Here is a 72,089-nt window from a genome sequence, read left to right on the forward strand (position 1 = left end):
GGCATTCTGGGATCGAGCCCCACATCGGGCTCCTCTGCTATGAGTCTGCTTCTTCCTCTCCCACTCCCCCTACTTGTGTTCCCTCTCTCGCTGGCTGTCTCTCTCTCTGTCAAATAAATAAATAAAATCTTTAAAAAAAAAAAAAAGAACACCTATTAACCAGTACATCTCCTTGGAAATATTTCTCTGGTACATAATATTTCTCTTGTTCATATGTCAATAGAATTTTGTAGGAACCCTTTGATGGTAGGGCCATGTTTGTTAAAGAAGACTGTGAAGGACACTTGAATCCTTGCAAGTATGAAGACACTTTATAGCAGAGTAAAACATAATGCATATAAAGTGAGACAAAAATAAAAAAATCTCACTATGAAACTATTTAAATAGACACACAGGAAATATAGATTTGAATATTTCATTATGACGACAAATGCCATATTTGTATCAGAGAAACGATCTTACTAATTCTGCGTTATAAACAGTTTCAAATTGATTTCATAGAGAATAATTTAATTGCAAAAGAAAGTTAATCTAGATGTCTGCCAACAAACTTTCCTGACATCTCTGAGAGTTGGGGAACACCCTTATTTTGATTGTTTTGTAGAGAAAAGAAATCGTGAATTAATTTCAATCAGAGAAGTGACAGTGGGGGGTAGGGAGAGAAGCTAATCATAAATTTGAATATTATCACACTCAATCACTGCTAAAGAGAATTCATAAATATAAGATTGTCCACTGATCAGTGGATGTTAGGTCATGGGACATGGGAGTGTTTTGACCTGACCTCCAACAAGCAGATAGATTAATGATGCTTCACTGACAAATAGGTTGGCAAATATTGCTGTGGTTGGAAGCAAAGTTCCACCTGGTAAACACGCTATGCCAGGTTAACTGGGTAAATGCCTCTGTGGTCACAAGGATTACGGTGTTTCCCTGTGAAAATGATTAGGCAGAATATACTGTGTATTATTAGTGAGACAGTCTAGTATCAAAGCAGACCTCCAATATGAGTACAGCTGTCACAGGTGGAGATGTCTTACTAGATGCCATTGTTGACACAATACCACACTGCAGCTAAATAGTAAGTATTCTGATTAGGCAGATTGATTCCCATTCCTTCCCATTCATTTTCAAGATTGTTTTATAAATTCTAGGGTCTTTGAAATATTTTCAAAGAACTGAAGATCTTCTGTGATAAGATGGCCTCTCTGGATATTTTACAGCCACAAGTATTGTTTTGGGGATGTTGGCTTGAGTGTGGATAAGCCAAGATAGGTGTACAGATCACAAAACATTTGTGGTCAATGTTACTTGTTATGGTCTCTAAGATTCTGATTTGGTCTCAGAATCAAACCTGTCCATGGGTGTACTGGACCACATAATTTGGAAACTGATTGGGATAGCTAACGTGGAACGTGGAAGTTCAGTTCTGCAAACTTAAAGGTGCTTTTTCCTTTTCAGAGAGTATCTTAAAAAAGATTTCTCTAATTTAGAATATGAAACTTAATTAAAACACATCCCAAGAATTTTTACTGTTTCTGGTGTGTCTTGAGACTTTCTCTTTTGGTACTATAGTCAACTATGAGAGTGACTGGTCACATCACTCAACGAACTCTTCTCATGGAAAGTAAACAGCCCTCTAATACGTTCTTGGTATTAAAGAAAAGTTATAGGTGCACCCTTTAGATGATACCTGCTCGCTGTGTTGACACATGGGTCCTGGAGCCCAGAGAAATCAGGAAGGACCTATTTGGGAGATGTACCAGCTAGAAGTGGCAGCACCTGTCATAGTGACCTTTAGAACTCTCCTGTAGCCTGTCTCTGTGTGGATCAAACTCAACCCTCCCCAAAGCCAGTCTTTGGCCTTCTCACATCTGCTGTCTTTAACATATGGAATGCCCTACACCTCTCCTGATTGCCACCGCTCCATCAAAGCCCAGCTCACCTTTCCCTCTATAATCAGTCCTATCAAAGCTCTGGACTTTTCCCTCTGAATTCTGGAGTCAGCTTTATTCTCTTCTGTCTTTCATTGAAGTAATTTGTATTCATGTCTCACACCATTCCCCTCCTCAACAAATGTATTGTTCTTGAGTCCCTTTCTTATGTATTATCTTTCTTCCAGCTAACAGTGTGACAAGTGTTCAAGGACAAATCTATGCACTGTTGCTTTTCTGTAATTTCTTCAATGATTCCTTGTCTATTTCCCATTGAAAGTTCAATTTACAATTTGAACGTGAGGATGACGCTTGCCTGGGAGTGCTCCTCCAGCTTTCATGTGACTAGACTGTCAGCAACATTTTACTTTGCCCTGTTATTCTACCCTCGTAGACTCTTTCACTTTTGAGGTTGCATCTTATGATCTCTAAGTTCAAGTTGCTAATGCTGAAATGAGCCACCTAGGCATTAGAACCATTACTGAAGCCCAGTCTGCTAAACTCATAGGATTGTGCCTGCCAGGCTGAGAGAGGTTAATTGGGTCAGCCCCAGAGGACAAACCTCTGATCGTTTACCAATACACCATTGCTAAACCTAGGTGCTTACCAGTCCAGATGTGATAGAGACAGTCATGGTTTGCCCAAGTTTCTCCTTTCATGCTCAAAATTGTCCCACTTTGAATAACTAATTGTATGGTCACCCTACCTAACTTTAGGGCAGTGTGGAAAGGCCATCCACAAGAGCATTTCAATGCCAGTCAAGCCTGAAGTGTATGGTGTGGCCTGGCAGGGCTTTGGTTCTGCTGTCTGCCGTGGCTAATGACATAGCCTTCTGCTCAGGCTACAGTGGCTCTTCAGGGACTAAAGTAAAGAACCTCTCATTCACAAGCCAGTCCAAGGTTCAGCCAAGCATGTTTCAGCCAAGAATGTCTGGATTTGATAGTGACAGATCCTTCTTACTGAACACACTACTTTTCTCCAGGGGTTTATCCTGATTCGTTTTCAGGGCTTCCAGTCGTGGGTAAACTGAAAGCCCAAGATGTTTAATTGGATTTCCATTCTCATGCACTTTATAACATCAACTTTAGGGAAAAAACCTTCATGTGTTGAAGGAAAAAATGTAGTAACTGTTCACCTGAATGTGGTCCTTTTAGAGGGAGAAGTTCAACTTTAACAGTACCCAAAATATAACACCCATTTCAGGGAATGTGAACTGATAAAAATGTAGTATTTTTTTTCCTCTTTCAAGGTAATGACTAAGTCATAGTCTGAACATTTGTAAATGACATCTTTCAGGCTGACTCAGTTACATTTTATTATCTAGAAGACTTTTTTTTTATTTTGAAGTGAACATTTCTGACCTTGATGTGTTCCCTTTTATAGATAAAAATACTTGAATCTCTTTAAAGGTATAACCTTAAAACCTAAAACCAATGTTTTCTGAAGCTTTCTGGTTGTTTTTAAAGAACTATATTTAATTGGGCTTATTTTTCTCAACATGTATTAGTAATCTTGTTTTCCTGAATCTTTTCATGGATCTGATGATTTTCCACAATTTCTATTTTTAAATTTTGAATTTATTTTCACAATTTATTATTATTATTAAAAATACCAACTTTCATATATTGTTATAGGTAAGTGCTAAGCAGTCGGTTAGCAAGGTCTTGATGAAGTAGATTCAAGTATCTAGATTTTACAGATAAGGAAAGTGAGATACCAAATAACCTCTCACATTTGCACCACTACTAAAGGATAGAGCCCAGGTTTAAATTGAGGGCAATTTGGAAATAAAATCCATGCATATATCCACCAGCATATTGATGATTTTCCTGGTTTACAAAGGAAAAGCATTATCTTTAATTTTTACAAAGTGTTGTCCATGTCAATGGGAAATTGTCTGTGTCCGTTGAGTTAAACATGTAATGTAAGGGCAACAATTTGATTCTAAACCTTACCTTTCTCTTTTTACAATTCTCTCTCAAATGTCATTCAGGGATCCTCCACCAAGACACGGAGTCCCTTAAATACTGAGTTATGTGTATCAGATAAGGACTTTATTATATTTTTGTCTGTCCCTGCCCGACCCAGCCCAGCATGTACCTGCTGGATAGCCCAGCATGATGCTCCATACCAGATGGTGAATGAGACAAGAACTCAGCTTGCATCAGCCCCACCCCATGGACCAGTCAGTGGATTGAACATTAGACACTCTTTTAATAACTACATGAGGGTCTCCCCATTTAAAATAAAGTCAGATTGACCAGAGGCAAAGAAGGACTCGTGGGCCAGTCCATCATGCCTCCATGCTTTCCTATCTGTCTCCATGATTAGACTCTGAATTTAAGATATTTTTCTTGTCTCTGACTTCCTGCATTCTTTGGGTGTTGTTGCCAGTTCTCTCTTTGTCAGGAATCTTCATCACAAATAAATAATGTTGGTTCTTGGTGAAAAGTGTTCTTAGACAACATAGTCACTAATAGATTGAGTTTAAATATGTAAGTGGAAGGAAGATGCCTTGCCCAATTTTGAGCTGCATATAATTTTTAACTTAGTTTATCCCTTGCCAAAATAGCATTTCCATTGTATTTTTTGATTACTAACTTTGCATTGCTTGTGATGGAGACAAAGACTGCAGTATAAATCTAAACTGGATGACATGCTCAACAAAATATCCCGGGACTTGGCACATGTGATCATATGATGGCCAAGTTCTGTGTCTAGTCAACCCATGACATGGGCTTTAGTTTTGTCCCCACCTTTATATGCCCCAACTTGCAATACAAAATGGGCTCCATATTTCTCTGGCTTATTAGAATGACTTTTTTATGGGTAGGAGGAATCTCCCATATAACCTCCAGATTAAAAGATATAACTACCCTCACCCCCTTAGGAGGTTCTTACTTGCCCTCCACTCCCAATCAGAGAGCATGATCCTCCAGAAATAATTGCCTGCTGTACCTGTGCACATCCTTCTTTTACTTTTCTTTATGACATGACCGTACAGAATCACTTGGACAGTCATAGAAAGGAAACCGAGAGTCAAACCTGGAGAGGACATATTCAAGTGTAAGTGGTAGCATGTATATATAAAAGCAAAGTTTGGGCATTAGCCCTGGTGTTGCCTACTATCTGTGTGTTCTTAGGTAAGAAACTTCACTCTATGAGACCCATGACATGTAGAACTGGCACCCTGAGAACAGCTACTCAGGGTATTGCGACAGAGCAATGCAGATGAATCTGAAGCATGTAACAGTGTGTGACCCATTGTCGAGTTACTACTGGTCTGTCATCTTGTGTCTGTTACTTGGGCATTCATGTGTATCCGAAAACCAAAGATATTTTGTGACTCATTTGGTAGAAATCTTGATATAGACATATATGAAGCTATTGATAATCTTTATCACTCTTCACATGAATAGACATACGTTACTCTGCAAAACTGTTAATATGCCTGATTCTGGTTTGTTACTTGAAGTACCTGAGAAACTAATGTCACATACAGTATTTATACCATGAGATGTCTCTAAAACCTATGAGCCCCCAAATTCTGAAACAGCTTTGGGTTTTGATAAGGAATGTTGACTGGTATTAGCTCTCTACATAATTCTTATGAGCGAGGGGCAGGAGAGTACTGAAAAAAAAATGAAGTCAAGGGCTAGTTTGAGAGAGGCAATTATGAGAAATAGATCAAGAATGAAGAAGAGAAGCCTTCTGAATGTTCAGAACTTGCTTTAATACACCCTTTGCTGCACAGTTGTCTGAGTTTTGGAATGGCTTGAAAGCATGCGGGAAGGGAGCTCTTGACATGTGTGCTTGTGATCTCAGGCATTGCTTAAATACAACTGACGGAGATGTGAAGTCACTTGAATTTCATCTTTTGAAAGTGGTTGAATCTGATTTTTACATTGAACTAGGTCTAGTTAATGGTGAAATTCTACGACAAATGTCTAAAGTTAAGCTACACAATGTCTTTACATTATTTGTTGTCTCTTCTGAATCAAAGTAAATCACCTCTTCTGAATATTAATAATTTTGTATTGGTGTTGTTTTCTTTATTCTAGACCTCTGGAGGTTTCTATGTCTGTGTATCTGTCCTGAAAGTATTACTAAGGAGAATTACTCTAGATACTTTTTGCAATCCCAGCAATTGCATCTTTCATTTAACTTCTGGAAAGTTAAAGGAAAAATGAGACGCCAAACAGATTCATGTAAATATTTGTAATTTGATATGGTGATGATTCACCGAGGACACTGGAAGAGAGATCTGGTTTATACTGTGCTGCTAGCCTAGGGACTAGCCATTTAGGAGGCTAGGAATGAACTCTCCACCACCATTCTTCCAGGAGTTCTTGGAGAACTTGCTTCTCGAACTCGTCTCCTGGGGACTAAGCTGAGCTACGTATTGCTCTCTGAAATGCTCAAAAGACAATGAAAAATTGAAAATAATTATACAAATATGAAAGAGCCAGCTGACAGAAGTGTAGAACTGAAGGACTGGGGGGTGGATATAAGGGCCTCAGGCATTTGATGGTTAATAAGTGACATCTGCATATGGACTAGATCTTTTCCAGGACCACAGGATGTTTTATTCTCCTTGGATACACCCTCCAGAATGCTTATTTCCCATCTTTTTGAACTCCATCAACAGCAGGGAGCTTACCAACTCATAGGCAACTGTTCCAAATTGAAACAGTTCTGGCAACTGAACAGTCTTTCTCTATATAAAGATAGAATAAACATCCCTGTACATTTCAGGATTTTATCTTAGTTTTGTTGTTTGAGGGGATGCATGAGGCCTGGTTGATATTGTGATTTTCTGTGACGTTTCCTTCCTCAGACAGGCTGTGTCCTGTAGTTTTTAAGAATGGTGGCACCAACCGGGTATAAACTGCCTCTACCACTTCCCGCCATTACCACCTTCAGCAACCCACTTAAGTACTCTCAGCCTGAACAATAAGATGCTAATCTTATGGAACCATGTGAATATTAAATGAAATAATGCACACAAAGTGTATCAAGTACATAATGTAGATAAAGTACCTGGAGCATAGTAATCAATATCTGAGAGCCCTTCATATTGCAATCACATAATCACACTATCCCCTTTCTTCCCAGAAGTCTCTTCGGCAATGCGATAAATCCTCTTACGATGGTAAGAAACGCTGCTTCTCTTCAACATTTTTCTCATCCCACCCCTGCAGGGAGACTTCTTGTATGGAGTTAGGCTCCTAGAATACAGTTGCTGGCTGATAATTCCCTGGGCCCAGTTAGAAGGCTAGAAAGCAGCCGAAGCAGTTACAGACAAAGGCCAAGTAAGCATATTTCAAGAACTTGTGGCATACAGAGCAAGACCTGTATTTTTTTTATTTCACATACAAGGAAAATAACAGAGTTTGATTTCCTTAGCTACAAGAAATCTCGACCTGTGGAAGAGCATATTAACTGTCTGTAGATTGTTTAACAATGGGAACTTGAGAGAGTCTGAAAACAAAACCAAACTAAGATCTTCAAGGTAATAGCCTGCAGGAATTTGTGATAGTGTTTAGGGCAGGCTGCTTAAAGTTCGTGATCACTGGAGGGGAACATCAACTGTGTACGGAATTTCACAATGGGTAGATTGCCATCACCGCGACGGAAAGTTGTTTTATGTCATTTGTTACTCTTGAAGGATTTCCAGGACAGAATGTCCAAGGTCCCTGGCCAAATAGCAGAAAGAAACCAAATTTAGTAAACCAATGTCACTAAAAATTGGTACCAATTGTATGTGCCACTGGTCCAGTAATCATCAGTTTACAAAAATACATCACTGGTTAGGATCTAATTTCCTCTATTTGCCTCTAATTCATGTTCATAGCCATGGCTGTGAGATGGGATGATGCGGGGGTGGGGAGGAAGAAAAGTCATGTGAGTGTGATTGAAGACCCGAATCTTCACAGGCACATTCCCCTTTAGTGAATTTCATTGGTGAAGACTTTTTACCCCTAACTTAAATTTCACTTTTATTCACTAATTACATTCTTTGTGATAATCTTGCAAAATATTTTATTCCCATTTTAAAGATGAGAAAATTGAGTTCGTTCAGAGGGCTTTGGTAATTTGTTAAAAGGAGAAATTGGCTAGGATAGACCTGGACTTCAAATCTCAGTGCTCTCTTATTGCTGAGCCTTAAAGTCTGGTTCCTCTTTCATTATTATATATTTCCACTTATGTTATATCGGTAGATTGTGTTGCACATTGTGAATATTATTAATAGATATATTTATAGAGTGCTCCTGGACTTTACAGAGACTATCACTGCCTCTTAATTCATACTGCTTCCTCTCTCTCTCTCTCTTTTTTTTTTTTTTTTTTTGGTTTGGTTTAGGGATGAAATAACAGAGGCACATTTTAGATACTCAATCTTACGTCCAGGTATTGTATAACACAAGACTCTGGCTGGCCTTTACCCATAGCTCCTAGGAGGGATACACTAAACCCTTGGAATTTCTTGTGTGAAAGGAGTGTCTTTGTTCTTCATGTTGGGCCCCTCAGACCACATCTGAATTTATGCTAAGGAGATGATCCAGGATGGAGCCTGGTTGTGCCAGAAAGTCCAAGTGATTAGAGGTTTGGAGCTTTGAGCCACTTGGTGTCAACTAAACCTCCAGGGAGGGGAGAGGGCTGGGGACTGAGTTCAAGCTCATGGCCAGTGCTTCAATCAATGGTACCCACATGAATGCACGCTCCCCTTCCAAACAAACAAACAAACAAACAAACAAACCCACCAAATAACTAGGCTTGGGTGAGATTCCTGGTTGGTAATATTACTTCAACGTGCTGGGCAGGTGACATGACTCCACAGTGAGTAGACACAGAATCTTTCCATTTGGGACCTTCTCAGACCTTGCCCTTTGCATCTCTTCTTTTGGCTGGTCCTCATTTGTATCCTTTTTTGGTGTAGTCAAGGTGTGATTATAGATATAGTTGACCCTTGAACAACATGTGTTCGAACCGTGTGGGTCCACTTATACAAAGATTTTTTGGAAAAATATACATGACAGTACTGTAAATGTATTTTCTCTTCCTTAAATTTTCTTTTCTTTAGCTTACTGTATTGTAAGAATAAAGTATCTAGTGCATATAACATGCAAACCATGGTTGACCGACTGCTTAGGTTATTGGTAAGGCTTCCAGTCATCGGTAGGTTATTAGTAGTTAAGTTTTGGGGGAGTCAAAAGTTTAAAGTGTATTTTGTACTGTGTGAGGAGTCAGTGCCCCTAATGCCCACACTGTCCAGAGGTCAACTGTAGAGCATGTTGTGAGTCCCATGAGTCATTCTAGCAAATCAGTAAACCAGAGGATGTAATGGGAACCCCCAAATTTGTAGCTGGTTGGTAAGAAGTGTAAGTAGTCTGCGAACCCCCAAGATTGTGTGTTGTGTCTGAAATGAGGGCAGTCTTGTGGAGGACTGCATTTTTAATTTGTGAAGTTTGGTTGAGCCCTGAGCAGTTAGTGTCAGATTTGCATTGCATATGGGTATCATTTTCCCCTTTCCTTGTTTCTTTTCATTGAATTCTGGTTGACATACCATGTTACATTAGATTCAGGTGTGCAATACAGTGATTCAACAATACTGTATACATCGTACTCTGCTCACCTAGATAAGTGGAGTTACCATTTGTCACCATACAGCATTATTACAGTATTATTGACTATACATGGCTTTTTTCATTTTGAACATGATGCTATAATGGTTTTTAGAAGCCTCAGGATTCAGACACACCCAGTGAATAGAAAAACTATAGCAAAAGCAAGATGTGGCAGCCAGTATGGCACTCAGCTCAAAATCACTGAATACCTTCCCTGGGTTGTAACAGCTGCAGCTCATTTGACAGAAAGAGAAGAAAGAAACAATGAATTCCTTACACAATGGGTTAGCTAACTCGGAAACTATCAGTAAAAGCTGCTTTTCCTTTAGAACAAGAATGTGATGTGGCTTGAGTTATGATCTAGATTTTGTAGGGGAAAAAATAACCAAAAAAGGAAGACTTGAAGACCTCAACTTCATGAGGAAGTATCAGGTCCTTGATTATGCTTAACTGTTTTCTGTAGGTACCTAACGGTGGTAGGTATAAAAATTCCATCCCGTAAAACTTCTATATATTTCAGAGGGTTTTTAGATACCGCCATGAAAAACATTTCTCCTTGTCATTTTTGTTTGTCTCATTTTTTAAAAATAATATTGTTTTCCAAAAAAATTTCTAAGACTTGTCATGAATTTAATACCTCTATGATTGAAATTTGTGGAGAGAGGACAATATACAAGGAAAAGTTATTCTTTGATATTAGGGACAGTACATGGTACAATATGATACTGATGATTGATAGAGACTACATTACACTGGTAATTAAGATCAATCAACATTTCTTTCTTTACTAGGTCATTTTGTTGCCAGTTGTCTACCCATGTGGAGGCAGCATACCCAATAGAACAAGCATTCACACTGGCATTTCCTGAAGAAGGATGAGAGACATATGGTGCAGAGTCATCCCAGCTACCAGAACCGGAAGCAGAGATACTCCAACTACCTGCAAATGAACAGTGAGAAGCAAAGCTGTCCACCAATCTCAGCCTAGATCAGCTAATTCCTAGATGAACTGCAGATGCTTGAGATGATTGCTCTGGGTCACTATTTTGGGGAAGTTTATTACACAGCAATTGCTGATTGAAATGTATCCTAAACACTTGAAACAGGTTGTTTATTTCACTGAAATTCCAATTTGCAGTAGCTTAGAATTTTACATTGGGTTCACTTACTATTTCTAAAATTTAAAATTATATGTCACCATTAATGATTTATTTATTCTCAATTACTGAAGACATGTTATGGGTCAAAGAGATAATAAAAAAATCAATTATATACTATTTAGAAAATGAAAAAATGTAACTCTGTATCTTACGAAAAGCAGCTAATGATATACAGAAAAAATGCAGTTGTAAATGCTCTTAATATTAACCAAGAAAGAGAAAGTGTTCATATACACTTACATGTATAAAAGTGAATAAAAATACGACAGAAAAAGTTCATATCAAACTTTACTAGGACTTACTGCTACGGAGGCAGAGTAGTTGCATATGGGGTTGGTAGAAATAGGGAAGAAGATCTAATTTGGTAATATTTGAATTGTTCTCAAACATAGTATTTTATTTATCATATAGTTTCAAAAAGAAGCCAAAGGGTGCCTTGGTGACTCAGTCAGACAGCCGACTCTTGATTTCAGCTCAGGTCATGATCTTGGTGTTGTGAGATCAAGCCCCATGATGGGCTCTGTGTTAAGTGTGGAGTCTGCTTTGGATTCTCTCTCTCCCTTTCCCTCTGTCCCTCCCCCTGCTCTCTTTCTCTCTCTCTCTCATTCTCAAAAAAAAAAAAAGAAGCCAAAATGTTAGAGTTTGTTATCTTTAGGTATTTTAACCATAGTTGTATATATTTTTTGGTTTTATATGATTTAGTTTGGGTTCTCCTGAAAGCATAGCCTGAGAAAAAGACTTGGAATCAGACAGTGTTTTTGGGAAGTGAAACTAGGAGTCAGACTGAGGGCAGAGCCAGATAGAAAAGGCAAATAAGCTGATATAAAGATACCACTGTGGGCAATAGTTGCTCTATTCCACTGGAACCAACTGAAAAGTATTCAGAATGTCTTCCAGGTAGATTGGAGGCTGGAACCTATATCTATTACCTCCTTCTTTGGTTGAGGGTTGACTGCAGGGGTATTAACTTCTTTGGTTGAGGGTTGACTGCAGGGGTATTAACTTCCCTTTGTTCTAGGTCATGGTTACACAAGAGCTAAGTGGGTTCTTCCAACTTTGGAGAAGTTCTAGGGCTAAAATCAAAGAAACACACCTTGGATACTCGAGGGGTGATTATAACACAAGGTGAATTTGAGCTTGAATGGAAGTGTCAATGACAGCTCCATAATCAGTAAAGGTTCAAGGGGTTTTGATGCAGCATTCCATTCCATTACAGTTTTCTTTTGTTTGCTTATTTTTTGTAAAGGGAAATAAAATTTTATTCTAAAAGCATCTTGGCAAAATACACTTTCCCTCCCAGTTACAGGAAGAAGGATTATTGGAAGCATTTTTAGTATTTACATTCACAGTATCATATATTTAAATACCCTCTGCAAGCGTTAGAACTGCCTCAAATGTCTACATATTCTATAAATTGGTTGTAGATTCATTAATTAAATACATTGACAAGGAAACATAGGCTTGCCAAGATATGATGCCTAATGATGGATCATTTTTGAAAACTGCTACAAAATACAAATGCTAAATCTAAAATGTTAAGAAACACATGATTAAAATAGGTCTTTTGTTGTTTGTATTCTATTTTTTTATTTGGTAGTTCTTCACTGGTTAGAACTATTTTCATTTTTTGCTGTATAGCTCTCCAAATGGGAATGACCAACCCAGCAACCTATCTCGCCCCTGACCTGAAAAGAAAGCTATAGGACTGAACAGCTCTTCATAACCTGAGTAATGAAACCAGTCTTCTAGCACTGACTTTTTTCTGTTTCCCCATCTCCCAATAACCAGTCTTAATGTGCATTTTTTCATTTTCATTTTGATATAGTCATTTATTTATCTATTTATTTCCTCAACCAACTCACGTCTATTGAATTCTTGCTGTGTTCCAGATATTCTAAGAGGTGAGGTTAAATGAGATAGACATGGCTGCTATCTTCACAGACCTAGAAGCTTTTAGTAAGTGGAACAATCTTGTGAATCATCTTTCAGATTTGACACAGACCTGTTTATCTAACCTACCACCTTGGCTCTTCTTGACTTTAAGTTCTTTTTGCCAAGACTTGGTTAACTCCATTTGTCTTGAGGAAATAACCCTCTCCGTTTGGGACAGTTATGGCCTGGGAATTTTCCTACTGCAGCAAAATAACTTAATTTTCCATAAGGTTCTATAACAGGGAGGAAATTTAACTTCTCTAACTGTTGAAAGCTATACAGTTATGGCTATACATTTACCTGGATAACTTATAAATATTTACTCTAATGGTGAATCATCTTGTTTAATAGATGCCTCATAAAATAGAGAATGATAAAACATTTTTTTCATTCTAGCGAAGAACTTGTTTGAGGAACACACCACATCGATTTTCTCTATGTTTGTATGACTACTGCTTACTCTACTGACCAATGTTGTTTCAACTTACATCAGAGCCTATTAGGTGTGGAGAATCATGCCAGGGCCTCCTTTGCCGTATTTATTTCAGGAAATGCCTTTCCTCAACTGGGCCTATCTTCAAAGAGCCAGTGGGGACATTTTTTTTCCAGATCCCAGCCTGAATTTTTAAATGGATGTTTGCATCCTTATCGATAGCAGAATATCCTCTGTCAGCTTACATTTGGCACCATGGCTCCCTTCTTAAGTACTAAGGTCTTTGATCTATATTTATTTCCTGGCCTGAACAAGTCTTCTAAATGAATCTCTTGGGTTATGCTATTTACCCTACCTTTTCTTAAACTGCCTGAAATAGAAACTAATTTTCTTTAATGGTTCAGAAACATGTAAATCTCTTTGCTTGAAACTAAATCTTAACTGCAATAAAGGGTTTTGCCTTAAAATGCTGATAAATTTTAAACTTTTCACAAAATAAAACAGCGTGGTGTCAGATTTACCTTACATTCTAATTATTTGTTTAAGAAACATACACACAACCTTCAATACATTTTAATAGGCTACTGAATGCTATTTTCTTGGCTTACATATGCTAAATAACTAACCCACAATAGACATAATGTCTGTATTCTTTAAGCTCACTAAGAAAAACAAAATTGTAAAGGAATTTATAAAGAAAATAAAACAGCCTTAAGAATTACCTAAAATGTATAATTCACTGTTTGAAGTCTTGTTTTTGCTGTGAACTCTCTTATTTGTCAGCTCTTCATTTAACATTTAATTTTCTCAACATTCATTCATCCAGTCTTAAAATAAACATTTAAGTATTTATTTCTCTGAGTCACTGATTTAGGTACTTCAGAAAAAGTCATGATCCCAGTCATTTAGGAACTTACAGGATGGAAAGCAAGACAGTATATACATCAGAACTGAAATATGATATAATAATGGTGATATCCAGTCACTCATTCATTTCTTCATTGACTTTTTAATTCATTATTTGATTCTTTAGTTAAAATTTTGGAATTTACACCATATATCATATGTTCTAATACAAACACAGATAAGACACAGTTCATAACATCTAGTAATTAAACAGTCTATAGGGAAAAATGAACACAAAAATAAAAAATAAAGTCCTGTATCAAATATATTAATAAAAGAGACATGCATGAAGCCTTATGGGAGAAAAGAGAAGGGGAACTTATCCTTGTATAGGAAAGAGTCAAAGAAAATTTTCTCAGTGATACCAGAAGGAAGAGGAGGGGGAAAAACTTTCAAGACCTGATGTACCACCTAAGTAAAGGCCGTTGGCATGGAAATACATGGAATGTGGAAGGAATTACGAGCATTTTTTGTTTTTTGGAAAGTTATTCACAAAAGAGGGAGTAGCAAATGAAGCTAGGGATGTGAAGTGTCTGGCTCATGTAGGGGAAATAGGTTGCTTTATAGATCTTAAAATCTAATCTATAAAAATGAGGAACCATTGAAAGTTCTTAAGGGAGGAAGTGATATCACATGTTTTGTTTTGGAAAAGCCACATTAGTAGCTAGTGTATGGGAGGGAATGTGGCTCTTGCAGAAGCACAGTCATCGTAAGAGGTTAAAGCAAGTTCCAGGGATGATGAGAGAAGGGCTGGTTTGAAAAATATTGAGGAGGTAGTTTGGTTTACCAGTTGGATGGCAGAAGTTATTGAACATGAAGGTTAAATTTGGGTGGATGATGGTGCCACTAATGGAGATGTCATCTGAATGAAGAGTAGCCAGTTGAAGATGGACTATATTTCAGTTCGGGTAGATTCTGAATTTGAGGTTCGGTGGAGACTTTCAGCAGGTGGTGGAATATATTAGCAGGCATGAAATTTACAATCATGAAATCTAAAGATGGATGGAATCACCTCAGGAGGGATGTACAGAGAAAGAGCACTGGGAATGGGGTCAGCCCTGGGACAATCACCACTACATGAGGAGTGGGAAGAAGGAGAACTCTTGCAGGAGGAATGAAAGGGTTGGTGAGTGGGAGGAGTATGTGTGGGAGCGAGGAGGTATATGGAGTCAGGGAAGCCTAGGTCGTAGAGAATTTACCCGCCTCATCAGTTTCAATTGCACCAATATGTTCGATTAGATAAAAACTGACAAATGGCTGATTAGTGTTTCATTGGTGATCATGGTTTAATCAATTTCAGTAGCATTCTGGAAACATGAGTCACATTTTCAGGGAAGCAGAAGAGACTAGGAAATGTGGAATGTGAAGACAGATAACAGATTGTGTTATTCTAAGAAGTTTGAGTTAAGAAGGGCAGGGAGAACATAGATAGTATTTAGAGAAAGACATAGATTTAAGAAAGAGTTGTTTTCCTGGAAATGAGAAGCAGACAGTTGCTAATACACTGGTGAGCCAGCAGTGGAATGCCTAATGAAGATACAAGCTAACGTGTCTGGTAAGATAGTAGAAGACAGGAACAGCTGAAATAGACCTACGTCCTCTCCTAAAGGGAAAGTTGTGTTGGGTATATATTTGCAGTGTCACAGTAGGAATTGAGGAGGATCCTGCCTGAGGGATTATACCAGGAAAGCACCAGCACAGTGGCTACACTTAGACAGCAATGGGTCCCCCAGCAATACTTTCACAGACAAAATACACTGGATATGGGTCCTAAGGAAGATGAGAAATAACTTTTTTGTTAATGCGACATACATCTATTGAGAATTTACAGTGTGGTTGACATAGCTTTTACCCTCAATGTACTTACATTTAGGTGAGATGAGCATTCTAGAAAAAGGATACAACATGCATAAAGAGGCAGAGGCATTTTAAATCTTGGTCTATTATGGTGCCTCCAAACTCTGTAATATCACTCCAATGAAGACTTAGATCTTTCCTGTAGCTAGGACAGAGTGAAGTACCTGTAACTGTACATATTTGTGTTTTAGTATGATGACTCTGGTAGGAGCATAGGGAATGTATTGGAGGGAGGTAAAACTGGAGACAGACCCACTGTCAAACAGTGTATTGCAATATCCAGAAAGAAGATGAGGAAGATCTGAAATAAGACAGACAGTATTAACGGGGATACATTAATTCGACAAATATTCTTATAGGCCTATTTTTAAGGCATTGTGTCAATCACTCTAGAAAAGAATCAGATATATATGTGTGTACACGTAAACATTTTATGCATATACATGCAAATAGGGAAAGCATTGCAGTTATATTTATATTGTTAGATGTATCTCTAGCTTTGCTGCAGCAACAAATTAATTATGGTTTGCCTTCAGACTACAGTTCTATTCCATGTGTCTTCTCATTCTGGGTCCCATAGCCATGACAACGCAGAGGGGATGTGATCTTCCTCAATTCCTATTCTCATCCTCCACATATGTACTAAATACAGCCTTCCTTTAGTCTCAGAGCCTTTCAGCTGTACTTCATATCTCATCCTTCACCTCTCTGCAGAAGCAAGAAAGGACAGAAGCATGGAAGCTGGCAGAATCTCATGATTCCCCTTGAAGCTACTGCTTGGATGTGAAATGTACTACATCTTCTCACATTCCATTGGCTGAGGCAGTCTTCCACGTGTGGGTATGTAGGAATTGTATAGCAGTGATAATCGAAACTCATGACACCTGGTATGGCTTGGGCACAGACCAATCAGAATTGATGCACTGGAAGGTGGTGGCAGTGGCCCCTTGCTAGCACGTTATTACATTAGCTACTGATGTGGACAAGACACCAGTGGTTCCAGAGGAGAGGCTGGGATAGCTAAGGTGATATAGGATCTGGGAGCTTGAAGAATGTGGGTATTTACCAACCAGTAGAAAAGGATTCAGTATTTCAACAATCACTTAAGCTACATTGGTGTGTACTGGACGGCCATCAGCCGTGCGCGCGCGCGTGTGTGTGTGTGTGTGTGTGTGTGTGTGAGGTATGTGTGTGCGTCGGCAGGTTGAACATGGCAATAAGGGAATAGGATGTTTTAGGATTATTCCTATTATTTCTGGCTTGGGTGATGATGTAACGAGGTGATGCAAAATGGGAAAGACAATGCAGGAAAAAACTGATTAGGGGAGAGAGAGTAAATTAGCTTTAGTTACATATTAAGTATTTATGAGCTAAAAAGTTCAATTATAGGTCAGTTATGTTAGTCAGACTTCAGAGGTGAGTTCTTGCTGTAGATAAACTGGACGTTGTATAATTGTTAGCATGTAGATCGCTAAGACAGAAAATGTAAAAGACATTAAAAAAAGATTGATATGTTTGTACGAATCAAAATATACAGCTTATGAATATCAAACATTTAACAAACCTTATAATAAAAGCCACACAACACTTGCAGCATGTACTTTACATGGCAGGTAAACATTTAATTACTTTAATATATAGAGAACATACAACCTAATAAACAAAATGCCACGAACCCAACATAAAAAAAGTAAGTAAGAATAACTATAAGTGGCTTATAAACCTACAGGATGATTCCAACTCTCATAATTACATAATTATGACTTTTAAAATGTTTAACTTAACAACTGACAAGTATAAAAATATTTCAACATAAATAGTTCTGAACGGGAGGAAAGAAAGTGCACACCCCTGTGTGCTGCTTATAGAAATGTTCATTAGTGTATGCTTTTTGGCAACCAGTTTGCTAATATCTATAAAAAATAAGTTAAAAGAAACCTGTGAGCAGAGTCTGCTTTGATTTTTGCAGGTAAAAAGTGCACATACAAGGACCCATGCACAAACACATGCACGTTTTCTGGTAGACTATTCACGACATTTTTTGTTGTGTTGCCTCTTTGGACAGAGACTCAGACACTCCTGAAAGTGGGAGGCTTCTTCTACGCTGACAGAAATAAAGCATTGTGATGTTGAAGTTTGAACATTTGCTTGTGCTATTTTTATCATTTTTAAAAGGAAAACATTTTGCATGTACTAATACATGTAAATATTTAGTCAAGGGCTTGTTTATGGATGTTTGGACCAGAGATAATCATGCAGATTTATGAAAAACTTCAGAAATATCCCTAAAACATCAAGTAATTTTCAAAAACAATGTTTTTAATGGTTGAGTGCAAACCACTCAAGTGTAGAGGAGCCTAACTTCTCCGGATTTGCAGACTTTAGATTTTATTTATTTATTTGACAGAGATAGACAGCCAGCGAGAGAGGGAACACAAGCAGGGGGAGTGGGAGAGGAAGAAGCAGGCTCCTAGCGGAGGAGCCTGATGTGGGGCTCGATCCCATAACGCCGGGATCACACCCTGAGCTGAAGGCAGACGCTTAACCGCTGTGCCACCCAGGCGCCCCTGGATTTGCAGACTTTAAAGAAAGAAAACAACTTGTAGTAAAACCTTTGGATTTAAGAGTCATATGCACACTTTAGAATGGAAAAATTGAAATGATTTGTACCTCTGTTTTCACTCAGTTTCTAATGTGCCTATGTATGGTGACTAACATAATATAATAAAAAATCATTAAAAAAAATAATGTGCCTAAACCAACAGCAAATCTGGTGATTCTACACATTATCTGTATGCACGGATCACAACGGAATTCTGTATGAAACAAAGTAAAAAACTAGGGGTGCCTGGGTGGCGCAGTCGTTAAGCGTCTGCCTTCGGCTCGGGGCGTGATCCCGGCGTTCTGGGATCGAGCCCCACATCAGGCTCTTCCGCTGGGAGCCTGCTTCTTCCTCTCACACTCCCCCTGCAGTGTTCCCTCTCTCACTGGCTGTCTCTCTGTCAAATAAATAAATAAAAATAAAATCTAAAAAGAAAAAAAAGTAAAAAATTAATCTCCCTGCCTTTTCTGCCAAAAAAAACCTTAAATATTTAGTCTTTCCCTTTGGATTATGTTTGCATAATAAAGATTTTATTTCTTCTAGATATATATTTTTTTTATGCAATTGGGAGAAAGACAATAATTATATCAGCTGTGAGATTTGCATGTCAATATTGAATGAGGACAGGACAAAAATGGTCATGTTTAAGTCAGAAATTTGGGGAAAGACAATTTAAAAATGATCTGGATTTGGTTTTTGGTCTCTCCTGACTGAGGCAATAAAGTGAAATTAAAATACACCTTACACTTCTTAAGTTACTCTTCAAAATTCAATATAGCAGAAATTTGGCTTAAAATTTCCTTTCTCTAGAAGGCCTGTTACTGTATATTAAACATTCTTATTCACCAGATAGGTTGTGCTTTGAAAAAGATGTTCTGAAATCCCTGCTTCTGTTCATGATGCTGTGCTCTAATGCTCAATCCATTTGCGGCTTTCACAAGCTCTGCAGATGATTGTCAGACTAGAGTTATATTATTTTACCATATATGATATCAGACAACTGTATAGGATTGTCAGACTACTATTTCATCATATGTGATGCAAATACATATGTGATTTCCTCAGAATATCTGAATAAGTAAATTATTCCAAATACAATTAAGAGATGGTATTGGCAAATCTTCAAAAAGCAAAGCAATCAACTTTTATTTTATTTAAAAGATTTTTATTTATTTATTTGATAGAGAGACAGCCAGCTAGAGAGGGAATACAAGCGGGGGGAGTGGGAGAGGGAGAAGCAGGCTCCCAGCAGAGAAAGAAGCCCAATGCGGGCCTCGATCCCAAGACGCTGGGATCATGACCTGAGCTAAAGGTAGATGCTTAACGACTGAGCCACCCAGGCGCCCTGGCAAACAACTTTTAAAGTAATAACATACTTCTGTTTCTAGGCAGGTATGGTTATTTCGCTGTTACATTATTTCCTCAAGTTATTCAAGGCAAATTACACAGATCTTCTTTTTAATGCCACATGTGACTCTCATTTTCTATAATCTGTGTACCTGTGTGTTAATGTGGAAGATATATAAAAATAATAAATAATAATTTAAAAAATAATAATAATAAAATTTCAGATTATTTTATTTCTTAGAAATTAAAACCCCATACTTACAAAGACATAGGTTTTGAAATAAAGTCTAAATAAAATAAAAATATTATATATATTAAGCTTGCTAAACTTGCTTCCAAGATAATTGTTCTCAATTTTCAGATGATGAAATTAAGAGTAAAGTAACTTGCCTAAGGATGCAAAGTTATTAAGAGACAGAAAAGTAAATATAATTTCTAAGCTGCCTGAATGGAAATACCAGTCTATTTTCAGCACCACGCAATTCTCATAATAGCTCTGGATTTTGTCTTTTCCTCCTTACTTTTAAAAGGAAGCTGCACAATGTTCACTAAGTATCTTCATCATTTGGAAAGAAACCGTGTAAGGACTTCCCCAAACAGATCCATTGGGTTCACAGTAAGCTGTAATGAAATCCTGGAAATTAGTGTCCAATAAAGCTTAACAGATATCAGCCCCCTGCCTGCCTTGAGGCTGCACAAGGCACACAGGCTTGTCTACTCAATGTCCTCCTTTTGAACACCGTTGTAGCTACAAGGCTATGCTCTTGGGTATAAGCTGTGGCCTGAAATTGAAAGAAGTTAAATGACCTACAAGGAACTGTTTCAGACTCAGCTCCATTAAACACTGGCACTGAATAAAATTAATCTATTTTCTGAGCCTGTTGTTATCAGGGTTGCCAAGGAAGTTCCTGCAATCTTTTGGCTTGGGAGAAAGGAGGAAACGGAATCTATGGTCCTAATGTCAATCGTCAACCTTGGTCTGATGCTGGAACAATTTCTTCTTATTTATTCTTTTTAGCTGGGAGCTTTCATAATCATTCCACCTGGGATGCTAAAGCATTGAAATATCAATCTGGATACTGTAGGTGGAGAAATGTTTACAATTAAAGTGCTAAATGATTAGAAAGTTTTATTTTATATAAGCATGACATGAAAGATGGATTTCATTGATCTGTATAATGGTATTCTGACTATTTCCTACTCACCCCACTGGTGGAGGAATCTTTTGCTGTAAGTAGTACAAGGTGTTCAAATATATGGTGCCTGACACTGGACTCAAGAGTTGGCAACAGTTTATTAGTCACATATAGTCTTAGCCCATGAATGGACCACACTGTAACATGAACCAGAAAGGGCTGTGGGAATCAGGCTTTGTAGTATCACAAGGATGGGGTGCTCCAGGTTCTTATGGGAGGTTGTGATTGGCCTTTTTGAATAATTTGATGGGTTGTTAAGAGGTAAAACCTATCAGTTTGTGAAGGAACCACTGAGCATGGGGATGGGTGTGGGTGGGTTGGGGTATGGGTGGGAAGGTATAGCTAGGCTGCTAATGGGGGAAACAGCAAGGTAGGGAGCCTTTCCCGCTGGTAGAAGCAGCACTTGAAATTTTAGGTCTTATGTTATAATGTCTATAATAATAATTTCCTACCACACAGATCTCTGAGGGAAAGAAATGAAATAAATACATGAGAATACTTAGTAAAATGAAATAAGTTTTAAAAATCCTCAGTTATTTATGTAAGCCTTATTAGAAAAACTTGAAAGTTTACTTCTTAGTTTATATTTATGCCCCCTTCTATGTATAATATTTTTAAATAAGAAACGTATATACTTTATATACTTTAAAAAGAATATACCTTAAATCTTGTAAATTTACTTGTAAAGTTTACTTTTTAGTTTATATTTATGCCCCTTCTATGTATAATATTTTTAAATAAGAAATGTATATACTTTATATACTTTAAAAAGAATATACTTTAAATCTTGTAAATTTACCTCTACTATACTCCTTGCCATTAATGGAGAGGACAGCACATAGAGCATTGCTGTTATAATGGTTATCCTCCATCAGAGTAAATTAAAAATGGATTGTGTGGTTGTGCATAATAAAAGGAGAAATGGACCAAGGAAGTCAAGATAGTAACAGCCTATAATGTTTAGGAGTTCCTGAGACCACTCTAAGGTTCAAAAATTTGCCAGAAGGATTCACAGAACTCGGAAAAGCCACTATACTCATGGTTATGGTTTATTACACCAAAATGATACAGGCTAAAATCAGCCACAGGAAAAGAACAAAGAAGCAGCATCCCAGAGTTACCAGGTGTGAGTTCTCACTTGTCCTCTCCATATGGTGTTGTGTAAACAGCACCTATTTCTCCAGCAACCACATGGGAACGTACAAATGGAGTATTGCCAACAAGAGAAGGTCACTCCAGCTTTGGTGCACAGAGTTTTTATCAGGGCATCGTCATGTACATATGGGTGACCATTTGCGTGGTTGACCTTAGTTAGTCTCCTGTCCCTTCAGAGGTTGAAGTGTTCCAAGCCCCCTCACCATAAATCACCTTATTAACATTGACAATCTGTATGTCCCAAAGCTGCCAGGCAAACAAAGCCACTATCGTTGAGCAGGTGATGCTCCAAGGGCCTAGAGATTATCTCCCAGGAGCCAAGGGCAAAGATCACATCTCCCTTTGGGCAAAGTTAATCCTTTACTCCACATGGTATTTTCTTCCTACTCCAACACTAATTCACTATCTTTGAAAGCATTGGGCATGGGTGTCCTCACCTGTAAAGTAAGAGGACTGGGCTGGATCAGTGTTTTTCACTCTTAGCTTTGAGGAGGATTAGAAGAGTTTTAGAATTGACTGAGATATTGAGTGTGGAGAAAGAGGGAGCTACTAGAGAGCTGTCTCAACCAAAGCAATTCAAAGCAGTTTATGTCATGGATTTTGCCTAAGGTTTAATCAAAAGAAAGGATTTTTCCAATCACTAAGAAGTAGGAAATCCCTGGAAATACATTATTTCTGAGGTTTCTTCCAAATTTAGTGTTAGAAGATAATATAGTTTTAAGAAAAGATGACCTATGGTCATATAATTAGATACTGTATATTTTAATGCAATAGTATGAAGATACATTTTTTTTTCAATTCTAAAGTTATTATGGCCACTTATAGTTTCTTCCAAAGCTCCATGTTATTATTCATGATTATAATAATAACATTCTTTGACTGACGGTAGTTTTTGTAACATAAACTGCTTTCTCTACAGATACTATCCTAAACCTGATTATGTGTTATTTTTCCATTTTCTAGGTGAGTATTTGGTTAAACGGATAAAAATCCTCCACAAATTACTGCAGACAAATATGAGTAGGGAATACTTCTGTAAGAGAAATATTACATTCTAGCAAATTATTTGAAAACATCAAAAGAATTTTAACTGGATTCTTTGGCATAGACCAAAGAATGAGAAGACAGAAGGTAAATTTTGTATTATCCGTTCCAGCCTCATTCATGCAACTACTTCAGTGGACAAGTTGGGTCTAGGTCCTTGTTCTATCAGCTCCTGAAATTTTGCACATAATTCAGATAAGTTAAAATCCCCCCATTTTTTTTTGTAATTGAAAATTTTGACATATTTCTCTTAGTCAAATTTGCAAGCTACAGTACCAAGATTAAACACATGATGAATTCCTTGATCCAAAATTGGAAAGATATCCTGAGGATGCCTAGGCTAGGAGTTAGTTGACTTGGGGGTTAGTTCCAGCTCTGTGACTCACAAGTTCCATAACTTTGGGTACATGGCCCCTTTTCTCATTGATTCTTCATGTGTCTAAAGAGCACATTAAACTGAGTTCCCTGATTTGTGCAGTGCTTGATGCTGATTTCCTTGTCTTTTATAGTCTAGCTGTGTTAGACACTTGCAACCAAAATAAAATAAAATAAAATAAAATAAAATAAAATAAAATAAAATAAAATAAAATAAAATAAAAATAAAAAAAGCCCAACTCTCAGGATGTATTTTTTCCTTATTTTATGAAAAATCATTTCACCATATCTTAATCACTTGTCAATGATTGCTTCACACAGGGAGGCCAGGTAGGTTCAAGGTCTGCTAGAACTCCACTTGTATGATTTTGTATATTTTATGCAGTTCTTGAATTTCTTTGCTTCCATCATAAAAATCTATTTTACTGTTTAAAAGGCTCAGCATTTATTTTCCAATACATTTGACCTTTAAGAACAGCAAGCGCACCCCCAGTTTCACCACTTCTATTAAATTACCAGCTATAAAGGGCATGCATTTGCTACTGCTGTCAATGATTACTAAGAAACTATGCCGTCTGGTTCCAAGGTCATGCAGTGTTACTGTGTATTTAATGTAGGCTGTGCCATCACTCTGTGCCATGCTCCAGTGTCAGTGCTGTTTTGTTCTGTAGCCGGTGGAAGTGTGGAGCTGGGAACTGGCAATGCCTACGGTGTCACCTGATCTAGTGGTGACTATTACAGAGCCGTCCCACCATTATGGGTTACAAAATGGATCATCTCACTCTAACGAGATAACGTTCTGTGCAACCGTCATTCCCAAGCTCTTCATCCATCTTGTTTGTAAGCAGATGGGATTGTACATATGGATCAAATCACTAATTAAGTTTTAATCTGCAAAGCACATCACCCATTCCAACCCCTCCGCAATAAGTAAATTTTAACTTAAAACAGGAATGTAAAAAAGCAACATGCTCAAGTGAAAATGTTTCTTTGAAAGTAAAATAGTTACAGCCATCTCCGAATATATTAGCTAATAACCAATAAAAAACACAATTTTGCAAGAACAGCTGCAGTTGGTAGCCAATACTTTAATTTCCACCAAGTTACTCTACATTAACAAGAAGTTCTGTATGTTCTCCAAGCTGTATTATAAAAAGCTATATTTAAGCTAAAATCACCACGGTGATTAAAATGCACAGTACATTTTGGGTTCATTTTGAATGAGTGAGATTTTCAACCAACCTAAAGTAAAACAAACTAATTAGGAAGCCATCTGGGTAAAATTAAATCTCAAGAAATGGCAAGTAAAAATGTGGACCCTTAACACTGCTGTGGCTTCCAGTGGTTTTCAGGAAGATCTGGTGTCAGAGTTAGGTAACACTTAACCCTGTGAGTAGAGTAGGCTTTCACAACCTTGGATAAGTCTTATTATCTGGGCAAATTAAAATAAATACTGATGCCTAAGCCCCATCATAGATACCATTTTAATTGATCTGTTTTGGGGTTCAGGCATTGGCATTTTTAAAATGTTCTTCAGGTAATTTTAATGTGTAGTTAGGACTCCGGACCCCTAACTAGATGTACTTACAGTGAGCAGATTTCCATTTCTCCCACTATGCAGTAAGTGACAAATTACATCTTCCATTTCCCTTGATGCTGGAAATTATGTTACTATAATCAGGTCACCAGTTAATTTACATGTTGCATGTGGACTTTTGGAATATACTGATAAAATACTATAAAATATTTTCTTAATGTCTCTCTAAAAATGTCACCAAAATGTTAACATTCTCAAGTATTCTTGTACACTAACAATGGGTGCTTTCTTTTTTAGATTCTTCCCTTAAAGATCTTAGTCTTGAACTCTACAAAATCAAAGACTTTCCATCAAATAGATGTTTTTAGTGTTGCGTTGTATAATTAAGTTCTCGTAGGAAATTTTGGAGTTTAGAGATGGGGCAGAAATAGAAGAAATAATGAATAGGAAGGGCAGATTCAGTGGCATCAACTGTATCGAGGGCCAGGGAGGAAGTCATTTTGTTGAATACATAAATACATAAATAAATGAGGTGAATGGATAACTGAACAGTAAACTTTGAGAGTTGGTCAGAGAACAAAACTTGAGTTTATGAAAGCTCAGATGTAGGAAACTTCTGGTGAGGAAAATGTTAAGATAGAACTGTGCCTCCACACAGATGTGAACTAGTGGGATTGTTGAGAAGTTAAAAGGGACCTCACCTTAGTGACTGGTATCACCATGGGGGACAATGATAGGCTAGGAAGAAAAGGTGGGAGACAGGTGCTAAAGTCCTTGAAGAAAAATGAGGGTTGTTTCATATAATGGAACAGGAATGTATAGAGTATGAGGAACATGATATGGGCTTCAAAGGGAGTGGCCCAAAAAGGCACATTGCAGGGAAAGAGAGAGAGAGAGGGAGAAAGAGGGAGAGAGAGAGAGAGAGAAAGCTTCTTAAGTATCACTGAGTAATACATATGAAAACAGTCTGAAAACTTTAAAGGGCAAACTACGCAGACACTTGCTAAGGAGCTCATATTTGCACTAATGAAAGTGAAATAATTTTATTTCTTTATACACTGATACAGATGAGTTTTTAAGAGTGGTCAAGATGGTATCTATTTTAATTAGAGATCTTAGAGCAATTGCCCTCTGGACTAATGAAAGGTGAGATCGAAGGAAAGTGCAGCTATTAGCATTTTATATTCTAATACGTTGCATACTTCTACTTTGATTTTTCTCTTTCAAGGAAAGAGGAAGACACTGACATTCAACCGTCATATATAAGCCTTTCGTTCGGACATCCAGACAGGCTTCCAGCTTCTTCTACATCCCTGTAGTCTTGTGTTCATAAGTTTACTGCTGTTCCACTCCCCTCAAGGGAACCCCTGTCCTGTGGAAGCTAGGTCTCTTCCTAAGCTCCTTGAATTTGTCTGCAAAAATGGGAAAAATGATTTTTTGCTCATTAAGGTATAGTGAGAATGAAAGAAGGAAATCGCTGATAGTACCATCAATACTACTAGGTTATATTTATTAGACATTTATTATTGCCAGGAAAAAAGTGATAGGTTTAGGCCCTAAGGCCAGCTACTCGAATTCCAGAGCCTTCCCTAGGCCAACTGGTTGCCTCTAAACCTCCTACGTAATGATGCTTGCTTGCCTGCACTGTTGGCGTTCAGTGTGTGATGAACTAACTGAAGGCATGAATCAATGTGTGAGTATTGCCCCCATGAGTGCTGTTCATTGCTGCTTTACTCTCCGCAGTGGCCCAGAATATTACCTGTTTTTATTGATGCTGTAGCCATGCTGTAGGAACGAGATGGACCCCTGACCCCCAAATAGGTTCAAATGTCAAGACTGATGATCACACACACACACACACACACACACACACACACACACACACACCAAAAACGGAGAAAGAGATTTGTGTAAGAAATTACATAGAGAGGCTCTGTGGAAAGAGCAGGGCAACCTTTCAAAAATTGACTGAAAATGGTGTGAAACAGAAAGGAAGGGAGACTGGTTGGCATTTTTTGGTGGTTCAGGGGTACAGTGGGGCTGAAAGTATCCATACTTGTGAGGGTTTTTATAGTTTGAAACTCTCAACAATGCCAAAGGAGGGAGCACCAGAGCTTTCTTAGTTTGCCCAGATATGTGCACAAAAAAGAAGAGGAAACTGTGAGATTTTAAAGATGTTAGTAATCAAACATTAAAAAAAAAAAGTGAAGTCAGATTTTATTAGAGACAGACACTGACATTCTGCCTAAATCAGTGCACTCCCTTTTCACTATAATCTCTTGACTGTAGCCTAGTGACTGGGTTTCTGCAGACCTTCATCTGGGATTATAATTCCAGGTACACACTGCACTGGTGGTCTAGGTTAACCCTTAGGTCATAGGTCTCCTTGGTATGGTTGTTTCCACTTGCAACTAAAGTGAAAGAATTATCAAGTATCAAGGCTGTGATCTTGTGGAAGGTATCAATGGCATTTGAACAGGAAACAAATTTACAAAGCATTTAAATAGAATTATGTTTGTGACAAGATTCAGGAATGAGAGGCTAGTGCTCAGAACACCAGGTGGGAGTCTACTGACAAATTCTGAACACGAGGCTGCAAGGCTTGAATGAGTCACATGATGGTATATCGGAAAGAAAAAGAGGAATGTGAGAGGGATCATGTGTGAGTGACCAAGAGCAAGTCTGGGTAGATTCCATCCCTCTTTAGAAAAAAATGACTTTCTTTTTCCAACAGTGATTTAGACTGTGCACTTGAAGTCTTTCTCTCTGATGACTAAAGAAATTTTAAAATAGGAAACAAATTCTATCAACCCCACAAAATATGGAAGGTTGACTCCCATGAATCAGGAACTTGGCAGATATCCTGCAAAATGTATTGTTGCAGAGACCGGATACTGAGAGACAGAAGTGGGCTATCTATTCAGCACGCCCAAAGGAAACTTTTACCCAGGGTATGCAGGATTGAACATACAGAAAAATTTTTGATCCCTATTTTAGCTCATCTTGGCCCTTTGATGAGAAGTGGCAGTCAGAAGTTGGAAGCAAGGGTCAATCATGGAGTGGTTGGTAAGGCGGGCAATCTCAACCTTATATAGGCTTTGAGAAGTATAGTATGTATCCACACTGAACTTGCTTGTCTCCTTTTTTTTTTTTTAAAGATTTTATTTATTTATTTGACAGAGATAGAGACAGCCAGCGAGAGAGGGAACACAAACAGGGGGAGTGGGAGAGGAAGAAGCAGGCTCATAGCGGAGGAGCCTGATGTGGGGCTTGATCCCATAACACCAGGATCACGCCCTGAGCCGAAGTCAGACGCTTAACCGCTGTGCCACCCAGGCGCCCCGATGAACTTGCTTGTCTCCTTAATTTCTCTCTAAACTTTTATTGATGTGGATGCATGTCAAGTAAGGCAGGGATATTGACAATGCAGAACCTTAAAAAGGACAGTCATATCAGTAAGAATCCATGAAATTTGTTTAAAATTTATGTGAATTTTATGCTCTTGCCAAGATATGCATGAATTCCTAGAAACACAAGCTCAGATTCTGCTTTCCTGTGTCTGAATTTTAGACCATATAGCTCTTTCTCTGTTTTATAACCCAAAGGAAGAATATGGACTAACATACTCACCATAGACTTTTGCACGTAGCTGATTTTAATGACGTTTCAGGGGAACTGAAAGGAAAAATATGACAGAAAAATACAACAACAGAACAATTTTCAAGATTAAGTATTTGACACTCCTGCTTATAAAAATTTTAAGGCTATTCTAAATTTTTCAGGTGCTGATGTTTCTCATGAAGCCTCTTTATATTCCTTTTTCTTCTCTCCTCCCTTTTCAGCTGACTTCCCTCACTTCTGTTCTCCGCTCTCCTACATTGCAAGAGTCTCTGTTTATTTTCCGAGCTAAGCATTTTAATTATTTCTGTGTTTTGATATCTCCTTTACACCACACTCTGCAGACCTCAGCTTTTACACTCATGGCACAATTTTGAAGTATTTTTTCTCTTTTTAATAAGACAGGCTGACACATTAAGAGAAATGTATGATTCCATTAGGAGCAGAAAGAATTACAATCACCTGTGGTTTAAAAGAGCAGATTTTACGACATCTGTTACATAGAAGAAGTACCTCATAAACTTTTCTTCTACAAGGTGTATCCAAATTCAAGTCCTTTTCAACAATTGATAGGCTTACTAGAGTTCTATCATAATAAAAATCTTTAGATATTATCCAATCTTGCCATATCTATATGATTTACACTAAAATATTTGAAGTATAACCTGTAAAATCTTGGACAAAATCCATTTCAAATCAGAAAATATATAAATTTAATTCTGTGAAGAACAGGAACAAAATCTTTTATAAAGACTTATCCCAAGAAATTTCAGGGGGAAAAAAAAAGCATTCTCAATGACATTTGAGAAGACATATTACCTAAGGAATGGGGGGAGGGTCTAAGATGAGAAAAAAATAGCATTATTTAAGAAAAACGTTATTAGAAAAAATTTATTCTTTCCTGAATAACTCTTGGGTCAAAGAAGAAATCAAAAATGAAATTAGAGACTAGGTAGAAAAATAACAATAACTTTATAATAATATGACATAACTTTAGGCATATGGTCAAAGTTGTACTCTGAGGCAAAAGCATAGCTTGACTTTCTTATCATTAAATAAAAAATGTTAAGGTAAAAGAACTAAATATTTAATTCAAGAAGTCATAAAAAAGATTAAAAATAAACCTGAAGTAAGACAAAAGTAATTCATACAGATAAAAATATAAGTAATAAATTTAAAAGACAAGTGAAGTTGAACTAGATATATCCAAAATATGATTCTTTGATTTGATAAAATGCATATAAAATATAGCAATCCTGAGATGAGAAAAACAAAACTCATAGTCATGTAATACTATATAAGAGAAATGAAGTACAATTATAGGTGATTGAAAACGTAATAATACACTTAAAAACCTTCATAAGTGGATGATTCTCTAGGCTCTTAGATCACAATAGACTCAAGAGGTGGTTCAAAATCTTACCAAGTTATAAAGGAATAAAATACGATATTTCTTTAAAAATATTGCCGTAAGAATCTGGACTCTGAGACTTTCAGGGCAAATTCTACATATCAGCAATAAGCAGATCTTTCTTATTTAAATTTTTTCTAGAATATAGAGGAAAAAATAATCCATTTCCTTTTACACCAAAAGCATATTATATTTTTTAAAAAGGGTAAAAATAATAATTTGTAAATACTCAGACACTAATTCAAAATCATTAAATCAAAATATTATTGTATTAGCAGCAACATATTCTGACAAGTAACATTTGTTTCAACATTAAGAGAATAATCCAATTTCAGAAAATTCATTTCCAGGTGCTGGAAAATCTATTTTCCAGAACTGCCTGTTCTGAATGAACTCGTCTCTACATACTAAACCCAAGCTCACAGTTTGGCATTTTTCTGAGGTTTGGTGTTGTTATGCCAGTTTCCTCCCCTACTTCCTGACTGGTAGGCAATACCTCTCCAAGCCTTAAGAATTCTGGCTTAGGGTGCTTTCAACTGCATTTTAATAAATACAAATTGGGAGCTCTTCTTTCTGCTCTGCAGGACTTATTCTCCAATTCTACATTCAATAGAAGATACACCATTAAAAGGATTTGATAGTTCTTGACAACTGATATCAGATTCCATGGGATATTTAAAAGAGATCTTAGAGACCATCTAATTAAATACCTTATTTCATTGAAGAGAAAATATGGCTTCAATTTTATTTCCAGGATAAAAAGGAAGGAGGTGCCAATTTTTGACTCTGATCACTAAATGGTACCATCAACAGAAATGTTTAAAGAGAAGTCGTTTTGGAAGTGGGTGGTGGAGTATGCTAACTGTGTTCCACTATCAGTTGTCTTCTTTTTCAATAATAATCTATTCCTAGTTTTTGCAGAGGACATGGTTGTCTAGAATAGTTGACATATCTCCATCTTCTTGGCAGCTAAGCGTGACTCTATCAGCAGAGGTAGTACAAGCAGCTTCCAAGAATTGTCTTTAAAGGGCATGCTTTTTCTTCCTTTCTCTCTTCCTTCCAATTGGTTTGGACGCACCCACAATAGCTGCAATTGTAGCAGACATTTGGTACTTTGAGGGGCTTGGGGATTGGGAGCCACGTGTAGTGGAGGGACAAAACAGAAGGAAAGTAGATCCCTGACCCACTGCCTTGCCAGTTAGCTCTGAAGCAACTACTTCTGTCAAAGAGAAACAGAGTCACACATTTGTTAAAGATGACAAGACAGATTTTATACAGGCTATTGCAGTAGGGGAGAGAAACTTCAGTATAAATTGAGCTCAACTTCAATCCAGGCAGAGACGACTGGGAGTTTTAAGGGAAGAATGAGAAATTAAACAGAGGGTTGAGTGGGTTCTTGGGCAGGTAAGGGAGTGGAAAATTACAACAGCTGGAAGAGGCTGATTTTTGAGAGCTGTGAGCTAAGGCAGATTTTGCTCAGGTTATATATTTGCAGTTTGGGTTGGAACAAACAGTAAATTCTTTTGGCAGCCTTGAGCTCTCCCAGCCAGAATCTGGGTCATCCCTGGGACACAGCTTTGAGCTGGTAGAAGTCATGCCAGTGTTTGTTCAAGTCTTTAGTTTCAGGGGTCAATGAAATCATTTGTGCTGAGAGTTGCAGTTGTCACAAGCCAAAGTTTATGCCCAGTTGAGAAGAGGGCTCAGAAGAACTTCACTAAAGTTTGGTCAAAGAGAGAATTTGTCACTTCCATACATTTTGAATATGAAAATTAAATTATTTTCAAAGTTATTTAATATTAGCTCAGATTTGTTGAGACTGATTATTACTATTTTCTTTAAAATAGATTATATTGAACATTGGTGATGGGATATAGAATAGCAGATGTCAGGCAGAGAGTTAGTATTTGATGCTGAAGCTGTAAGGAGGTTGGGTCTGAGGAAGATTAACAGGGGTGGTATTGACAAATCTGCGAAGCTGAGTTTCTCATCAAAGGATGAGAATGGCTGGGGAAGAACAAGCAGCAAAAGATAAAATCTAGAGGCATGCCTACTTCTGGTCACATGCCTTGAATTGATATTCCAAGATTGGCAGTGGGTTTACTTGGCTTCATTTACCTTTTGTTTCGTCCCCAGATTTATTGAGATGTAATGGACAGTTTAAAATTGTATAAATTTAAGCTGCACATTGATGATTTGCTATACATATACATTGTGAGATAATCACCACAACAAGCTAATCAACATAACCATCATCTCACATAGTTTTTTCTTTTTCTCTTTCTTTTTTGTGTAGTGAGAGCACTTAAGACTTAAAATCTACCCTTTTAGCAAATTTCAAGGATGCAATAGATATCATTAACCATAGTCACTTTGCTGTGCATTAGATCTCCAGAACTTATTCATCTTGCATAATTGAAATGTTGTATCCCCAGACTAAGATCTCCGCATTTCTCCCACCCCCTACCTCCTGACCGTGGCAACCACCGTTCCACCGTTCTGCTTTTATGATCTTTTAATCTTTCAGAATACAATAGGTTTATGCATAAAAGATGTAGAGAAAGTTTGATAAACACATTAAAGTGGAAGAATATTGTATCTTATTTCTTATCAAACCAATTCTTCCCACTTAATAGGTGGAAAGCTCATTTCTTCTTGTGTGTGTTTGTGTTTTACCCATTGTTGTCTAATTTGAAGATTCTTTAAAGATTCTGGTTGCTGTGAAACACCCTTATTTGTTCTGGTTCTTTTTATTTCCAAGTACTTCTAACCATTGCCTTCCATGTATATGATCCACTTGTGCTTGTGTGAAAAGTGATAAATATAAAAGAGGAACTAGTTTTCATTGCAATATAAACAAGAACTCATCATTTGAAAAACATTTGTATTAGTGTACTGCAATATGCCAAGATAACGCTTTATTCCAAACTATATTATGTGTTCTTCTCAAATAGTATATTAACATTATCTTTTTTGTGAATTATTGTAGTCAATGAATTTAACAATATTCAGACGGTTAACCTGAGGTTAGTAGTATAGGTTAAAAACCTCTGAATATTTTTCTAACTGAAACATGGATCTCCATATGAACCTTCTCCCAAGACACTGAAGGAATAATGAGAGTAGATATTGAGCTTCTTGGGAGAAAATAAACAACAACTCCATTGCAGTAGGGTTTACATCTTTTCTAACACTGTTGACTCTGGATGAATTATTGATGTCTACAGCGTTCAGAGCTCCACCTCTACTTCAGAGTTAAAACATGACCAACCTGTTGAATGAAAAGAATGGAGTCATCAGCCTAGTGAGCAAAATTTGGGACTCTCATTTATGACTGTTTTCTCTTCTGCTTCAATGGGTCTCAGAAGAGGTACGCTAAAGATTAAAATCATTTTTTGAAAATGAAGTTAAGAAAAGAGAAATTGCCCATATGGTTATTGGGCTATTGTTAATAACCCTAAAATCTTCTATTCAGTTTAGTTCAGTTCAATTCAAGTCATAGCTTTTGGGTACCAACAATATGCTGAAACTATGCTAGACTCTGAGATACAAGTTATTAAAAATAAGACCCCTGTGTCTGAGTTCAATAAAAAGGAAGATAAGTAAATACGTGGCCACAAGCCATTGCAATTAGTATTGGATATAGTGCAGCATGGTAACAAAGACAGACAACTACTGGCAGGTTTATAGAGAGAAAGTGACTTAGGGAAGAGTACACCTGGGAAATGATACTTGGATTGAGTGAATATGGGTGCATAAAAAATCATCAAGAGGATGGGAAGTGAAATATGTGGGGAAAAAATATGTGGGAGTATAAAGGAGCATGCACCACTTGGAAAAGTTATAAGTATTAAGGATAAATTAAACAGAAATAGTACATAAAAGACAGGTAGGAGAAGAGGTTACAAGGTAGAGAGAGGCCAGATAATTTATTCCATGATAAAGAATTTACACTAACATAAATACAATGAAGACTTTTAAGTAGGAGAGTTACCCATTGATATTTGTGGTTTAGAAATACAGTCCTGATACCATTGCAGAATCAGGAGAAAAGAATAGTGGGTGTATATGGAAGGTATAGGGAGGATGTTCAAGGATGCTCTCATTGGCTGTTTGTAAAACTCACAAAGGGGACTGATGTTAGTGTAAAAGTGCTCAAAGAATAAAGGTCTGAATTCATGTGATGACAATAGGAATGGAGAAGGATAAAAGGATTTGAGACACATTAAAGAGGAAGATTGAGAGAATTGATGATGCGATATGGAAAATGAAAAAGAGACAAATGTCTGGGATGATTATGTTTTCTGTTGGATAAAATATAATAGTCATTCCATCAAGGAATGCAGAAGGACGAGCATTGGCCTTTAGAGAATAAAGAATATAAAATTGTAAGATACTCATGACTGTCACGATTTGCTCCTGTGAGTTCCTTAAAACGTCTTAAATAAAAAGACTAAAACCATCAACTAAAAAAAGGTAGAGGCTTATTGTACTAGGGAATTTATGATGGACTATATTGTGCCCAGCTATCTCTAAATTTTTACGAAGGTACATGAAAAATTGTGGGGCTGTTTAATACAGTTGATTAGTATTTGATATATAGTCTCTAATACATACTTGTGGTTGACATGAGCAAATAAATTTTATTGCAAGAAATTTAAATTTGGCATTTATTAACTTTTACACACAAATGTGAACCCATAACCTTATATTCATGGTGTGTGAATTGGCTCTTTTAATGATATATTATTAAGTGCTTTGTATATGTAAATAACTGATGATATTCTAAATATTAGCATAATAATAAGAACTTACGAAAAGATTTATAGATGTTTATATTCAGGCACCAGTGTTAGAGAGTTTCTCAATGGAATCTGGCAACATATGTTTCTTAGGTTAGCTTCCCTGAACAGATTTGCAGGTGGAGATTGCATGCAGTAAGTTTTATTGAGTAGTACTCTTGGGAACCATAACTGTGAGGGACTGAAGGAAGGATGAATGGGCAGAGGGAAAAGTTGGCTGTGATGCAGTCTGAAGAAAATCTTCAGTTGATTCCATAGAGAGCTTTGGAGTTCATCCAAACTTCATAGTTGTCTTGAATTGAGGTAATGGAAATGGGTTGCCTGTAGNNNAAGATTGACCTTGATTGAGGCAGCTCTCTTTGACCATAGATAATTTCTGGAAGGGATTAAGCTGTGAGCCATCCGCAGCCAACCCTACAGGCAGCTGGAGGAATGAGTGTCTTGGTCCTGTAGGAGACTCCGTGACATCTGCAACAGTCCATTGTTTGTGCCACTTGTATTACATAATATGTTCACTGTATCTGAGAACAGGTCGTCTGGGGAAACCTAAAAGAAGTTTAGTGCAATGAACTACAGTCCCCATCACTGCAGTTGATCTTGGGGATACAATGGATACTCACGTTGTATTTCCTCGGCTGCCCATCTAGACTTGCTTCACCCTTGGCAGTGAATCCCTGGTGGCTAGGTGGTTAGCCTGATCCAGTAACTCAGACCTTCATTCCTGAGAGGACTGATCCCCTGGGTGCTGTAATCTTATCAGACTGCTGCATTTGTCTATTTACTATCAAAGTCAGGCAAGGAAGTACCAAGAGATGTCTCCAGTGGACCAACTAATTGCCTAATGCATTTTTCCCTTCCCCAGTGTGTACTAGAAGGCCTGTCTCCTCCTGATGATCAGGGTAAATTACATCTGCCAGGATGATGGCTTCTTTCCTGCCCTGCTGGTCTCTTGGCAACAGAAGCCTGAAGCAGTGGCAGCTGTAACTTAGTTTATGGGATTTTTCTGTGTCCCTGGTGGAAGCATTTCTCTTCTAGGACCCAGGACTTTTAGAACGCAGAGTTCAGAGTTGGAGGATGGAAAGCATTAATTCCCTGAGCAAGTCTATGGGAGTGATGATAAGCACTGCCAATAGGGCCTTAGTTCTGGCACCCGTATATCCTGCCTATAAGGAACACAGCACCAAATAATGGTTGCTGATTCAGGGGGCATTTTGTATTCTGTTAAATGTTGTTTTGTACCCACAGATTACCAGCTCCAAACTGTCCCCTTGGGTGAGTCTTCTAAAGATTCTTTCTTTGCCTCAAATCAGTCCTCCCTTTTGGATGGTACGGCACAGAAGACTAAATGACTAATCCATACTATGATGACCCAGATTAACTTCTCATTGATGGTACTAGAGTTGCTCTCACTCTCTTTCTTTTTCTTTCTTTTGTTCTTCCTTTCTTCCTTTCTTTCTACTGTATAGTACTTTGTAGAATAAATTTCATTCCATTATTTAGGTATTTGTGCATCTATTTCTTAGTATATTGTGAAATAACTGGCTGTGATGACCACGTTTTACATATCCCCTCATGGTGATTAGCTCAGTGCCTGGTGTTATTCCCCCCCTAAGTATTTAATTGGCACCTATTATATGTCAGGCAATGTGTCAGGTGCTATGATATATGGTGAACTAGGTAGAAATGTTCACACATGGAGTTTTCAATCTAACTGGTAGTTACCGAAAGTGGGAAAGGAAGCTAACATTTTCCTGCCACCTACCACATCGCAAGAGTGGCTCTCAGGGATTTACTTCCATTGCACACCCTTCTTGTAACCAACATATGTGTTTGATATTATCTTCCCTTTATAAATAGAAACCGAAAGTTTTCTTAGCTAAATAAAGATCAGAAGTCATGGAACTTCTTATTACTGAGCTCGCAGGTAGAGGAGACTCGTAGGCCCATTCAACTCTACCCAACTTCCCTTCACTTTGCCCCTCCGAGAAGGAGTACAGCTAAAAATTTACTGAATCCAAGGACTTTGCATTGCCCCCTAGTCTTGAATGGAGCTACTGAAGTGTTTGCACCTCTGAGAAGGATTGCTCCGTCTTGGATGAAGCTATGAATGGGTTTGCACCTCTGCAAAGGATCTCTCTCACCTGGTGCCTCGGCTGAAGTGGGCTTAGAGGTAGTTCCCATGAGAGCTTTCTAGTCCTATCAGTGGCTCTTTAAGAAGGGCAGAAGGCAGGCAGCTTTAACCTGTTTCCTCAAAGTATTAGGGCAAATGTCTTGCTCTTGCTTTACCCATCCTAGGTCATCTCCCTGTTGAGTTTATATGATTTCATTTTTCTTTGCATTTCAGGGAAATGTCTACAATTGGATGGGGCTTAGAGGTGAAGTTAATTTGACCATGTTAGTTCAGGGCAATACCAGGATACACAATTTAGATGAAAAGAGGCTCTGGATTCCAGACTAGTTCAGTAGAGTTCTAAATTGCAGTTTGGGGTCAAAGCCAACACTCAGTTCCTTTGCTTTTCTATGTTTCTTTGCATATTTTTTCCTTGGAGAAAAAGAGAAAAAGAGTTTTGCATTGAAGGTAGGATTTGAGTATTTCAGGGACTGTTGTCCAGTAATGTTACATCTGCACTAGAGTTTTTACATTATTTTTACATTTGAAAGTTGTCCCAATGTCACTTGCGTGACTTGAAATAATGTACCTATTTTTAAAAAGTGTTTTATAATTTGCATAAAGTCAAGTGTATGCATTTTAAGTGAACAGCTTTCTACTCTTTCAGACATGTATTCACCCATGTGGTCATCATCTAGATTAAAATATAAGTAATTTCTATCATTCGAGAAAATGTTCTTGGGACTCATTTCAGTCATTTATCTTCATCCCCAATGACAAGCCACTATTCTGAATTCCATTCCTATATATTAGTTTTGCCTGTTTTAAATTTTATGTAAGTGGTATTTATTTATTACATTATTTAATCTTTTGTACCTGGCTTCTTCCATGTGTCAGTAGTAATCAATAGTATCCATAGAGTGTTGACACCATACAATTCAACTGTTAATAGCACTCAAATAACATCTAGAAATAAATGTATGAAACCTCTATACTGAAATGCAGAAAACTCTCCAGTAACATATGCAAAATTTCTACACTGGAAATCCAAAAAAAAAAAAATGTTACTGAGTGAAATTAATTATGGACTGCAAAACTCAGTATTTTTTTTTTTAAAGATTTTATTTACTTATTTGACAGTGAGAGACAGCCAGCGAGAGAGGGAACACAAACAGGGGAAGTGGGAGAGGAAGAAGCAGGCTCATAGCAGAGGAGCCTGATGTGGGGCTCGATCCCATAACGCCAGGATCACGCCCTGAGCTGAAGGCAGACGCTTAACCGCTGTGCCACCCAGGCGCCCCAAAACTCAGTATTGTTAAGATGTCAATCCTTTCTAAGTTTATCTATATTTTTAGTGCAATCCAGTCAAAATTGCAGCATGCTTTTTAAAAAAGATATCGACAGGCTGTAACTCAAATTTATATGGAAATCTAAATGACCTAGAGAAGCTGAACAAACTTCAATAAGAAATTTTGTAGAAGATTTACATTACTTACTATGCAGGTTTACAATATTATGAATGTGTTAAGATAGTGTGGTATTATTATGAAGGTAGATATACCCAGCAATATTATATTATAGTTATGTAATAATTATATGTATTATTTTTATATTATAATATCTATTATATTATGCTACATTTTCCCTCTTAACATGAAGAATACACTGATTGATTTTAAAATAGTAAACCGACCTTGCATTTCTTGAATCATTTCTATTTGGTGGTGAAATACAGTTGCTTCTTGAACAACCTGGGTTTGAATTGCACAGATCCACTTATACACGTATTTTTTCTTGATAAATACAGTACTGTAGATGTATTTTCTTTTCTCTAGCTTAGTTTTTCATAAGAACACAGCATATAATACATATAGCATACAAAATTTGTGTTAATCGACTGTTTAGGTAGTCAGTAAGCCTTCCAGTAGTTAAGATTTTGGGGAGTAAAAGTTATACGCAGATTTTCAACTGCGTGGGGGGTGGTTGGTGGCCCTAATCCCTGCAGTTGTTCAAGGGTCAAACGTATTACCATTTTTACACGTTGTTGTCTTTGATTTTTTAGGTGTTTAATGAGGATTTTCATGTGTATGATTTTGAGAGAAATTGACCTCTGATTTTATATCCTTGAAATGCTCTTCGTTGTCATTTGTTCTTTAAACTCAAGGTTAGAACAATAAAATTGGCAAAGGTTTCCTCTTTTTTAAAAAAATTATCTGGAAGAAATTGTGTAAGACTGGTTACATTTTTTTCTTTTTTCTTTTTTTTTTTTTTTTAAGATTTTTTGTTTATTTATTCGACAGAGATAGAGACAGCCAGCAAGAGAGGGAACACAAGCAGGGGGAGTGGGAGAGGAAGAAGCAGGCTCATAGCGGAGGAGCCTGATGTGGGGCTCGATCCCATAACGCCGGGATCACGCCCTGAGCCGAAGGCAGACACTTAACTGCTGTGCCACCCAGGCGCCCCTGGTTACATTTTTTTCAATAAAATTTTAGAATTATAATCCATATGGAAAATCAGTTGGTGCTTGATGTGTGTGTGTGTGTGTGTGTGCACATTTTAAATTACAGATTACATTATTTTATAAATTTATGACTATTAAGATACTCTGTTTCTTCTTGTATTGATTGGAGTAAATTGTGTTTCTGTCTAGAAATTAGTTCATTTAATCTAAATTTTCATATTTATTGGCATAAATTGTTTCATAGAATCCTCTCATTATTCTAATGTCTTTGGAACCTAGAGTGTGATTCTCTTTTTCATTTCTGATATTTATAATTCAGGGATTTTTTGGTGTTGTTGTTGGCTTTCTTGATTTGGTTTGCCTGAGGTTTATCAATTCTCTCACTCTTCGGCTTCATTGATTCTCTCTAATATGCTTTTGTTTCCTCTTTGTTTTCATTTCTATTATTATCTCTGTAGCTTTCTTTCTTGTGTGTAAACTTTTCTGCTTATTTTTTCTGTACATTTTCATGGATTTTGTTATTATGCTGCAGAGGAGAAGTTTGATTGTAGCTGACACTATTTTATGTGTAAATTTTATGATTTTCCTTTTTGGATACTTTTGGAATTGTTTTATTTTTTATTTTTTGCATTTAATTAAAAAACTGTCCACATATGTGTAGTGAAACTTTTCCTGTTTTGTAATTTTAACTACTATGTGTGTCTTTCGACCTTAAGTCAGGGAATTTTTCTTTATTTTTCTCTAATTTTTCCTCAATATTTTCTTACATTTTATTTATTCTGGTTGGTAAATTTCTCTTGTTTTTTCTTATTTCTTATGTTCTCTTATATTTCTTGTATGAATTTGTTCCCTATGTTTAAAAATTTTTAATTGGAAGAATTTCTAGAACTTTTTAATTTACCAATTCACTCTCTTGCTATTTTCAACCTGGGATCTACTGAATCTGGTGTAATTAATACAGTAGTTGTGATTTTAATCCACGTCATATCTGCTTGAGTTTCTTTTTTTTTTCTTTTATCTTTGGGATAGTTTTATCTTTCATAAAGGGAATTTACTATGGAATTTTGTAATTTTGTTAATAATTCAAATGAGAGATATCCTAGTTTTCTTTATCCTTGAATTTAAATAACATTCTTACAGTTTTTTGCAAAGGTTTTAAGATTATGTCTGAATTTTCCATCTTTCTACAAGACAATGCAAATAATGGGCATGATCTATAAACAATGGGTTTGTTATACTATATTCTTAGCTTGATTTTGGCACGAAAAACAATGCTAAAAACCCATGAAATTTTACCATTGAATGTTGTTTAATTAACCTGTAGGATGACATATCAGTTTCTTTCATTTAGGTAGAAATAGTGTGGAAAATTGAGGTATACTTGAACTCAAATCATGAATGGTTCATGCTGATGGAAAGACTCAGAAATATATCCTAAGAAGAAAGTTTGAAGGACCTGGTAAAATGTAAAAATGTCTTCAAAAATCTCAAGGCTGCCAGGAAGATGATTAAATCTACTATTCTTGTGGAGCCCTAAGAAATAGAAATTTGGATGGTGCAATCCAAAAAGTAGTATTTTTAAAATTCAGAGCATGCCAAACTAGAAAAGTTTGGTCAGCAGAAGCTGTATGAATAAAAGAGATATGGAGGAGAATCCAAGCAAGGACAGAGGAACTCCCCCAGGGGACCATCAAGGTTCCAAGCAAGGACAGAGGAACTCCCCCAGGGGACCATCAAGGTTCCTTCTGATAATGAGCTTTTGTTCTCCTCCTTTTCAATCCCAATTCCTACTGCAAGACCAAATTTCATAGATCTGGTATGGAAAGAATAACTAAGATGCTTTGGGGTATAAGGAAAACTTTTTTTTCCTTCAAAATGTATGATGATTAAAATATAATTTACATGCTTTCATAGGGGCGAAGAGTCCGTATAAACCCTTTATGGGAATGTTAACAGAAGCTTTATTTTTAGTTGCTAAGAATTGGAAGCAACCAAGTTGTCCTTGAATAGGTAAATGGATAAACAACCTTGGGTCCATTCATATAATGGATTATTATTCAGAGGTAAAAATAAATGAGCTATCAAGCTATAAAAGGACATGGATGAATCTTAAAAGCACATTGCTAAGTGAAAGAAGCCTATCTGAAAAGGCTACACGCGTATATGATTTCATATATGTAACATTCTGGAAAAGGCAAAACGAAGGAGATAGGAAAAGGATCAGTGGTCGTCCATGGGTCGGCAATGAGGGGGAGTGAGGGGTGAATAGGTGGAGCACAGAGGATTTTTAGGAAGTGAAGCTACTCTGTATGACACAGAAATGACAGACACAGGTCATTAAACATGGGTCAGAACTCAGGGAATGTAAAACACGAAGAGTGAACCCTATGTAAACTATGGACTTTGGTAAATACTGTATCTGTATTGGTTCATCAATTGTAACAAATGTGGCCCATCAGTGCAAGATGGACATAACAGGAAAAACTGTGAGTGCAGGGAGAGGGAGGGTGTATACCAGAACTTTCTGCTCTATTTTTCCACAAACTTAACAATTGTCTAAAAAAGAAAAGGAAGCCTGCTAGTTTAGAAATATGTGTAACTACTTGTATACTTTCATCAGTAATGGAGGAACGTTTAAAACCAACACAATAAAAGTGATCAATGCAATATTAAATGGGTATTTTTCTTGAAAAGACGAAAAGATAAAATACTCTAAATCCTGAGTGCTTTTTCTTTCTCTTTCTTAAAAACCAAAAGATAAATTTTACTGGTGATCAGGGCTGATACCTTAGGGTTCAATCTCCTTTTGTTTTATGCTCTGCCGTATTCGGCATAGCTAGGTAGGATTATTTGCTTTTTTATTGAGATGTGTTACTTGGCTGACTTTATCACTTTTTTTAAAATACGAGGCTCCAGGGCATTTCTTGTTTTCTCTTCAGTTTAGATTTCATTTTTATGTGGGAAACTCTTAATTGATGTAATCTATATCCAAGCTATAGTGTGTGTGTGTGTGTGTGTGTGTGTGTGTATGTGCTATACATTGGCTAGTATGATTGTGTGTTTACGCACACATGTACTGGCCTTAGAATGAACCATGAGTTACTTAGAAACTGCAGTACTGCCTAAGAGACGTTGTGTGGGCTTTCAAAAATATTTTCAACAGTGCATCTCCCCGAGGCACGTCTTTTTAAATGCTGGGAATCTGCTTCTCTGCCTCCGGTTAATTTGTGTGTGGCAGTAGTGACTGGAAACAGTTCATTCTTTAAAATGATACAATGTAATTGGGAGAATTTGTGCAGTTGGCAAACTGTTGCTCTTGACTGTTATCGTGTCTTCTCCTTTGGTGGCCAAAGCGGATGCACTATTTTTAATCTGAGTCACTTTCTGTTCCTGTCTCTGGGTATAGATCCTGATGAGTTGTTGAATTCAATTCAGCCTAAGTCAAGATTCAAACCTAAAATTTCTGTTTCCGTAGAAACCTAAAAGACACTTCTTTCTGACATGGAGGCTCGAAGCTTTGGCATCAGTTATATCTAATTCCCAGGCCCAGGCTTAAAATACTTGGAGAAGTCTCTCACTTTTGAGAATGGGGGGAGGCAGTCGACTTCTATGAATCTCAGCTGTCTAGAACAATTTCAGTTCTTGTTATAAATGTGGAGACCCATTGAATTCTCTTTATATTTAGCTTCATTAATTAAAAGTGTTCATAAACACCGTGGCTCCTGGATGGTTCAGTCGGTTAATCATCTGACTCTTGGTTTTGGCTCAGGTCCTGATTGCGTGGCTTGTGAGATTGAGCCCCACATGGGGCTCGGTGCTCAGCAGGAGTCTGCTTGGATAATCTCCCCCTCTGTGCTTCCACCCCCACCCAGATAAATAAATAAATCTTTAAAAAAAAGTTTTCACAAATATAAGTGGAAATCATCTCTAGATGATTTGTCATTTTAGGGAAAAGCGCTATTCCTTGGAAGGATACCATAAGGGTTTAAATATGTAAAAGAAAGTAGGATTTTTTTAATATCTTATTTTGTAAAGAAGTGTTCTAGATTTTGACTATGTTTATATGAGTGTTCTATAACTTTAGAATCTACCAGAATTACCTGGAAGGCTTGTTCAAACACAGGTGGCTGAGCCCTACCCTCAAAGTGTCTGATCCTGTCTGTCTCAGGAGGCCTAGGAATTTACATACATTTTTGACAAGTTTCCTGGTGTAACCTGGAACTTCCTGAATTTCCTGATAAATTCATTCTTATTTTTCAGCTCATGTTCTGTATATCCTAAGCAAATAGTGATGGCTAAGACACAGCATACGTTCTAGAGATCCTAAAAATCAAGTGATGGCTAAGACACAGTCCTCTTCTTGTAGGAATTCCTGGCCTTCCAGAATGGACAAATAATTTCAGTCCAGGTTTGTTTATTTATACATTGAATACTACTGGATCGAATTAGATGATTATATAATGCAGAATGTCTTGATGATGGGACAGCTTGGTGGAGTTTAAATCGATTAGCTTCTGCAACTAAGATTTAGGACCTGCTTTCCTTACTTCCTCCTACAGTAGAGGCCTGTTGGTCTCTACTAATTCATGTGTGTATGGAAATAATTGAATCTTTTCCACCTTGGGCCAGACCAGCTATTGTGGGCCTAGTATTGTGAGTTCATAAGGCACTGAATACCTTGATCAGGATATGGATTATAATTCTTTTATTAAAAAAAAGAAAAAAATCTTTATTGAGATATAATTCACGTATCATACAATTCACCCATTTAAGTTATATAATTCAGTGGTCTTTAACATATTTGCAGAGTTGTGCCTATATCATCATAATATAAAGCTGGAACATTTTTGTCATGCCAAAAAGAAACCGTACCCACGTACTCATCATTCACCACATCTCCAATCCCACGCAATCACTAATCCACTTTCTGTCTGTAAAGATCTGCCTCTTCTGGACATTTTATATGAGTACAAGCATATAATATTGGTGTTTTTTGAAGGGCTTCCTTTGCTTAGCATAATGTTTTCAAGGTTTACTTATGTTGCGGCGTATATATCAGGACTTCCCTCCTTCTTTATGATCCATTAATATTCCAGCATGTGGATATATCACATTTTGTGCATCCATTCATCAGTTAATGGACATTTGAGTAGTTTCAAACTTTTGGCTGTTGCGAATAATGTTATGAACATGTACAAACATGTTGTTGTGTTTTCATTTCCTTTCTAGAGCGGAATTGCGGGTGATATGGTAGCTATGTTTAACATTTTGTGAAACTACCAAACTGTTTTTCAAAGTGCCTGCTCCATTTAAAATTCCTACTAACAGTGAAAGGGAATTCCAGTAACTGTCTTATCTTGTTGATTACAATCATCCTAATGGGTGCAATGTGGAATCTCATGGTGGTTTTGCGTTGCATTTCCCTGATGAGTAATGGCATTGTGATTTCATGTAAAAAGAACCATTTGTATATTTTCTTTAGAGAAATGTCTAGTCAAACCTGTCATAAGCGTTTAATTTGAGTTGTCTTGTTATTATTATTAGTGTATATTCTTATACACTCTGGATTCAAGTTCTTCATCAGACACCTGATTTGCAAATATTTTTTTCCCCATTGTGTGGATTGTCTTTTCACTTTACTGCTTGTATAACTTGCAAGAACAATCTCATCTGGTTGGGGCATGGATTCTATTGGTAACAGCACGACACAAACACACATCTACGTCTGAAAACCCTCAAATCTTTGCACCAATTCAAAAGCATCTACACTCTTTAATGGAGTAGGACTTTAACAAATAATTAGTTTCCTGTTTATTATGAAAGCAATGCATAATCTTTGCAAGTCAATACAAAAGTATGTAGAATAAAAGTTGAATTTCTTATCTTAACCTTATACCTTCAACCAACTTCCTGGGTATTTATAGACATATGATTTACTAATCAAAGAATTAGATTCCTTCTATTTAAGATTGTAATTTTTGGAATTAACAATATTTCGTGCATATTTTACATGGTAATAACGACATCTGATGGATCATTTATTTTGTCATTTTTTTGATCAATATATTTATTTAAGATCTTTTTCTGCAAACAGTTGAAGTTGCCATATTGATTGGGGTAAATATTTTCACTATGTCCTTTTATTTTAATTTCTGCAATAACTAATATTATTGGGCATTTTGGGGGTACACGTATTGTTCATATATATTCTTTTATGAATTACTTTTCCACTTTAGCCATTTTTTTCCAGGTAGTTTGTATTTTAATTTTGATTTGTATAGACTCTGACTATACAAAGGATATTGTTCTACCTATCTATTCCACATAATATGCCACCCATAAAAGTAGTTGCTTAAAAGAATAAGAACATGTATTTTATTCACAAATTTACAATTTGGGCAAGGTTTGGAAGGAACACTTTATTTCTGCTCCATGCTGCCTCATTTGGTCCAAATCAAAGGCTGGGGACTTACTCCCATTTCTCTTTGTTGATGCTAGCTTTCACTTGGAAATTAGCTGGAGCTATCGACCAGATACCTACACATGACCTCTCTTTGTGGCTTGGGATTCCTCACAATATGGTGGTTGAGTTTTAAAAGCAAACATCTTAAGGGACACCTGGGTGGCTCAGTCGGTTAAGTGTCTGTCTGCTCAGGTCATGATCCTGGGGTCCTGGGATTGAGTCCTGTATCAGACTCCCTGCTCAGTGGGGAGCCTGCTTCTCCCTCTGCCTGCCGCTCCCCATGCTTGTTGTACTCTCTCTCTCTCTGACAAAAACATAAATAAAATTGTAAAAAAACAAAACAAAACAAAACCCCCAAAACGTTTCAAGAGAGATCGGGGCAAAACCAGTACTACTTTTCTAAACTAGCCTAGTATGCCACGCAGTCATTTCTGCTGCCCTCCTTTTGTTAGTTACAGGTACTTCAGACTGACCCACAGTCAACAAGAAAATAATTAGACATTAGACTACATTTTTTGTTGGAATGAGTGTCAAAGAATTTAAAGATATGTTTTAAAACTATCTCAGTTTCATCACAAACTGAAATTCATGTCTTTAGAAATGTCTGTCATTTCCACCAGTAGAAATTGCACATACTCTGTTTTCTTTTATCCCTAAGAGCGTTTTCGTATCATTTGTGCCCACTTCCAATAATCTTCACATCACTTTAACGTGGTCCACATTTTTCCAATTCTCTCCTTCTCAAGATGGTTCTGGAAGTCCATTTTATCCTACCTGTTTGACAGAGTAAACAGTAGTTGTCTTTTCTTGGTGCCATGATGGACTTTACTTCAATGCTCCCCATTTCACACCTGGCCCTCCTCCAATCTCCCAGAACAATTCTGTTGATTGCTTTAGGTTTTTACTCATGTCCTCCAGCATATTTTCATTATTTTCCACATCGTGGTTGTTAACTCCCTCTAGCCCTGTTAGGAGGGTCCAACCTTCCTGGTTGTAATAAGGGTAGGAATAAGTTATTAACCAATAGGCAGCTGTCACTGCTCAGATCCCAAGGCAGGAGGACAATGTGTTTCTATACTTTCCAAACCCTGTTCCTCCCAGGCTGCACTTACTCCCTAATGCAATGGTGAGCAATGGAGAGAACCAACTCATGAGATACCCCTGGCCTGAATTAGCTGGAGAGGTTTTTACCCCATCCAGACTTATTTGAAGCATATAGGCTCAAGATATTTCTTTATATATTTATGAAGGAAATTCTTGTTTTCTGTATCTCATCTTCTGTGGCATAAATCACTCTGAAACTCCTCACCAGATACCTCTCAGGGTAAGTCTAAGCAGCCACCTGTGACTGCCCCTAGTGATTGTTTACTTCATTGTCAGCGTTAAAGCCAATAATACTGTCATTAATTTAAGATGGAGCTTCTAGTGCCAGAATAATTGTCAGGGCAGAGCTGAATGTCAGCCAGCCCTTTATTGAGGCATTGACTATTTTACTTAAACCACACTGTCTTTGCCGTCAGCACTTTTGATTATTATTATTAATTAATTTATTTATTTTTAAAGATTTTATTTATTTATTTTGACAGAGAGAGACAGCCAGCGAGAGAGGGAACACAAGCAGGGGGAGTGGGAGAAGAAGAAGCAGGCTCCCAGCGGAGGAGCCCGATGTGGGACTCGATCCTGGAATGCCAGGATCACGCCCTGAGCTGAAGGCAGCCGCCTAACGACGCTACCCAGGCGCCCCTATACATTTTTAATACATTTTTTTCTTTCAATAAACTTGATTGCTAATTTTTTTCCTGAATGTTTTGGTTTAAATAGTATTTTACTTTTGTTTCACAAAATATTACATAATTTTGCTACTTATCAATGAAGTAGCAAATTTTCATATTTTTAGGTGGTTGGCACTTATATATAAGGATTGATATTTTTGTTTCTTTGGTTATCTTGAATATATGCATTGATATACATCATATATTAATATACCAATTGATATAAATGCATGTACATATGTGTTTTATGTACATCAATTGATTTTCTATATGTACACACATACATTCATTTATGTATTATATATATACACACATATATCTCAATTGATTTTCAAATTTAGTGACAAAGAATATTTGCCTTCTAAAAACTTCTGTCTATAGTTAGCTTTCATGTTATTCTTCTATATTATTTTTTTGTCAGGTAGTCCTGATTTTATCTTTCATCTGCTTTTCTTTTTTAAGGACTAGCTCCAATTTATTTTATTATTTTTATTTCTTTTTTTTTTTTTTTTGCTTTTTAAATTTTATTTTGAATGCTTAGCTAATTTATTTTTAGCATTCTATACTAATACTCTATATACTACTATTCTGTACTAAAAATGCTCTGCTAATTTGTTTTCTAGTAAATGAACTAAAGAATATATTTTTCCTCTAAATGCTATAGATGACATGTACAGAATACTCTCAGTTGTATTCATTTAAAAAATCTCTAATTTTAATTTTAGTTTCCTTTATAGTCCAAGTTATTCAAAAGAAATACTATGTATATTTATTTTCTAAATTAAATATTAATTCATAATATTTAATAATAATTCTAATTAATGTGGATATTAATAAATAGTAGTAGTATGGTTATTTGGGTCATTCTACTGTTGGGACATTCTACATGTCATTTTATATTGTTTTTTACATAATTTTCCTGCTTGCTTCTTTCTTTGTGTGAGTTTGAGTATCACTTACAGTATGATATCTATTTATATTTAAATTTTTCTTGAGCATCTGAACATATTTTACTTTTATTGGATAAAAGACCCCCAAATAAAGGTGTGTGTCTCTTAAAAAACTTATTCGATTTATTAATTTATTATATTATATCCATTTCATATGTCAACAACTGAATAACTGTTATAATTCCCACCTTATAATTATAGTTGTGCAGTAAAACTTCTATTAATTATTGATTTTTCTTTTAACTGTTTTTCCTATATTTATTTAGCAAGATGTCTTTTTCAATAGGATACTTTGTTAATAGGAAATATGTGAAATTAATGCTCATTTTTCTAGTATCTAGTGGTGGAAATAGAAATCACTTTCAACCATATTTTTATTCTGGAAAACAGTCATTTGTTCATTCTCTTATTAATTTCAAATGTAGAATAACAAAGTGTCAAAATATTTTGTAAGTATGTTTTATTTTCCTATAGAGCAGCGGGCTGAAACTACCTGCCTTTGCTCCTCCGCCAAGTTTTGCTCTGGAAAACCTGACAAACTTAACAAAAGCTGGATTCACTTATCCACGTGCGAAGTCCAAGATCTGAGGCTGGGAAGAGTGGTGCAGTGGCAAAGCAGCCCTGACCAGCCGGGTTCCGGTGGAGGGGATGGCCAGGGAAGATGCTGAAGTAGTATTTCCTTGAGGCAAGAAAGGTGGGCAGAGGATGGGGACCCAGCTTTGAATCAAGGGTTATTTACAGCAGGTGGCAACAATGTAAGAAGGGCATGTCATCGGACATCTAGCCTAGGCTGCGGTGGGGAGAGGGGAGCTCTTCTTGACAAAGTTGAAGTCTGACGGACAAGTCCCACGTAACTGGCAGTTCTTTTTCTAGCACCACAGTAGCAGAAAGAACGCGGACTCCGTTGTAAGTACATAAAAAATGCTGAGCAAGATACAACAACAACGACAATAAAATAAATATGGCTGATGTCGAAAGAAGGTTGTGGAATCCCCTTATGGCAGAAATAAAGCAGAATCTTAAAACCTGCTTGTGAGGGGCTGTAGCAAGGACCTGGGGAAATGCCCGAAGTGAATTGAGCCTGGGGATTGAGTACCTACAAGGCTGGAAGAGTTGTGACCACTGGGCCTTTGAAAGGGGCAGATAAGCTTGAAGGAAGGTGGAATCAACAAAAGGCAGAGTGACAACCTCGATTCTGTCCTGGGATTCTAGGTGATTCCTGTGAGAGACGCTGGCACGAAGTCGCAATCTAAATACCATCCAGCTTCCGGAATCCTCAACATGCCGGAATTACTGTGAGAGTGTTCGAACCAATAGCACAAACAACTGCAAAAAATACACACACGCATGAACACGAGGCACTTGGCAGGAGGAAATTAAAAACCATTCTGTAGGAACCATTGTCAAAATAAAGAGCATATTAGAGTCCCACGAGAGGATCAGCGTTAGAAAAGAGATCGAAATTAAGAATACCCGTGATGTGAGTGACTGGAGTAATTTGAAAGGCACAATCAAGTAAATATGTTGAAAGGATTAAACGGATAAAGTAAGGATTAGAAAAAATGGAAACTGTAAGAAGAACAGCCATATTTTAAAAGGAATCAAATAAAACTTTTAGAAATAAAATTATAGCCTCTGATATGAAAAAACTCAGCGAATGTTAAATAGCAGATTAGGCACATTTAAGGAGAGATTTAATGAACTGAATGATGGATCTGAGAAAATTATCCATCATGCAGCACAGAAATGGAAAAAGAAAATATGAGAGGTAGGAAATATAAAGAAGAGAATGTGAACATATCTAAGAATCAATCGACCACTGTTTTGCAAAGCTATCATAGAGAAAACTTTAACATTTACAAAGTACATAGCAGAAGGCTTGTATTAATAGAAATATATCTCATTTCATGGCTAAAAGACTCAATATCTGAAAGATGTCAGATCTTCTCAAATGCAAATAAATATCTAAATGTGTTTTTCACAGAGCTTAGCAGAGTGGATCTTAAATTCAAACAGATGCATAAATGTCTGATAATGGTCATGAAGATTTTAGAGCAGAGAAAGGTGGGAGATAAGTGGAGAGAAATTGCTGTGCTAGGGAACCAAATATGTTATAAAGCTATAGTAATTTGAATAGTGTGATATTAGCCATGGAGTGCATTTACAGGCAAACAGAACAGAATAGGGAGTCCAGAAGCAAACCCTTTATTGGAACTTGGTATATAACGAGGTCCAGTTTTATAAAACAAAAATAAACTATTGAGTATTCTGGGGATTGGCAAATTTCTTCTTAAAGGTTCAGATAGTAACTCTTTTAGTGACTGTCTCTGTCACAATTACTCAGCTCTGCTTGCTGTAGGGCAAAAGTAGCCAAATACAATGTGTCAAAGAACAAAAGCTGTGTTCCAATAATACTTTATTTACAAAGATAGGCAGCTGGCCCATGGGCCACAGTCTGCCCGTCTTGGGTCTGTTTAATAAACTGCTTTCAGATATTTGACAATTTGATTTGGAAACCTGTGAGATTAGATCCCCACCTTGCCCTGCACACTGAGTAAATTCCACGTGGCCTGGTGCTCTAAACTGGAGAAGGAAAACTTTCGAATGCTTAGAGAAAAAAAACACAGGAGAATATCATGGCTTAGATAAGGTTTCTTGAACAAGACACGAGCACAAAAATTAAAATGTAAAATGTTGGTAAATTTGGCATTATATTTATAAAGATTCTATATGTCTAAAAACTTTATGAAGTGACCTAAGTTTTAAAATAGGCTATAGTTTGAGAGATGGTCTTTGCAACATACAGAACTAGCTCATGATTAATGAAAAGAAATGCTTATAGAATACATGTATGTGATCGATAGGACAGACTAACCAAAAGAAAAATCAAATGGGCAAATGACATCTAGAGTCAATTTAAGAAGAAATTCAAATGGCTAATACTCATATGAAAAGAAACTTAATCTCCAGTAATCAGATAAGTACAATTGAAAATGTTAATGATCATCTCACAGTCATCAATATTGTGGGTACGAGGAGGTGGAAAGTTAAATAAATATTGCTGTTTTAAGCATAACTGCCTACAGCTATGCTGGAAAGCAATTTGCCAATATTTAGCAGTGTCGAAGTTGTAAACACAGTATATCCATCAATTTTCGATATATATTTGGGAGAAGCTCTCACATACATGCGCATGGAGACATATCAGGATATTACCCTGGCATTGTTTATAGCAGCAAACAAACGAAAAAAAGGGCAAGAAAAAATAAACATTTAGTCAATGGAGGAAAGGTGAATATTTCCACCGCTAATGAATACACTTTTCTATACATATTGATATTTCTGAATATTAAAATTCTAACACTGAGTGAAAACTTCTTGCAGAATTTTAAGTGTAATAAGATTACTTTTATGTAACAATGGAAAGTGCAAAAAACATTGCAATATATTGCTGTTTGAGTCAGAAAGGGGGTGGGGAGAGAGAAAATAAATGGATAATAAATATATACATGGATTCGTGGATTTGTCTGGATAGGATAACCACAAGTTTCAGGTCCATGGATGCCTCTTGGGAAAGAAAGAGAGCAATCAAATTGGAAAGAAATTCAAAGGGAACATGAACTAAATCTAAAGTATTTCATTTTTTAAAAAGTGACATGTAACAATTTTGCCAATGATCCCTTTATTATATATGGGTGCTGGGTACCCCTGGCTTCACATCTTTTTGTAATTTTCTTCATGCTTAAATAATTCAGTATTTTTCTAAACAGGTAAAAGAGATAAAGATATATACATGCATCTACACACATAAATACATGTATATACACACACATGCACACACATATACAGAGGAAAGGAGTGGGGATGACTGCTAGATGTTGGATTATTCAAGGCTAAAGTGTGCAAAGGAAATAAGGAAATGGAGAAACTTGAGGGCTGCAGGTACAAGACAAGGTTTTAAATATTAGTACGTAATAGATCACGCAGAACATTTTTAAGCAAGAGAGAATCCCATTGAAGGTTTTTATTATTTTTTATTTTTTATTTTTATTTTTTTTAAAAGATTTTATTTATTTCTTCGACAGAGATAGAGACAGCCAGCGAGAGAGGGAACACAAGCAGGGGGAGTGGGAGAGGAAGAAGCAGGCTCCTAGCGGAGGAGCCTGATGTGGGGCTCGATCCCACAACGCCGGGATCACTCCCTGAGCCGAAGGCAGATGCTTAACCTCTGTGCCACCCAGGCGCCCCCCACTGAAGGTTTTTAAATTGAGGTGGGAGAGAAAGGAGATGGTTATAATAAATTCTGTCTTAAAAGATCTGTAGAATGCAGCCAGGAAAATGCAGGGGAGGTACACTCGCACAATGTGGGTCCGCAACTTAGAGATCTATTTTGGTGGTCCTGGGAAGGATAGGTGGTAGCTCATAGTAGTCTAAGCTGCAATATCAGTAGGACTTGGTGATAAACTAGGGGCAGGAAATGAAAGTATCAAAATGATTCAGGATATTTGGCCCACATTGTGTCATCCTATTAGTCAAGGGATACAGGAGAAAGTAAAGATCATGATTTCAGTTCGAGTATCTTTAGTTTGATGGGCACTCGAGACATCTGAGTGGAAATGTCAGATCATCCTAGAGCTCAGTGAGTCATTTGGGTTGGAAGTTAAAAATTGTGCATATTTTGGTAAATGAAGTCAGGGACTACTAAGGTATAGCCCAGAATCGGAGGAAAAGTGACTGTGATCTTTATCCTTGAAGAACCTCAATTTCAAATGGTCCATATGTGTAAATAAGTCTGTAGTAACATGGTGGGTGAAGTATGCTCAGGGAGGGAAAGTGTTCCCCAGTGTTGTGATTAGGTCTCAGTCTTTAGACTTTGGATTGTGAACTCAGCAAGTATTTCTCAGTTTTTTTGTTTTTGTTTGTTTCTTCCCCTTTAGTTGGGACAGGATGACTAGAGTGGGCTGGCTTTCAGGTTTCCCTTCCCTACATTAGTTTAAGCTCTGATAATACCCCGGCTGGTTAGGCTCTCGTTGTCTAGCTCCCCTTTGATGTTGGGCCTTGTTAAGGACAGAATGCTCTGGCATATTTCCAAATGATTTCTTCCCTCCTTCCCTGCTGGAAGTCTGAGGAGATAGCTCTCTAATATTTACTGTGGGCATCTGGTTGACCTCCTGGAAGTCAGTGTCACACATTGTGGGATCCTCTGCCATTCCCAGGTGCTCCTGGAGTTTTGAACTCTCAGAGGTGGCCATGCAATGCCTCAATTCCAGGGCGGGTTTGGTACCCTGGCACTGGTAACCAAGTTTCAGCTTGTGAATTTCTGCCCATGACTCCAGGTATTAGCCTGTGTCTCTCCAGTCCTGGGGCCAGTAGTTTTCCCTGTGTCCTCCCTCTTTTACGGATCCAAGGAGAGTTGCTGATTTCTCAGTGTGCTCAGATTTGTACTTGTTAGGACGTACTGGTGGGCAATTTCTATGCTCCTTACATGAGGAAACGGAAGCTCAAAAGATACATCTTTCATGTCTCAAGAATCTTTCCTATTTTGTGATTTCTCCTTTTATATACTGTTCTTATCCTATAATTGCTACATTATTTAGAAATCTCTGCAGATACTAATCAATGTTGTTATTTGACCATCATCCTTGTGTGCTGTACTCTCTCTCTTTCCACTAGGTTGAAATGTTTTGCTCATTTGTCTTAGTGCTTTTCTGATATGTAGTTAATTTTTTTTTCAAGTTCCTGGAAAGTTTTGATGGTTTGTTCATATTTTTCAATCAATGACTAAGTTAGTCATTTTTGGTATTTGACATACATTTACTCAGCAGTTGAGACTAGCTATTTCTGCTATGTGCATTTTCACAGGATGTAGCTTCTGGCTGCAGGTTGCACAGGTAAGTGGCTACATGGGCCAAAGTGTAGGCTGTCATCAAGTTACATGAGCAAGGAGCTTCCAGGAAAGTAAGAATATCTTTCATCCTTCAGTTGAGAGGTTTATTCATTGCAATCATGGGTTAGCTGTCTTCTTGCTCCCAACCCTTTTTGTTTTTTCTTTCTTTCTTTCTTTCTTTCTTTCTTTCTTTCTTTCTTTCTTTCTTTCTTTCTTTTTTTTTTTTGTGGAATTCTCATGTTACCTCCTTCAGGGGTCTGCTACTCTTGTATTCTGGCCTCAACACCAGTATAAAGGGCAATCAGAAGCACATGTAAACTTCAGAGCCTGGGTCTCTGGTTCTCAAAGTCTAGTTCCAGAGCCAGCAGCAACAGCGTTTCCTGGGAGTCTGTTGAAATGCAAATTCTTGGACCCTGCTTCCAATTTACTAAGAAAATCTGAGGGTCAGGCTTAAAACTCGGCATTTGAACAAATCTTCCAGGCAATTCTAATGCACAATAAAGTGTGAGAACTATTCTTCAAAGGGAAAAGATACACAGCTAACTGCTCTGTCTACGCAGGTGGGATTTGGGGTCCTGAAGGACCACCCCAGATGGCGCTGTTCCTTCCCATGCCTTCGGTCAATTACATTGACAGCAATCTGTTCCCTCAGTCTATTGCAGAACTGGGCTTATCTGGTCATAGTGTTGGGAAAACAGGCTTTTATTTTGAAATCAGCCCTTCTGGTGCTTATTTTTGTTAAGTTTTTCCATGAATCTGTATCCAAGTTCTTCTGTGTCAAATTTCCTCAAATTTCAATATTCCAGATGTGGCCTTGCTCTTCTGCACTGTTTTGAAGTTGTCTATATATATGATCTGTGTCAATGCATATTCATATATATGTATATATACTCACACACAATAATAAAGAGTGTATAGTAAACGGATGTGTGTATGCATATACGGATACATGTATAGACGTAGTCCCTCCGCCCCCTTACTAGACACATACTACACTGGCCTGTGTGGAACTGCACCTTGGCTCCCTTAATGCATATGCCCATTCCGCTACTAAATTCTGTGCATTCTTCCCATTCTCTTCCCTCTTCTGCAGTTCCACTGCTGCCATATGTTTTAGGCTCCTTTTGTCTTTCACTTATCTCAATAGTTTTCTCAATTTATCTTCTGACTTCTAAACCCTTATCTATAGAAGAAAAGTGAGGGCAATGAATACCTGGAAGAAAAGGACAGGGGTGCCTGAGTGGCTCAGTTACTGAAGCAACCGACTCTTGATCTCAGCTCAGGTCTTGATCTCATAGCTGTGAGTTCAAGCCCTGCGTGGGGCTCCATTCTGGGTATGGAGACACTTAAAAAAATAATAAAGTAAAAAAAAAAAAAAAGAAAAGAAAAAGAAAGATAGACTTAATGAACCTTTCTAAATATGTTGGCTCATTTGTAAAAGCATGATAATACAATATTAGGGGGAGCAACACTCGCTATTTAATGAAAAAAATCCAGGTAAGTTAAATAATTTTTCACTGTAATAGATAATGATATTCTGGGTACCAACAAATAACACTGGCATGAATTGACTTTTTCCAGCAAGACCCACTAATTATAGGGTGTTCATCTTTTTTTTTTTTTTAAGATTTATTTATTTGAGAGAAAGAGAGAGAACGGTGAGAGTGGGGAGAGGGAGAGGTAGAGAGAGAAACTCAAGCAGACTCTGCACTGAGTGTGAAGCCCGACTCGGGACTCGAACCCACAACCAGGAGATCACAATCTGAGCTGAAACCAAGAGTCGGACACTCAACAAACTGTGCCACCCAGTGCCCCGATAGGGTGTCCATCTTAAGGACTTTTAATTCTGTGTTTTCTTAATCCTCAAATCTTACTGTAAGACATAACCAGCAATTTAATAACCATTTTTCAGGAAATAAAAAAGAAAAAAAACCCCACCACACTAAATGTATATATAGATTATGAGAAATACTCTAGTTCCAGAAATAGTAAAATGAGAAGTGTGTAAATACTGAAACAGGAATCGTGGTGGGTAGAGAGTCAGTAACTGCAATTTCATGTTAGCAGTCGAATGGCACCTGAGTTCTCTGCGGTTTGCGTGTTGATTTCCCCCATTCTGTGGAAAAGGAAATTGAGAGTCAGAAGAATTCAGTAATTTGCCCATTTTACAAATTGTGGGAACATATATCTCAGTGATTTCCAGTTCCAGGCTCTATTTGGTCCACTGTCCTGCCTTTGTAGGTCAAAAATTATCACCACGTAATCACAACAGAGGCTTTGAATCCTGGACTCTTACCTAAATGACAGTGTAGCCTACTTAGTAACTTTAGAGAAACACATCTCTTCATTCTTTCTCAGGTGCTAACCATAAAAATGGCACTGCTTGTCCTTGGAAGTGAAAACAATCCCAGGTTCTCTTTGAGAATTTTATCCACTTTTACCCTCCAACAATTTAACAAGCAAGGAAAATCCTTGCTCCTCTATGCTCGAAATGCAGGTTTTGTTTTTTGTTTTGTTTTGTTTTGTTTTTGCCTCCCCTTCTAATTGGAAGTAAATAAAAGTTACAAAGCTTCCTGCAAAACCATGTATTTTCTTGTAACTTTAAACAGAATTCACATTTAAGTAGTTTTCTGCTTATTTCTAAAAAAAAAGACCACAGACCTTTTCTGGGTATAACTAACCGAAGGCGGATTCCACCTGATGGTGAACGATCGGTATTTCTTGGTATATTCATGGTCAGTCTTTATGTGGTTCCTAAGGTTTTCTTAGCCCTCTTTTTCGTCTTTCAGGTAAATCGCAGACCATTTTAACTAAAAGTACGGGGACTCAGAGTATGTGTTTTCTGTTGCTAATCCCAATTCTGAATGCGTTGCTTTCCCTTGCATAGCAGCTTGTATTACTTCAAATGTNNNNTCTTTCCCTGGTTTTGCTCCTCTCTGAACTCTGATTGCTCCACTGCTGGTCATTGGATATCTCCTCAATAGACTGTTACATAGAGACAGCATCACAGACCAGCGATTAAGAGAGTCTGCTGTGGAATAGATTGGGATGCAATTCAATCTGTTATTTAGTATTTGGGCGTGTGCTCCAATCCCTTCTAACTTCTTCATCTTTGAGGTTGAATTAATAAATGAAACTATTATCTATAATGAGAATTAAATGAGACACTGTGGGTAAACTTTAAGAGATGTTAGCTACTTTTCAACAGATGTACCATTGAAAGCCTTTTCCCTTAATCTTTAGCTTCATTGCCTAGTGCACCTGCTAACTGACTCATACACATACTTCCTCTTTAGAAATAGTTTTACATTAATAATTGAATTTCCATTTTCCTTTCCCTCCCCCTCTATCTCTTTCCTCCCTTCCTCCCTCCCTTCCTTCCTTCCTCCCTCCCTCCCTCCCTCCTCCCTCCCTTCCTTCCTCCCTCCCTTCCTCCCTTCCTTCCTTCTTTCTTCCTTCCTTCCTTCTTTCTTCCTTCCCTCCCTCCTCCCTTCTCTCTCTCTTGCTTTCTTTCTTTCCTTCCTTCTTTCTTTCTTAGGGATACCAGGACAAAGGGGGAAAAAAAGGAAAGCTGGGAAATTCCATATATATAAGGGAAGGATTTCTCATGGAAGAGGTGTATTATATTCATGTCTAGTATCTTACAAACAAAAAACCGTGATGTCCAGCTGACTGATTCAGTCACTGGGGATTTATATATCTATAGTGTCAATTAACACTTGAAAATGGATTATAGTATGTTTCGGTTCTTCTAGACATTGCCTAACTTAGATACATTTAGAAACAGATGGTACTCAGGAGTTTGGTGTAACGCACAGAAGATTTTAAAAATTTTAGTTGACAACTGGTTTCTAGCTGGCTATTCAAATAATGTTTAGAATTTCTTCACAGGGTTCAATAAATCCTTATCCTAGTAAGGCGGAGGCTACCTCCCTAGGCTATGACTTCTCCTCTACTATTTTTGTTCATTGATGCTCCTAATTTTATTTTTAATTCTTTGTTGAAAGCAGCTGGAAGGTTTTCAAAATACTCAGCATTTCTCCCCAGAGTTCTTCATAGGTGTTTTTTTTTTCTTTTTGTTTTTGTTTTTAATGAATAGTGGGATCAGATTGGGTAAGGAAGGAGGATTCTTTAATTGTGAAGTGGTCCTTAGGGTCTTAGGAGTCCCATGATAGATATTTGCACTTGCTAATTTATTACAATTATGTAAACTAAGAGACCCCGGGGAAAGTTGTTGCCAGTCTTCAAGTTCTTCAACATTAAAACCAGAGGCTTACAAGATGATTTTTGGTGCCTTTTTTTAGCATACCAAAAGAAGACATCTATAGATGGAGAGCCTTCCAATCCCGTATTTGTTGCTGAAGATGGGTATGGGGCATGGTGTTTAGCCATTTCGCATGTTACTTAGTGAGGAAGTAAAGCCATGCAACTAAAGAGATTGTTTATACAACACATCTTGAATGCGTAATGATTTTTAAATGGCAGCTTAAGGACATAAGTGATATGTGCTAAAATGTAAATCATGGATTTTCACCAAGTCAAGTTGTAAGAATAAAAGATTCTAAAAATCTATATAACATTTAAATGAACAAGGAATCGGAAAGGGCAAACCACACATTTATGAATGCTGATTTATGCTTCTAGTGAGTACAGACAGGGTGACTTTTTGAATCAAATGTAAATCACATAGCCTCTTCCAGTGCTCTAGGATTCCAGAAACTGGGTTGCCCACAAACAATCCATTAAAGCAGATTTTTTTGGGTGGGGGGGGCTATGTAAGTAGAAATGAGCCTCGTAATACTGAATATCTGTTTTTTGCATATAAAGTTTACAAAGTTAGTGTTATATATGAGTTTTCCTTAAAATAACAATCCTGTTACATAAATATTATTTTTATATTTTTATATTTTATTATTTTAAGATTTTATTTATTTGTCAGAGAGAGAGAGAGCACAAGCAGGGGCAGTGGCAGGCAGAGGGAGAAGCAGGCTCCCTGCTAACAAGGAGCCCGATGCGGGACTGGATCCTAGGATCCCAGGATAGTGGGATCATGACCTGAGCCAAAGACAGCAGCTTAACTGACTGAGCCACCTGGGTGTCCCTAAATATTATTCTTAAATAACTAGATAGATGTTTGCAGGTATTTAGTGACTCACTTAAAATCACGCAGCCAGTAGGTGACAGATGTCAGAAGCCATCATAGCTCTTCTGATTCCCTGAAAAATGCTGCTTCCCTACTGAATGTGCCATTTGTGGGGGACCCATGGAGATGGACCTTTAGGTCATTCTGTGTTCTTTCTCTCTTAGGCTTCTTCTCACTAGTGCTCCAAAATGCCTACTGCTTGGTCATGGGCTGAAGTAGGTGTTTTCTGAGGACATGGTCTAAAGACCCTAGTTTGGGGATCATTGAACTAGCTGTGCCTTGTTAAAACGTTTTTGTTTTGTTTTGTTTTTTTCCCTGACCCCTGTTAAAGTTGGTAAGGGAGACTATATTCAAGAGGGACTAGTGTGGTAGGGCAGAGCGGTTGGACTCAACTCCAAATACAAGGACAAGTGGGGATTTACAGCCAGGGAGCAGGGTGGAGGTGCTCGGTGGATAGAGAATTACTAAGGGGAAGTATGGGGGGGAGGGGGGAGTCCAGCTGCGCAGACCTGAAAGAAGTCTTGCTGAAGGCAGGCCAGGGTGATCACATATCAAGGGTGGGGAATGAGGAATTTGATTAGATATCGAGGATGGGGGATTGTCACTAAACTGAAGCAGCAGGACTCTCGTGCGAACTGGACTAAGCTGGTAAAGGATAGATCTCAAGCTCTGGACCTAGTGCATACCAGGGCTCCAAGGAGCCTGCCCCAGGTTTGGTCAAGAGTGAGTCTTGCTGTTGGGATCTTGGATCCTGTTGGGACAAAGAGAACCTTCTCCTCTTTGCAGCACTCCCAGCGTGGCTGTCCTTTCCCCGGCATGAGAGGAAGGATGTGCAAACAAAGGGGCAGATGTTAATCGCACTTCAAACAAGCAATTTAAGATGCTCTGAGAAAAAATATCACTGCCTCTCTCAGTAGGTAGTGAACCAGTAACCTTTGTCCTTGGAAAACTTTTTTAGAGCAGCCCAAGGCTAGGGAACCTATTCATTCACACATGGATCCCAAGTACTGAAATATCCAGAACGAGCGTAAGTGTGTAGGTGAAGCTTAATTCGTTCACCTTCCATTTCATATTAGTTTTAAAGCACATCAGATATTAATGAAAGGAAAATTCATTCTTTGTTTGCTTTTACTCATTTTGGCAAAAGATTAAAAGTAGAAAAGTTCTCTGCTCTCCTTATGTTTCAAATTGCAGGTATGGGATTGTGATTATAATTCAATTGTATTTAGCCACAGAGCCTCATAATTTTGTTTTCTTTTCCAGAACCCAACTTTATTATTACTTTTTGCTCTTGGAGGTAGGTTCCCCCTCTATCTACTCCAGCATGGCTCAAGCTGTCACCAATGCTCCTTGAAAATCATAGCCCCATTAGTTCCATGTATCAATACTCGTTTGAATATAACTCCGATGTGTGGGAGTAGGTGTGCAGAATTTATGTGCTGCTCAAAGCGTTTTCACCAGTACTGAAACTGTGTCATTAGACAAAAGCAAATGTATTTTTACTTTGCATTATTTTATTGTGAATTCAGAGCCTTCTTGCCACTTATCAATTTACAGAGGTAGGGAAAATTTTTCTTTTATTTAGCTTGTCTCAAAATTATCAAGATTGAACTTGACCAACTGTTCTAAAGTCTGAACTTTTAATCTTAGAATGTCTAGAAGCTTTTGTGTTTTGGAAGAACTTGGTGGCAGGTGCTGTTTAGGGCTGATACATTTTTATCATCTTAGATTTGGTATAAACAGTATTATAACTCACAGGTGCAGAGACTTATTTATCCATTTTGGATCCATGCCTAAAATAATGTTATTTAATGAGACAAATTAAAATAATTTTATTTGAAATACATTGAGCTTCACATTGAGGAATTCATTCATGTACTCATTGATTCATTTATTCAAGAGCCATTAATGAACACCTAATAAATGACAAGAATTGATGTCAAATGAAGAGCAAAAAACCAAAACCAAAAACAAATAAAAAATCAGACACAGTCCCGGCCCACAAATTGCTTATGGTCCCAGTTCATTATTTTTTTTCTTATTGTCTTTGATGAGAAATAAGATACAATAAACTGTATCAATTTAAATTGTTCAATTCAGTTGCTTTTGGAAATTATATAAATTTATGAGACCACCACCAAAATCAATATACAGAACATTTCTATCATGCCCTAAAGATTTCTTATGCTCCTTTGCAATGATCCCAATCTCCCCTTCATCCACAGGCAAGTACTGATCTGCTTTTTATCGCTGTAAGTTTATTTGCATTTTATAGAAATGGAATTAAATTATAGAAATATAACCTGGCTTTATATCATTAATTGTTTTTATTATTAATTATAGCTAATTAATTACAGTATAATTATACCATTGTATATTATATATAATCATATATATTCAAATATATATGATTATAATAATCATGTTGCAATTTATTATTAATTAAATTATAAAACACCATTATAATTACAATCTAATAGTGTATAATATATACTAGATATGATAATATATATAATTTAGCCCCTCTGCTTATAATTTCTTCCATTCTGTGGCTTGCCCTCATATTTTCTTTGTTGAATTTGTTTTGTTTTATTCGTGGCTTTTTTTGAAGAATAACTCTTAATTTTGTTAATTAATTTATTTATTTTTAATTTATTTTTTATTTATTTGTCTCAATATTTAAGTAGTAGTTCTTAATTTTAGTGAGTTCCTTTTATCATTCTTTTGTTTTTATTTTTCATGACTTCCACGTCCTAAAACCAGATTACAAATATTTTCTTCTATGTGTTTTTAAAAGACTTTTATAATCTTAGTTTCTACATTAGGTTCATAATTCATTTCAAAGGAATTTTTCTATATGGTGTGAAGCACTGTTGATGTTTATGCTGTAGAGATAACCAGTTGTTTCAGTGCAAGTCTTGAAATTATGTCGTGTACGTCTCCCAAATTTGCTTTCCTTTTAAAACATTGCTTTGCATAGTCTATCTATAAAATACATTTTATGTATTTCTTTATATATTATAAAATCAGCTTAACATTTAAAAAATGTGTGTTATAATTTGAATGTGAATTGTACTGTTTATGTATTAAATACCCATTCTTAATTTTCTTCTAAGTAATTTGTGTGTTTTAGTACATATGTAAAAATTTTACTTTTCCATTGTTAGCTACTTGTGCATAAAATATGATCGATTTATGTATATTAGCTTTGCATCCTGTGACCTTATTAATTTCCCTTTTCAATTTTAGTAGTTGATTTGTTCAGGTTGAAGATTTTTTGTGTAAAATGATGCCACCTACAAATAGAAACAGTTGTAATTCTTCATGATGTTTATTTTTTTCTTTTTTGCTTTATTATATATTTGCTTTATTTATATTTTATTTATTTATATATATTTTTGCTTTATTTATATATTTATTGTACTGGATATACTTTCCCTTAGTGATGTTTTCTAGTTTGTTAGTGTTTAGTTATTGCTTGTCCATTATTAGATTTTTTTCTAAGTATTTTATGTGTTTTGGTGTAACTGTAAATATATTTTAAATGTTATTCTCCTTTTGTTTACAGTTATTGGGCTCTCTATTCTGTCCCATTAATCCATGTCTGTTCTTTCCAACATTACATCATTTTGGTTACTGTAATCTTAACAAAAAAATCTTGAAAGCAGTACCAGAAGTCCTCTAACTTTGCTCCTTTCTTTTTCTGTTAAGACTTTTTAAACTTTTTATTTTTATTTATTTTTTATTTTTATTTTTTTAGAGAGAGAGAGAGAGAGTGAGACCAGTGGGGGGTGGGGCAGAGGGAGAGGGAGAGAGAACCTTAAGCAGGCTCCACACTCAGCACAGAACCCAACCCTGGCCTCCAGCTCGTCACCCTGAGATCATGACCTGAGCCGAAACCAAGAGTCAGATACGTAACCAACTGAGCCACCCAGGCGCCCCTGTTAAGACTTTTTTAAGGAGCAGTTTTAGATTCACAGTAAAATTGTGACATTTTCCACCATGCCACCTGCCCCCACACACTACCCTGAATTTTGTCCTGGTATAAGGATTTTAATAAGTATTTCATCTCATTGACATACCTTTTTCTATTTTAGTTCATTTCAACCTTTAAATATTTAAAATAATTATGTGTATTAACCTCTTTATACATATCTTTAATATCAATGAAAAGGGCATTTATGTTATCAAAGAACACATACTTTTAAAATCTATTTTTGGAAAAGAGCCAAAAGCATAAAGAAAACCACAGCAAATTTCTTGATGAAAACTAAAAAAAATGAAAAATGAAAAAAAAATTTTTTTAATCTATCTTTGTATACTTGTCTGGATTGTTATTCTGGTGGGTTTTTAAAATTACTTTTTATTGTGGTAAAAAACTCATAACCTAAAATGTACTATTTTAATCATTTCTTTTTTTTTTTTTTTAAAGATTTTATTTATTTATTTGACAGAGATAGAGACAGCCAGAGAGAGAGGGAACACAGTCAGGGGGAGTGGGAGAGGAAGAAGCAGGCTCCCAGCGGAGGAGCCTGATGTGGGGCTCGATCCCATAACGCTGGGATCACGCCCTGAGCCGAAGGCAGACGCTTAACCGCTGTGCCACCCAGGCGCCCCTATTTTAATCATTTCTAAGTGTACAGTTCAGTGATGTTAAATATATTATACATTCACATTTTGTACCACCAATCTCCAGAACTTTTTTATCTTCAAAACTAAAACTTTCTACCCATTAAACAGCAGCTCCCCGTTTCCCCCTCCCCCAGCCCATGGTAACCACTATTCCACTTTCTGTTTCTATGAATTTGGCTACGGTAGATACCACATATAAATGGGATCATTTGCATTTAAAATGTCTTTTCCGACTGGCTTATTTCACTTGGCATAATATCAAGGTTTATCCATGTTGTGGTATGTGTCAGAATTTCCTTCCTTTTTAAGCCTGAACACCATTCCATTATATGTTTGCATTTTGTTTACCTGTTGGACACTCAGGTTGCCTTCTCCTATTGGCTACTGTGAATAGTGTTTCTATGAACATGAGCAGACAAATATTGATCTGAGGTTTTACTCAATTCTTTTGGGCACATGCCCAGAAATGGAGCTGCTGGAACATATGGTGGTAATTCTATTTTTAATTTTTTGAGGAACTGTCATAGTGTTTTCCTTGGCAGCTGCATCATTTTACATCTTACATTGACTAGCAGCGCACAAGAGATCCACTTTTTCCACATTCTTGCCATCACTTATTTTCTGTTGGTTTTTCGTTGTTGTTGTTGTTGTTGTTTTAATAACAGTTGGGATGCCTGGGTGGCTCAGTCGGTTAAGCATCTGCCTTCAGCTCAGGTCATGATCCCAGGGTCCTAAGATTGAGTTCCGCCTCAGGCTTCCTGCTCCGCGGGGAGCCTGCTTCTCCCTCTGCCTGCTACTCCTCCTGCTTCTGCGTGCTCTCTCGGACAAATAAATTAATAAAATATTTAAAAAAATAAAATAACAATTATTAGTTTCTGTTTTCCTGATGAATATGAGGTAATATCTTACTGTGGTTTCAATATGTATTTCTCTGATGATCAATGATGTTGAACATCTTTTCATATGCTGTTTGTCTTGTTGTCTTTTCAAAAACAAAGTTATTTTTCTATGTGAGTGTATTTATTTTCATCTGCATGTAACAATGCTGGTGATTATTGTTATAATCATCACTATTATCATAATTTTGATATATTGATTTAGATAAAATGACACAAAATTATATTTTATTACAAAAATAATTTATCTGGGGCGCCTGGGTGACTCAGTTGGTTAAGTGTCTGACTCTTGATCTCAGCTCAGGTCCTGATCTCAGGGTCCTGAGTTTAAGCACTGCGTTGGGCTCCATAGTGGGTATGGAGCCTACTTAAAAAAACAAAACAAAACAGAACAAAAATAATTTATCTGCTTACTGGTAAGTTTAAAAAATTGTTTATCATTTTTAGTATCATTTGGCTTTTTATATTCTTGAAATTTTTCTTTGCAATTTTTTTTCTTAATCATTTTCTGTTAGTAATATTGAATCTTACATTTGCACTTTCAAGTATTTATCTGTCATTTCAGAATATTGATGAAGTTTCTTTACACAGAGCCATTTTCAATGTCTAAACTGTATAGATTGTTTTATATGTTTGATTTATTTGTTTTTTCTTAATTTTAATTTTCATTTGTATTTTTTTAACATAGATATATTTCCACCAAATTATTACCCAACACTGGACAAAATACCCATGTATTTTTATTTTGTTTTGTTTCCTTTAGAGAGATATGTCCAGTCATAAATCAAATAAATTTTCACTACCATATTACTTCACTGTTCAGAGACCATAAGTGTTTGTTTTTCATTGTCCATACTTTCGTGTTCTGTCTTATGTTTGGCTTACATGAATTTTGAATTTTTACATGATGTATAGGTATTACTCTTTCAGTTTTTTAAAAGATTTTATTTATTTAAGAGAGAGAGAGCACAGGAATGGGGTGGGGGAGGGGCAGAGGGAGAGGGAGAGAGAGAAGCAGACTCCCTGCTGAGCAGGGAGCCTGACACAGGGCTCCATCCCAGGACCCCGATATCATAACCTGAGCTGAAGGCAGATGCTTAATGGACTGAGCTACACAGGCACCCTGGTATTACTCTTTCAGTATGAGTAATGAATTAATATTTATAATCTATACATTGCAGAATAAAAAGAATGATTTCAATAGAAAAGTGGGAAGAGCCTTTAAGCAGGCATTTACAGAAATAATATCAAAAGAGCAAAAATATTCTAAATTTTTATTCTTCAGAAGTAGAAATTAATAATATTAATAATATTTTTATCTTATAGATTAAAAATTTTTTAAAATATATTCAATGTACGTCAGCAATATTAATGCACATTAACTTGGTAAATTCATTTTGAGTAAAAATATAATATGCAAAAAGGCTTTAAAATATGAAAACTGGGAAATCAATTATGATTTTAGGAATTTCTTATAAGAACACCATAACGGATTAGAAAATGATGTACAAACTAAATATATTAAATGTGGAATTATTCACAATATTGTAAGACTGGAAACCACGTTAATGTAAAAAATTTGAGAAATTATGAAGTGTATGATGTATTCATACAATGAAATATATATAACTATTGATAAGAAGGATGTATATTTTTAATCAACATAAAACACCTCTGTTATTTTATTAAAAAACACATAATGTATACAGAATATTAGTTACAGTAAAATCCCACAAGTGTGTATATGCATCTTGAAAAATATATATGTAAATATTGCTAATAATGCTCATTTCTGAGTGGCTGAACTTCAGATGATTTTTATTTCATCTAATTTCCTTTTTTAGGATATCTTTATTTTCTAAATTTTTATAACAGTTACATATTAATATGCTTTTATTTTTTTCTTTTTTAAAGATTATTTTATTTTTTTAGAGAGAGAGAGTGAGCAGGTGGGGAGGGAGGGAGAGAAAGTGCAGGTGGGGAGGGGTAGAGAGGGAGGGAGAGAAAGAATCCCAAGTAGGCTCCATGCTCAGCATGCAGCCCGATGAGGGGCTCAAATCCATGACCCCAAGATCTGACTTCAGTTGAAATCAAGAGTTTGAAGCTTAACCAACTGAACCACCCAGGTGCCCCAATATGCTCTTATTTTTAAAGTGATCAAAAAATTAGAAGAAGTTGACAATTGAAATTTCTTTGCTCTGTGTGTGTGTGTGTGTGTGTGTGTGTATGTGAGTGTGTGTGACAGAGAGAGGAAAGAGAGAGAGAAGGAGAGAGAAGAAAGAAAAGTTTCCTAGATAAATTTGACTCTTTGGTTGAATTTTTTCCCATTACAATATGCTTTCCTTCCTATATCCCATCTGAATATTGTCATCGGTGTCAACGAAATCTGCTGATGGAAAGGTATAAGTTACTTGAACTAACTTCTTGCAATGTGACACAGAAATTCTTTTCTTCACTGTAGCAACTCTGAAGATATATAGTCAACAGCCTTAAACAGAAGGTTTAATAACAGTGGAGTAAGGCATTGCTGTAAACTCGCACATCCTGACCATAAAATATCATTGGCAAGTATTAGCCATTTCTCTGCAAATGTAAAGCCCTCATTTATCATTGCTCCGTAGAAATGATGTTAAAATGTTAGCACATTCGTTGTTTTATGTCCCCTATTTTTTATGACCATTTCTTTCACTACAGAAAGAATTGTTATATGAGCTATTGAACTGCTTCTGTTTTCTTATCTGCCCGTTTCTCTGCTTTACTGTGTCCGTACTCTCTTCATTCATCTTTATTAGATCTGCAAGACGCTGAAAAAGCCTGTCTAGTGTGAAAGTTCTTGTCAATTATTTAAGGAGGGAAAAAGCTATCGAAGACAGAAAGGCTTATGGAATTGTTCTGGTTTCTTTTCCTTATGTACTTAGTCAATATTTGCTGCCCAACCCCACAATTCAAGAAGACTCAGATTTTCTTGAAAACTCTGTAAATCATGGCACAAAGTCTTCCAGGCCAATTAAAACCAGAGGGAAATGAGGTCTCCTCCAATGGCTAATGAGGTGTGCATGGTGGTCTGCATGGACTAGAATGTAATGACATGTTTAAAAAGTTGGCCTTATTCAGTATCAGACAAATTTCAACAGACAGATGGAGCACCATTCACCCTGACTTTCTGATTTCAGATATTTTCTCAATCCTGATAATAAATAATAATAATGTTTTATTCTTTGGGGTTTAGCAACCATTCTCTTTCAGGTATAGCACTCAGGTGTCTAACACAGAAAGAGGATGATGCCTTGGATAACATGCTTCATCAACAGAGCTTCCTGGGAGGGCATGGGACCAATCTGGGCATCTAGGGGCCAAGTTAAGTAGGGTCTGTTGGCAGGGAAGCAGTGAGAAGTGTCATACAAAGAGGAAGAATATAAGCCAAAAACCAGTGAGTGAACACACAGATGAAGTGCCAAGAGACTGTTAAGTAGCACTGAGACTCAAAAATCAGAATGTGTGAGAGACTGGAGAACCAAAGTGAGATTCACAGCCAGAGAGTCAGAGAGATCAAATGCTGACACCACATATAATTCAGTTATTTCCATATTTTTGTTGGGCTCTTAGTATTCTTGTATTTAGTATCTCTCCATTCATTAAACTTAATTAATTTTTGAAATATGCATGTAAAATTTAATGGTAAAAATTGCTAATAACACTTTGATCTTTAGGTAGTTTCTGTTGATAAATTAAATTTTCTTCCTGGGGCGCCTGGGTGGCTCAGTTGGTTAAGCACCTGCTCTTGGTTTTGACTCAGGTTATGATCTCATGTGTTGCGAGATCGAGCCCAGCATTGGACTTCACACTCAGTGGGGAATCTGCTTGAGGTCCTCTCCCTCCGCTCTCGCACTCTTCCTCTCTCTAAATAAACAAATAAATAAATATGTTACCTTTATTAGAAACATAAAATGCCAATCAAGATCCCAGTGAAATTCACTTTCTAAAAATAAATTTTCAAGATGAAGCCTGACAATGCCAATTGCCCCTTACACATTATTGAAGCAAGTTTAAATTGGGGCAATTGCTTTGGAAACTAATCTAGAATTCTTGTATCATGCTGAACTTTCATGTATCATACACTCAGCAGTTCTATCCTTGGGTATAAACCCATAAAAACAATTTGTATGTGTAACAAGTGGCGTTTATAAGAAAGCTAATAATAGCAAAAATTCTGGAAACAACACACATGTCCATGGAAAAAAGAAGGTATGTCACAATATATATAATGGCATATTCTTACAGTGGAATACCTAAAGATAAAAAAAGAAAGAATCACAGCCACATACAATAATGTGCAGAAAGTTTCATAGTATAGTATTGTGTAAAAAGGAAACTTAAAAAGAAATGTATTGCATGATATCTTCTACATACAATTTTCAAACAGGAAAATCTGAATAATTTATTGTTTAGGCATATACATTTATATGAAAAAGAAAGAAAATATACACAATTGCATATAGTGTATCTGAACAGGAAGATAAAGAGATGGGCAATTAATTGATGTAATTTCTTTGGTGTTATTCCAGTTCCTTACTTGGACAGTCTAGTGTGTATTTTATTTCTTAATGCCAACATAAAATCTGATTTTAGATTGGAGACCCTGAATTACTAGGTGTAAAGCAAACAAACAAACAAACAAACAAACCAACCTCCCCTCCTCTAACTCCTGGCATGGAAAGGTAAAAAAGAGAACCCTCCAATCAAAATAAAACACATAAGCTAATATATTACTCTAAGAGAGAGAGAGCCAACAAAATTAACAAATCAACAACCAGATGATGAATTCACTCCAGAAGAAAGAAGTTTCAGAACCTGAAAAATACTTTAAAATAAGACTTCTTATTTCCTTGTATTTCCGAAAAGATAAATGAGAATAAATCCTTGATTAAATAGTATAAGAGATTATGAAACAAGGGGTGCCTGGGTGGCTCTGTTGGTTAAGCGACTGCCTTGGGCTCAGGTCATGATCCCAGGGTCCTGGGATAGAGCCATGCATCAGGCTCCTTGCTCAGCAGGAAGCCTGCTTCTCCCTCTCCCTTTCCCTCTGCCTGTCACTCCCCCTGCTTGCGCTCTCTGTCAAATAAATAAATAAAATATTTAAAAAAAAAGAAATTATGAAACAAAGTAGGCAGAACTAAAATGAAAGCAGATGGGTATAAAATAAAACCTGGATATAAAATTAGAAACATATTGCTTTGAAAGAAAATATACACAATTGCATATAGTGTATCTGAACAGGAAGATAAAGAGATGGGCAATTAATTGATGTAATTTCTTTGGTGTTATTCCAGTTCCTTACTTGGACAGTCTAGTGTGTATTTTATTTCTTAATGCCAACATAAAATCTGATTTTAGATTGGAGACCCTGAATTACTAGGTGTAAAGCAAACAAACAAACAAACAAACAAACCAACCTCCCCTCCTCTAACTCCTGGCATGGAAAGGTAAAAAAGAGAACCCTCCAATCAAAATAAAACACATAAGCTAATATATTACTCTAAGAGAGAGAGAGCCAACAAAATTAACAAATCAACAACCAGATGATGAATTCACTCCAGAAGAAAGAAGTTTCAGAACCTGAAAAATACTTTAAAATAAGACTTCTTATTTCCTTGTATTTCCGAAAAGATAAATGAGAATAAATCCTTGATTAAATAGTATAAGAGATTATGAAACAAGGGGTGCCTGGGTGGCTCTGTTGGTTAAGCGACTGCCTTGGGCTCAGGTCATGATCCCAGGGTCCTGGGATAGAGCCATGCATCAGGCTCCTTGCTCAGCAGGAAGCCTGCTTCTCCCTCTCCCTTTCCCTCTGCCTGTCACTCCCCCTGCTTGCGCTCTCTGTCAAATAAATAAATAAAATATTTAAAAAAAAAGAAATTATGAAACAAAGTAGGCAGAACTAAAATGAAAGCAGATGGGTATAAAATAAAACCTGGATATAAAATTAGAAACATATTGCTTTAAATGTGAAACAGAAACACTAGGTACAAATAAGGGCATTTGTTCTGTATTCAGGGACTAGTTAAAGTATGAAACCTTAACTTGTTCAGGAGTTGGTTAGAAATAATGAAAGATTTTAGGTTTATAAGAAAGAAAACATAGCCATGCATGTATATTGAACATTTAATGGCAGAAGATTCTAATATCAAACTCCCTTCTTCCTAAAAATCTGTATTTATCTTTTCACATTTATGTTAATTATCTATCTGGAATATATTCTCATGTTTTATGTGAAATATGGATCTAATATTTTAAGAGAACTTTCCACTTAGAAAACCAATGGTCCTAGCATGAAGTCCCAATGGTCCATTTTCCTACTGATTGATGATAGTGCCTCTATCATATATCAATTTCTAAATATGCATGAGTCTATTTATAGGCTCCCTACTCTATTCTTTTACTATTTGATTACCCCTAAGTAAATAAAATGCTGTATTTATTATGATACCTTTGTAAAAAGATTTATGTACTATAAGGGAAATCATCTTACCTCATTCTTTCTCATAATTGTTTTGGCTGTGCTTAATCCATTGTCCTCATATTTATAACTGTTTCCAGTTAAATGTAAGTTCTAGCATACATTTTGTTGGATATTCATGGACCCATTGTATGTTTTATATTATGGTGAATGGAACGTTTAGTGTATTTCCTAATCGATTTTATATATTGATCCACCATTTCTGTGGAAATCTTTACTGCCTCAAACAGTGTATAGATTATTTTATATTTTCTATGTGGAGAACTATATTGTTCGGGAAAGAAAAGACCTTTGTGGTCCTTTCTTTTTGATTCTTATACTTTC

Source organism: Ursus maritimus, unplaced genomic scaffold (genome assembly GCF_017311325.1).
Source record: "Ursus maritimus isolate PB19 unplaced genomic scaffold, ASM1731132v1 scaffold_7, whole genome shotgun sequence".
Lineage (NCBI taxonomy): Eukaryota > Metazoa > Chordata > Mammalia > Carnivora > Ursidae > Ursus > Ursus maritimus.